This window comes from Puma concolor, chromosome A2, assembly GCF_028749965.1.
Source record: "Puma concolor isolate L17-30 chromosome A2, mPumCon1.1.hap2, whole genome shotgun sequence".
Classification (NCBI taxonomy): domain Eukaryota; kingdom Metazoa; phylum Chordata; class Mammalia; order Carnivora; family Felidae; genus Puma; species Puma concolor.
The window spans coordinates 23,290,177-23,360,924 of record NC_141668.1 but is presented as its reverse complement, the minus strand read 5'-3'; the positions used below and the strand labels follow the sequence as shown (position 1 = coordinate 23,360,924).

The following is a 70,748-nucleotide window of genomic DNA, read 5'->3' as shown; positions in this document are numbered from 1 at the left end:
CCTGAGGTGCTTTGGAGGGGCCCAGGGAATTAGGCCTAGCCTCCACCTGAGACCCAAAGTCCTCTCCCATTGTGTTTCCAGATTCCTGCCAGTGCTGGCCCTCATTTTAGCTTGCGGCATTGAATTAATCTTTTCCAACCTTGCAAGAAAATAGATTACATGACTCTTGGACACCTTAGATGGCTGGCTGGAGGCTTCAAGAGGCCCACTTGGCAGGGCAGGGCCCTTCCCCCACCCCTCCTCCTTTCGGCAATGGGTTTGTCTTTTCTGGAAGGAATTCACAGAAGGCTCAAGAATTAGCCAACACCCCCCCCCCCCCAACATGTGTAATGTGCGTGAAACAGTGAAACAGAGTCAAATTATAGGACAGCTTTAGAGTTAGAAATACAAAAAGAAATATTGTTTTCATGATGCAAACTGAAGACAGGCTCTACGAAACCTTTTTTCCTGCTGGGGGACAGATTTGAAAGCTTGAGAATGTTACAGGGCACTGAGAGATGAGGGGGAGTAGGAGAGATGGCTAAGAAACAGTTCCTGGTCTGAGGAAGCTTCTAGTCTCGCTGGGAGACATACATTAAGGAGGAGTAAATGTGAGTTTGTGTTTCAGCACCGAATAGTGTAACGAACACCGCTTCCTTTCTCAGCCTAGCAAAATCCTGTCATTAAGACCCAGGTCAAATGTCACCTTCTTGGGAAAGTCTTCCCTGGACCCTCCTGGACAGGCCAACAGTGCAGAGTCCATGGCCTTACTGGTGCCTCTCACGCACGTCAGAGGAAAAACACTGCTCGGGTCTCCTGCAGTGAGGAAAGCAAGCCAGTGAGACTTTTGCCCTTCCACCCTGGTCTTGGTGACAGCTTCTCGTAAGACCTCTTGGAGAACCGACATGTTGGTTGGTTACTTGTGTTTTTCACACCAGACCGTGAGCTCCCTGAGATCAGGGACTGGCGTGACTTGGGCATCATCCCAGGGCACAGCACAGTACCTGGGCCAGATGAATAAGGCAAGGGGTGAGCATTCAGAGAAGGGGTAGATACTTGAAAAAGAAGCCAGAGGAAGCTTTGGGGAGAAAGAGGGTCTTATCTGGGGCCTGGAGGTCAGGCAAGGCTGCTGGAGTGGAGAGAAACAGTCTTCATGAGGTTCAACGTCTGTTGAGGGTGAATTCAGTGTTTTACTGTCTTCTCAGAGCTAGGCTCGGCAGAGAGTGGGGGGTAAATCTAATGGGGTCACTCTGCCCCAGCCATAGAGGGTAGGACAGGTAGGGGGTGGGATAGGGAGGCAGAGGGAACAGATGGAAACCAGAAAGGGCCACCTTGGCTGTTGTCAGTGTCCGAGCCTGAGCCCCTGACACAGAGCAGGGCCCCCAGATGGTGCTGGGTATCCGTCGGGGGCCCCCTGTGGATTAGGGCGGATTTGTGTTAGATGTTTCTACCATGAGATCAGCATCCAGAGCCCGAGCGAATTCCCCTTTGTGAGTTCCGGTTTCTCCTGTATACTGTGCAGTCCCCACAGGGGTCCGGCCCCGGTTCCCACCACCACGCTCTCTATTCAGATGACATCTGGTTACAGTTCCCATCAAGGGCAACCGCGATCCTGGGCCCTGTGGTGGTGGGGGTGGAGGGAAACACTGGCGAGAGTCGAGTTCCTGCCCCAGCTGCGGTCGCTGTGGCCTGACTCCCGCAAGACCGCCGAGGCCGGGAGGAGTGGGGCCTCGAAGCCCCCTTCAGGGGGCTGTACCCCAGAGCGGGATGTGCCTTGCGCAGGGGAGGGGCAGCCCTGGACAGAGCCAGTGTGGTGAGAAGCCAGCGGGTACAGGAACTGGACGGGGGCAGAGAGTCCCAGCGTACTCTGTCCCAGGAACAGAAGAGCTGGCCCTCAGGAGCGTGGGAGAAGGGGACGCCCCACACGAGGCTCCAGCTGATCTGGCCGCTCCGAGTCCTGGCTCCCCCACTGCCCGGTCAGCAAACAAGGACTGCGGCCCGGGTGCAGGTACCCGTGGCTGTGGGCGAGCAGGCTCCCAGCTGACCCTCAGGCCCCAGCTGACCCTCAGGCTCAGGCTGGCACTTCATGGCCAAGGGGTTGAGGCCTGGCTTATCTCCCCAGCTGCCCTGTTCCCTGCCACTTTATCAGGGAGGGCGAGAAGATATCAGAGATCGGGGCCCTCATCCTCCCTCCCCGTGGGACAGGGCCCAGGTGCAAGGCGGGGGGGGGGGGGGAGGGGACCAGCTCTCGGGCACGGTCGGAAGGACCCGGGAGACCTGGGAGAGTTTAAAAGGCCCCGGGACCTTCTCTCGGCCTCAGTTGATGTTCCCAGCTGGCCGCAGCATGAGGGGGCTGCTGATTTGGAGTGTGCTGCTAGGGGCTGTCCTTGGCAAAGAGGACTTTGTGGGGTAAGGGTATGGAGGGAAGGGGGTGCTCAGACAGGAGACGGGAGGACTCCGCCCCCAGCCAGCGTCTGGAGGAGAGAGACTGACTTATGGGATGACTCCAGAGAGGAGCAGACTAGCGCGCCCTAGGAGGCAGACTGACCGGGCACCAGGGCTGAGAAGGAAGGGGTCTGGTCCCTCTGGGCAGCTTCCCGAGCCCCCGAGAAATCTGAGCTTGAAGGAGGAGTTTTCAGGAGAGGAGGTGGGAGGAGGCCTGATGGGCTTTGGAGAGAGAGAGAAATAGTCTAAACCGGGACGGGGTAGCAGCTGTGTCCAGAAGGCTCCAAGGAGCCTGGGCCTCCCCTTGCGAAGACCCCTCGTGCTTCCCCCTGCTCAGCCCGGGGGCTCGAGCCCAGCCTGGGGCTTCCAGGCCACTGGATGCCATGGTCCTCCCACCTGGGGAGTGTGGAGGGCCAATCAGAGCTGCTCAGGCCCCCAGTGTCCCCTCCCTCTCTGCCCAGGCACCAGGTGCTCCGAATCTCTGCTGCCGATGAAGCCCAGGTCCAGAAGGTGAAGGAGCTGGAGGACCTCGAGCACCTGCAGGTCGGAAGAAGTGGGGAGTCCTCCAGGAGGCCCCAGGGCTCCTCCCAGGCCAGCTGGCCCCACCCCAGGACCCCATCATCCCCTGGGGCCACCTGGGGCCTGGCCCTGCTCTCCTCAGCCACCCAGAAAGGACCCGTGGGACTGCTTCCTGTCGGGAAATGATTTAACCTCCTAGTTCCAGACTCTCCCTGCCCTTGAGCATCCGAGCAAAGGGAGGGCCTTCTCTCTAGCGCTTCTCTTTGCTTGCCGTCTTGAAGCTCCTCCGCGATGCTTCCCGGGCCATTTCCCTGACCGCGGTGGACGCCGTCCAGGGCCCACGGTTTCCCCTCGGTCCCCGGCCCCTAACGCCCACGCCGCAGCCCCAGGTGTACGTGACCCCCTGGCGCCGGCACCCCCTCCCGGCTGGCCCTTGCCCAGCTCACCGTGACGGTGCTCGCTCTCGTCCTCTCCAGCTGGACTTCTGGCGGGGCCCTGGCCAGCCCGGCTCTCCCATCGACGTCCGAGTGCCCTTCCCCAGCATCCAGGCTGTCAAGGCCTTCCTGGAGGCCCACGGCCTCGGGTACACGATCATGATTGAGGACGTGCAGTCGTTGCTGGACGAGGAGCAGGAGCAGATGTTCGCCTTCCGGGCCCGGTCCCGCTCCACCGACACCTTCAACTACGCCACCTACCACACCCTGGAGGAGGTGAGGGGGCCCCCGGGACCACTCCGCACCGGCACGGAGCTCTGCATCAGGCTGGCAGAGTGCGGCCAGAGTCAGGGCTGACCTGGGCGTGCGCGGCACCCGCCCCGTCTCCGGGGGGGCCCGGGGTGGTCTGGGCTGCGGCTCCGCTACGTTGCAGGGCCTGTGGCAGGCTGGCTGACGCTGCTGCAGGGGGGAGGCGTCCGGGTGACAGCCGGCCTCCCCTTCTCTCCCTTCTCAGATCTACGGCTTCATGGATATGCTGGTGGCCGAGCACCCACAGCTTGTGAGCAAGCTCCAGATAGGCAACACCTACGAGGGGCGTCCCATCTATGTGCTGAAGGTAACGGGCACCTAGGCAAAAATGGGCACCCACATCTGTGCGTGGGGGCCCGTGGGTGAGCCCAGGGTCACCGAGAACGCTCTGCTAAATGAACCCCCCGTGCTGACATTTGGGAAGGTCGCAATTTCTATGCTGGTCTAGCCGTAGGCATTCCCCGGGTACACACGGTTCTTAAACTTTTCAGTGACCGAGTGTTTCCAAGCAAGCGTCCCGTTGCGGAAAGTATCCGAGAGCCCGGGTAGTCCAGATAAAATGGTTTATTTGTGACACCCCACAGAGAACTGTGTTCTGGGCAGAGGAAAAGAGTAGGGCCCGGAGTTCTGGCTGAGTCATATTTGCCCCAAGGCCAGGGTGAAGGCTGGAGGCCAAATTCTGCGGGATTCCTGCGCGGGCCCCACCCCCACCCCTCACCTGAGTGATGGCCCCACAAGGAAAGCCTTAACCTGAGATACCCAGGGAGCCGATGGCCTCTGGCCTGGCATGTGCTCCCCTTCAAGGAGGCAAGATAAGACCCGAGCTGGATCTCTTTGCTTTTCTTGTTCAGTTCAGCACCGGGGGAAACAACCGTCCCGCCATCTGGATCGACACGGGGATCCATTCCCGGGAGTGGGTTACCCAGGCCAGCGGGGTCTGGTTTGCCAAGAAGGTAAGCCGGGGGAGGTGAGGAGGGTTCTCACCTGGTGGGCTGGTGGTCAAGGCCCACGGGAGCCCGGGCCTCCCCTTTGCATCCAGAAGCAGGGATGCAGAGGCGCAGATGTCCGTTGCTCTAGGGTGGCCGATGCCTGGCCTGACCCGCTCTGCCTGCGTGTCCCCCCCACCAGATCACACAAGACTATGGCCAGGACTTCACTCTCACTGCCATTCTTGATTCCATGGACATCTTCCTGGAGATTGTCACTAACCCTGATGGTTTTGCCTTCACCCACAGCAAGGTACAGACTTCCTCTCGTTCTTGGGGAAAACACGGCGGGCCCCTGGCCTCTGAGCCCCGCAGGCTACTCACCCCGAATCTCAACCCCCAGAAGTTGAGGGAGGGGCAAACAGACCTGTTCTGCTGGACCAGGGTTCTCATCCTAGGCCTTCTTGATGAGGCCCCTCAACTCTCAACCCCTCCGTTGAGAGAGCCAAAAATGTCTTCAGACATTGCCATATATCTGGGGATGGGGAGGGGGGACAAAATCCCCCAGACCCGCTGCCCTGGACCTTATTTCCTAACTTTATTTTACTTTTATGGCAGGTATAACCTGCTACCAATCCCGCGTGTACGGTCAGGGGGCGGGGGGGAGGGGCACCTTCGTTTCCGCCAGTAGAAACCTCTGGCCAAGCGCCGTCCACTGTTGCCGTCCACTATTGCCGTCCACTGTTCTCCTTCAACCAAGAGCCCCCTTTGCAGACAGACCTTCCCGACAACCAGTTGAACGTGGCTTCTGATCCGTGCTGTGTCCACGCCCATGCTCCTGATCGGAGTGCCTCGTGTCGGTTGTGGCCGCTCACGGCCCGCACTGCTCTCCGCGGGCTCTGGCCCCCAGCCCAGCACGGTGACCGACAGGTGTCTGGTTCCTTCCTCAGAATCGCATGTGGCGCAAGACTCGATCCCTCACACCGGGCTCCTCCTGTGTTGGGGTGGACCCCAACCGGAACTGGGACGCTGGCTTTGGGAGTAAGGCCCAGTGTGATTTGGGGGCAGGGACGGGAAACCCAGATGGCTTCTTCCCCGCCTGTGTCCTGTTGGCCCCCCCACCCCACCCCTTTCCTGCCCCAGCAGGGAGGGCAGAGATGCCAGCCTCTCCGCTGAGGCTCCCAGGGAGGGAGGAGGGCCTCTGAGATTTTCTTGCACCTCGTCCGTAGAAACAAATCGCCCCCCATTGGAACTTAGGTCTGAAACCTATGTAGGGGGTTTCTAGAGTAACTTCAGCGCCTTCTCTCTGTGGTCCCTTCACTGCAAGAATGGGTCTTGCTTGGGGAGCCCTCCTTCCCTCTCTGGGCACATCCACCTGGCTGGGGAGGGAGGCAGGCCCCCCAGGTTATAAAAGGCCTTGGCCTTTCCTTAATTCCAGGGTGGGGGTGAGCCCTCCTGCATCCCACCCTTATTTCCACGCAAAGAACTTGAGGGTGTGGAAGCCACGCTGCTTGGCTGTTAAGGAATGCTACCCCCCTCTCCTCCCACAGTGCCCGGAGCCAGCAGCAACCCCTGCACGGACACTTACCGGGGCAAGTTTGCAAATTCCGAAGTGGAGGTCAAGTCCATCGTGGACTTTGTGAAGAGCCACGGGAACATCAAGGCCTTCATCTCCATCCACAGCTACTCTCAGCTCCTCCTGTATCCCTACGGCTACAAGGCAGAGCCAGCCCCCAACCGGGACGAGCTGGTATGTGCTGATCCCTTGCTTGCCCTGCCGTGCCCAGCACCCCTTTCCACGGACCCCTGATGCCTTGGGAAGACCGGCAAGGCGGACTTGTCTCGCTTTCTGTCTGGGAAACTGAGGTACAGAGTGGCTGAGTCACTTCTGTCCCATGACACTGCAAGGGGAAGGGCTAGATTTGAGCTTGTACCACAAGTTCAATCTGGAGCCGCGGTGTGATCCACGGCCAGCCAAACATCCTGCGGGGTTTGGGGATCGCGGGGCTGCTGAGCTCCCGCTGTGCGCGGGGCCCCGTGCTCTCTGCTGGGCTACTTCCCAGCTAGATGCTGGGCTACCCTGGCCCTGGCGTTGCTGGCCGTAACAGGTGGTATCGCTTGGCATTTTCTCCAGGATCAGCTGGCCAAGTCTGCTGTGACGGCCCTGGCCTCTCTGTATGGGACCAAGTTCAAGTACGGCAGCATCATCAAAACGATTTGTAAGTGGGTGCACGGTCTCTGGGGTGGCACCGGGAGGAAGCTTAGCCGGCTTTTCGTGCCTGACGCGGTGTCCCTCCTGGAGGAAGCAGCCAGGGGTGTGCCTAGATCTGGGAGCATGGGCGAGGACAACAGCCCTTGGCGGTGCCTCGGGGAGCAGTGGGGCCCTTTCCTGAAGTGAACTCTGCCTTCGTCGATACCTTCAGACAAGCCTATCAGTTCCTCTGAGAACTTTTGTCCCCTTGTCTGGGGGGAAGTCCAGTTTTAGGAGGGGATGGAGAGTTCCGCTGGCGTTTGTAGATCACCAAGAAACTCGCCTTAAAAAAATACTCTTCCTCCAATGCCTTTCAGTGAGAGAATATGTCCTATCTTTTCCCAGCTTACTTGTACGTGCAATGCCCCTGCGAGGAGCACTGTTATGTCAGAAAGGAATTAAGTCAGCAAATGTTTATTGAGCACCTACTCTGCACCAGGCCTTGTTTTCTGTGCTTGGCAAATAGTTGGAAATAAGCGAAGATCAGGAAACGTACGTTCTAGTCAGGGAGAGTGACAATAAACACGAATGAGTAGACGATACAGCGTGTTAGGCCATGAATGCTAGGGAGAAAAAGAAAAGCTAGAACCTGGTGAGTGGAGTCAGGAATATCGGGCATGGAAGTTGGGTGGGTGGGTTGAAGGGTAGGCCTCATTGAGACAGGAAAATTTGGGCCAGTGTTGAAGGACACGAGGAAGGGCGCCAAGAGGCTATCTATCTGGGGGAAGAGCCTCCCAGGCAGAGGAACCTTCTAGAACAAAGGCCCTGCCATGTGATCTGGACTGGCGTGTTGGGGGGATAGCAGGGACAACATGGAGCCCTACGTGATGGCCGCAGGGTGAGAGCACACGGGGGTTGTCGGGGACAGGTGGGGGGTGGGGGGGCAGATCCCATAGGGCCCTGAGGAATGCAGTAAGTTTGCTGGCTGATGACATGCAGAAGTACTGAGTCAGAGGCCAAGGACAGAGGTGAGAGGGCTTGCAGGCACCCTTCACGTACCTCCGCCCCCGCGCTCCCAGGGCTTGGTGGATGAGCGGGCCACGGTCTTACTGAGGGCTGGCCTTGGTTTTGGACTTCAGGCCTCGTTTGGAAATGGGTTTCAAACCACACCAGAGGTTGTTGGTTCAGTCGGCGTTGCCAGGTTAAGTCCGGATACGCAGCCCACCTCCCACACCCCTGCCCAATTCAAAACCAACTTTGTTACCCGCTGTTAACCGCAAATCTGGGCAAAATTCCCTCCAGAAAGACAGACGAGGGGCCTGTGCTTTGCCTCTGGCCTTCTGCACTCTCTCCTGCAGACCAGAGCCCCAGGGGACAGATCCTGGTTACTCAAGCGGGTAACTCTGGTATATTTGGAGGTTTGACCAAAGCAGCTGTTGGAGGGAGGCGGTTTTCAGCGGGGCTTTTGCAACGGCAAGAACTTTCTCGCATTCCCCCGTGATAGGAGATCCACTGCCGGTCCTCCTGTCTGGGCCTCTGGAGCTCAGACCCCTTGGGGGACTTCCTGGGAGGGAGCCAGGCTGCTTGGTCAACAGCAGGCACTTAGTAGATGCTGACTCCAGTCAACCCTGCATGAGGCTCCGGGTTTAGGACCGTTGGCCCAGCCCGTACCAGTGTTTCTAAGTGATTGACCTTTGCTCTCCGGCATCTGCTCCTGCCCCAGACCAAGCCAGCGGAAGCACCATTGACTGGACCTACAGCCAGGGCATCAAGTACTCCTTCACCTTCGAGCTCCGGGACACGGGGCGCTATGGCTTCCTGCTGCCGGCCTCCCAGATCGTCCCCACGGCCCAGGAGACGTGGCTGGCGCTTCAGACCATCATGGAATACACCCTGAATCACCCCTACTGAACTGGTCCTTCGGCCCTCTCTTCTTCCTCCTCTCTGGCCCCACCCGGGCGACCAAATAAAGTCTGAGTGTACGTGGAACAGAATCTTGGGGGCTTACATGTGGGAACGTACGTGGCACGTCCGCCTTTTCAAGCTAGGGCAGAAGTGATTTAGTTTTTGCAGGCCTCGCCGGAAATGTGCGGGTGGTTGGACTAGATGACGCCTCGATTGCCCCTGCCTTCCGAGGTCCTCTGAATTTGGATCCAAGTGGTGTCTGTTTTAATTAGACCACCCTGGGCTTAGCTCATGGGTGGGATGATGTGTTCATACCTTAGTAGCAAGCAGCAGCCACAGCTGCTGACCGAATGCCTGGGACCCTGCAGTGGTCAGGAATTCAGCTCGTACAAGAGTGTAGCCAGTTGGATCCATGTATCTAAAAGAGCCATAACTCTAAGTATGAGATAGAATAATCCTGGTGGCCACCGCTGTCCCAAGTAGACATTGCAGCCGGGCCCGGCCCATTTCCGTAAAGCCAGATACGGTCTCCCACTCCTGGATTAAATCGGAAGAAAACGATTAGGTCGAATGAAATAATTTACTGAAGATAAAGAAACACCAATCCCAGGATCTTTTATTAATTGTGGTGCCTCGTGACGACTTTGCCTTTAGGGACAGAAGTAGCTTTCTTCTCATACGTCACATCCTTTCTAGCATCCTTCGGGTCTCCGCTTCCTTTTCTATTTGACCACCACTACTCCTTATCATTTGCAAAGTTTCTCACATATAAGGCTCTCCTCTTGACACTCTCCAGAGCTCCTAAAACTCGTTGGGTTTCCTCCTTTGGCTTGGTGATTCTGCTGGCTATGAGATCACACTCGGCGGCTAGTACAATGCATAGGGCATCCCGACTCTTGTCAGAGCAAGAGTCTAACTTCTGTTCCTTCCAAGTCTCTTCGGACGTGAATGCAGAGCAGGGGTTACTCCCAGGGAAGTCACTGGGGAGTGGGTGAGGGTGGATTGGTAGCTCCCCAAAGATGGAAACTGGGGGTGAAGGTGGCGGTCTTGTATCAGCCAATTGAGGTGTTACAGGGCATCCGGCTCCAAGATCTTAAAAGTCTTGTCTTTTCCACAGAACATGGTCTGTAGGTCAAATGCTTTTTCTTCTTTCTTTCTTTTCTTTTTTTTTTTTTTGCTACCATTCTAAAAAGCAAAATGTACAAGGCAGGATATATACCTATTTATCTCTCATACATAAACTTAGACACATGTAAGTGTATGAGGCAAGGAAAAATGGTGTTTTAGTCTTTACGGAAAAATGACCTAAAGATTTTATAACACTCCCTTCAAGTTATCTTTCGGGAAACATTTCCATTCACCCTATGCAGATGAGCTGAAACCCATTTTAATGGCTCAGTTTGGGCCAGTGAAAAGCCAATCGTATTTTTTGCTTAATAAAAATGGATAGGCAAAAAAATGTTAAGTTAGCAAGGACAGTAAATCTTACAAAATTGGATTACTTAGGCTTCCAGGATAGAGTTGCTTAATTTAAGGTTAATTGTGCTTCCTGAGAGCAGGCACCACTTTGGCATTCAATCTCCAAAACCACCAACAATAGCTGACGTACGGATGCCCAATAAATGTTTGTTGAGTGAATGTTCTCTACTTTTACTAATGAATGAACTTAAGAATTTTATAATCTGTAGAGTGTAGGCTCGTGAGTTATTTTGAATTCCCCGAGTTGTAGTTTAGAAAGTGAGGCTCTGAGCAAGAGTCTTTTTCCTTTTTTTTAAATTGTTTTAATGTTTATTATTTATTTATTTAAAAAATTTTTTTAACATTTATTTATTTTTGAGACAGAGACAGAGCATGAACAGGGGAGGGGCAGAGAGAGAGACACGGAATCGGAAGCAGGCTCCAGGCTCTGAGCCATCAGCCCAGAGCCCGATGTGGGGCTCGAGCTCACGGACCGTGAGATTGTGACCTGAGCTGAAGTTGGACACTTAACCAACTGAGCCACCCAGGTGCCCCTACTATTTATTCTTGAGAGAGAGAGAGACAGAGCATGAGCAGAGGAGGGGCAGAGAGAGAGAGGGAGACACGGAATCCAAGGCAGGCTCTAGGCTCTGAGCTGGCAGCACAGAGCCCGACATGGGGCTGGAACTCGTGAACCACGAGACATGACCTGAGCCAAAGTTGGACGCTCAACTGACTGAGCCACCCAGGCGCACCTGAGCAAGAGTCTTAAGAAACCTGGTAAGACAAGGAATGAAGCACCAGAAAATTCCATGAGGGGAGAGACTGCACTGTTTTGTTCAACACGTAATCCCTACTGGTCTGCCAAATACACGGCACAGAGTAGGCACTTAATAAATACTTGTTAAATGGAGATATGGAACTTGTTAATACTTTTTTTTTCTATTTTCAAGTATAGGAAGAGGTTTACATTTTGTTTGCAGATACATAGTTTTACAAATCTGTGGGTAAGAAAAATTTATACATAAAAGCATGAAGCTAAAAGAGAAATAATACTTTTAGAAAATATTGCAGCGTATATGAAAAAGTATTAATGTTCTTGAAGGGAAAAGAGTTCTTATAAGTAAAAGGGGTTTAAAATTTTTTTAACGTTTATTTATTTTTGAGACAGAGACAGAGCATGAATGGGGGAGGGTCAGAGAGAGAGGGAGACACAGAATCTGAAACAGGCTCCAGGCTCTGAGCCATCAGCACAGAGCCCGATGCGGGGCTCGATCTCCCGGACTGTGAGATCATGACCTGAGCCGAAGTTGGACGCTTAACCGACTCAGCCACCCAGGTGCCCCAGTAAAAGGGGTTTTAAATAAAAAAGGACTAAAATTTCCAAAGAAAAATAAGCAATTCCCCAAAGAAACACAAGAGGCCAATAAACGTATGAGAGATACTGACCCTCTGAGTGATTTTTTTTGTACATTAAAGAAAGGCAAATAAATCATTTTTCTTCCATCAGATTGACAAAGAATAAAAAGACTGACAACTCAGTGCTATCAAGGGTATGAAGAAATGGGACCTGTCATGTACCATAGGTGTGAAGATAGATTTCCACCTTCCTGGGGGGCAGAAGGTGGGGTGCCACATAAATCAAAATTTCACATGTATTGTTGCCTTAACCCAGAAAGTCCACTTGGAGAAATTTAGTTTATAAAAATATTCAGACAAATTCAAATGCCTGTATGTACAAGGCTGTAATAGTAAAAAATGAAATATAAAGGAAAGAGCCTAAACAGATACCAGTCTTGATACCCGTATGACATGTTTAAACGATGGAGTCTCGTGAAGCCATTGCAGCCCGTGTAGACGTGGGGAAATGGGTCACGCAATACTGAGTGAAAGAAGCCAGCCACATGATGGAGATGTTCTAAAATAGGATTGTGGTCATGGCTGCACAACTCCGTAAATTTGCTGGCCACTGAATTGTATACTTAAAGTGCATGGATTTTGTAGTATATGATTTATACAGTTGCTTAAAGAAAAGTAGTTACAAAGTAGCATGTTGAGTATGAATTTCATTTTTGTTTGAAACACACACACACACACACACTATGCCTGGAAGGATATACTCTCCAATGATAATTGAGGTTGCCTTGGATAGTGGTGATGGTTTTCCTCCTTGTACCTTTTTGGATTTGTTGCAGGAAGCTTTTATAATCAGGAAAAAAACCCAAACTAGTTCATACACACCAAATAACCCCGTGGCTAAAGTTATCTAAAATCAACTTAATATCAACATGTAACATCTAAGCGGTCATCTTCATTTGTGCCCAGATTCTTTTTTTACAATCTGCCTCAACTCATTTCTCCTGCTCTGGCATTCCATTTTACCACCTTGCCCAGAACAATGTATCTTATCATTGGAAAAAATTTCACTCCCGATACAGCTGGAAGCAACCGCGTTTCTACCAAGGGAAGGGTTTTCTCCCGCTCCCAGTTGGGAGCTGTTCCCTAAGCACTCTGCCATAGCTCAGACGAAAATCCCCAAGAGCGCTTTCTGCTCACATTCAGTTCCTGTAGCAATCCAGGGAATTGATTACGCTAATGCCTATTCTCCAGGGCTTTTCAAAAATCTTTATTTTTAAAGGAACTCATTTGACTTTTTCTGAGACCCTTATATATGGTTCTCCGTGTGGCCTGTGAGCCATCGGAGGTCTGTGAGAATCCTTAGGGTGGTCTCTTGAATTAACCCTCCGATATGCATGTGTAGCCTTCTGGTTTTGGCTTGAAGTTAAAATTGAAATGTCACTGAATACAATCCAGGTATGACCTCACTGGTCCTTCATCCAGTGCATGGCCATTCATCATCTCAGCAAGTGCTTTGCAAGGGCAAGTGGGGCTAGGTGGGTTTGAGGATGCAGAAGGGCTCTCGCTCTAAGGACTCTAAGGACAGAAACATCATTCTGAGAACATACTCGGACCCAGATGCTACTTACAGGAAACTGATATGACCAACCATAACATTCAAATGGGCCACACGAAGGAAGAGCTCTGAGAAAAAAGGCACGGGGTGCCCATCAAATCTGAAAAACTGTCAAAGGGTAATGGATTTTCCCCAAAGCTTTCAAGATCTGCATTAATTTGGCAACCCAGATCACGAGCATCATCTAAGAGCCCCAGAGACCGAGACTGCCAAATGCTTATTGCCAAACGCAAAGAAGAAAATTGAAAGTCTCCTGCTCAACCACGGCAGCGGGTTTCAAAACAGCACAGTGGAAAACAGCGCTCTGGGAACGGGGGCCGAGGCAGAGGCTTGCAGCTTGCCACGGCTTCCTCCCGGAGGCCCAGGCCTGATGGCCCTGAGCCAATTCACGCACCCTGGGTCCCCGCCTAAATCAGAGACATCACCGCAAAGCAAAGATCAGACACGAAGTCCTAGCAGTATGGTTTATTAAGTGAATGGTTCAAGTTACAAGAACAAGCCCACTTCTTTTCCAACGGTCTAGGTAAAAGTTTTTAAGTCCCATTCCTTAAGTGAGACCTCATTAGGGTTCACTCAGGAACGAAACCAATCTCAGAAACCCTGGTCATCGGTCATTCGATGCAGACAGTGGATATAGGGAAACAGTATTCCCAGGAGATGTGCCGCCTCTGAATTCCTGTTGCCTTTTGTGTAGAGGGGGTGTGGGGGGGAGCGGGGGGACGGCGGTGGAGGCGGCTTTTGGAGGGGCGGGGGGATCTCTGGTGACGAGGAGGGAAGGGAGGCCAACAGCCAGGGGAAAGTTGCATTTGCGTGCGTAAATTGGAGGCATCGCCGAGGGAGCGCGTGGCCGCACCTACGCAGAGTGAGCACAGAGCTGAGCGGCTGAACGAGGACTTGATCTGAAGCCCCAGTCCTCAGGCTGGCTCCTGGCGTCTCCACCTTTAGCTCAGTGAGTCAGGGCCTCACGATGAGTTGCTTAATTTCCACCTGTTCCTCAGTCTCCTCCCCTGACACTGGGGCACCCATCTCACGGGACCGTCGCGAGAGCTGAGGGTCAGAACGCCTAGGAGGAGTCTGGCCACACTGCCTGACACAGAGGGAGCACTCCACGCGTGTGCGCTGGGGTTATTCTCCCGCGAGCTTCACGGTGTGAAACAAAAGAGAAAAAGAGCCCACTCCCGGATGGGGACGGTGTGCACCTGTGCGTGATGAATTCTAGAGGCTACTTTGAGCCCGAGGAGACCCTGCAAACAGGCCTGGCAGACTGCAGACGGCCAGGGTAATAACGACACCCCTAATGTCTCCCAGGGTGCCTCGTGCAGTAGGTAATCCAAAAATCTCAGGGTTGTGAACGCCTCTCCTACAAAAGCAGGATGTATACAGGGAGACAAAAGATAACGAGCTTTCCGGGTTTCCAGAACGGCAGACCAGCACCGAGTGGCAACCACCATGGGCAATGCCTCCCGGATTTCCGTCTTGACAGGTCCGATTGTTCACGGACGCTTACTAAAGGTCACTGTCATATCATTGGCCATTTTCACCCTCTGGGAGCTTATAGTCAAAATAATTTCGAACAGAAGACCTATTTGCATCCTTCAAAAAAATGCAGTCCATCAGTCAAGAGCACTTAATAAGCGGCCTCTGTCTGTCACACGTTTCTACCAAGTGTCTCAAGATGTTACGCGGGCGGAGAGAATCTGCTTCCGCGTTCACAACAAAGGAGGATCAGCCAGAGAGGGAGACCATAAGGGGATCGCGGCGTGACAAATATTGTTTGGTAAACACACATAAAACCAGGCACTGAATCCTGTTTTGCCAGAATTCAGTGCGGAAAAATTTCCACCGTTATTTTTTTTATGCTGTAACTGACCTATGGATCAGTTTGAGGGGACCGCAATAACAATTTTATTAAAAATTACTGCAATTTGGGGCGCCTGGGTGGCTCAGTCGGTTAAGCGTCCGACTTCAGCCAGGTCACGATCTCGCGGTCCGGGAGTTCGAGCCCCGCGTCGGGCTCTGGGCTGATAGCTCAGAGCCTGGAGCCTGTTTCCGATTCTGTGTCTCCCTCTCTCTCTGCCCCTCCCCCGTTCATGCTCTGTCTCTCTCTGTCCCAAAAATAAATAAACGTTGAAAAAAAAAAATTAAAAAAAAAAAAATAAAACCAGGCACTGAATCCTGTTTTGTCAGAATTCAGTGCGGAAAAATTTCCACCGTTATTTTTTTTATGCTGTAACTGACCTATGGATCAGTTTGAGGGGACCGCGATAACAATTTTATTAAAAATTACTGCAATTTTAGGAGAGTAGAGTATTAACAACCAAATGTATTCTGAATGCTCTGGAAGCACAGTGTGTTTTATTTCCTGGCTTCACAGGAGAAGCGTGTTTGTTAATAAAAAAATTAATTGAACTGCGTATCAGCCTAGCATCATGCCCACATAATTGAACTGATGAATTATAATCTATGTTTCTGACATTTCTTGCAAAGAAAGAAAAGTATCATGGGAATAATATCTTTGGAAGAATTGTGAAGAAAATAAATGCATATGAAAGACACGGGGAACGTTTCGCAGGTGGGGAAAGAAAGTTTCTCAGTGATAACCATCAGTCAGGCAAGAAGGGGAGTGATGAATGTAAAACCAGGAGGACAGGAATTCATTACTGCCCCCGCCAAAACGTCGGATAACATAAAGACGGAATCTATGACCAATATGTAACGTGACAGAAATCAAAACCAACACGAGAAAAATGACCTACATCTTTCTTCCTAGCCTCGGACTCTGATTTCACTGATATGCCACCAGGGAATTAGGGAAAAGAAGGTTTTTGTTTTGTTCTGTTTTCTTGGTGAGTAGCCTAGAGTCTTCAGAATTCTTGTATAACCTTGATAGCAGCACAGGAAAAATCCCCTCGGCAGCTAATGAACACTATTTGTTCTCTTAACGATTCTGATTCACACTGAGTCCAATGTGACTGTGCCGATTCCGGTTTTCTACTAAAGGTAAAAAGATAAAATGACTTTTAGGCCATTGGCATCATTCTATACCTTTCAGTGGATTAGACCTGACATATTTACAGCCCGAGGCGTTCTTTTTGTTTTCAAATGAGTTATATAGCTTTCCTTTTCAGTCTTCCCTCCTCTTTTTCTTGCTTCCTTGCTTCTCTCCTTTCTCCTTAAATATACACCCCTATAAAGCACTGAGCGTATCATCTAGACTTTGGCCATCACCACTGCTGAGGCAAAGCTGAAGTTATACATCAACAAAGCACCCACCATCATGTGGCGGGGGGGGGGGGGGGTCACAAGTTCCCAGGCCTTGTCACCCTTGACACACTGACAAGGAAGTCCTGCTGTGATGTGTTTAAGGGACAGTCGGCCCCTGCTTGAGCAAGAGCAGAAACCCAGGCCTTCTGTCCAGAGAGCTAAGTTCGGTCCCTTACCCTAATTGGAAGGGCGTCCTGATTTTTTTAACGCGGAGACTGTGTGCCTACTTGGGAGATGCAGTGAAAAGAGGTATGCTTTCAAATCCCCTCCGTCTCATGTGGCTCCCCCAAATCGTCTCAAGAGAGAGTGCGAGAGAAGTGGGCAGATCTCAGCATAGTAATAGCAAACAACAAATTAACAACTATGTACTTTAATCTTCAGCATTCATAATTCATAATTGCACAGAGTGTCACGGATCACTTAAATAATACATGTCCGTTAATCTAATGAAGAAACCAGTAAAGCAGAACGTTTGGGACGGTCACTTGAGCATGTAAAAACTGTCTGTGAGTGACACTTAACACACAAAGAGCAGAAACAGAACAGGTCTTTGAGGGGTAGTTATTTAAAATCCTTACCAACAGGCAAAGCACCATGGAGAAACACACATAAATATATTCAACCTGCCAGACGCCTCAGCGAAACGCGCAGCGATTCTAATAGGTTTGGCTGTAGCGACTTTCCACATATATACAGTAGGTTCTAAAACACTAGGGGGGTTTGGTGATTGGAATGCAGTGTAGGAACAAAGGGGGACTATCGTCACTTTCAGAACAGAATTGAGTGGGGAAATCTAAACTCCCGACCAGTCAACTTTAAAATGGCATAAACAGAACTTTGTTACAGAGAGAGATGGGGTTTTTTTTTTTTTTCTTCCCTTGAAAATGTATATGTGTCATAAGTGGCTGAAAATCTTGTCCATGCTAGGGGAAAGTTGAGGGCGGAAAATTGGTATTTTTAAAAAAATCTATGCTGTAAAGAAAATAAAAAGCCAGAGCATTCTGGCATTAGCGAAAGGCTGAACTAAGTTCTCAGGCAATAAATTTACGGGGAAACATGACAGGCTCCTCATTAAAGCTATGTGTACGTTGGCTGAATTTTATGCAAGATTCTTGAATCTTGTGGAAAATTGGGTACGGCCTGACATCTGAACAATGTCCCTGGTTTGTTTGATTTCTAAAGCATCGGAATATGTTGCACTTTGGAAATCAAGTAGAGAAGAATAAACACACTAAAACAGAACTGGGCTGAATCTTAAAGTTATTTTTCCATATGTCTCTATGAGATATTTATTACCTTTGTTTCTCTTACAAACTACGCACCCCCCCCCCATGCTAGAAATACTGCGGTGCCTTCTCTTTTTCCAGTTGGTTTTTTTTTTTTTTTTTTGGTGGCGAGAAAATAGTCCCGTTAAGGCAAATCTTACCCAGCAGCGGTAACCACCTAAGGATAGGCAATTTTCAGTTGGCTTTTCAGAAGCTGGTTGCCATGACAAAGAGGACAATTTATTCCTTGGTCCCTTATCACAGCTACAGATCACAGACCATAAAAATTAACAAGGTTCTTTCCCTTTTCCTGATGATTTCGGAGTTCCTCATCCTTACCTGAGGTCTTTTGTTCCCCCAATTAAATGGAATGAATGTCAGTCATCTAGCAATTCAATTAATGCTGATTCAAAATTCTGGCCCAAACCAGAATCTATAATCACAACCTCCTAATCACAGCTCAGTCGTGAGAATGAAAAGTAAGCAGGAAATTGCACTAATTACTCAATTAGACTAATACTGTATTTTTAAGCCAGGGCTTAAAGGGGCTGTCGGCTCTGACAAAGGACCTCGGAGTCGTCCTCACCATGTGTGCCTGCAGTGGCCTGATTGAGGCTGATGTTTTCAAGTGGCCATAATTTCTATCCATCTAAGACGGATGGACCTGAGCTGGGGAATGGAAATTTACAACCGATAAACCAACCATGAATGAGGGGCAGGTCGGGGAGGGCAGGGGGGCTTCACCGGCTCTTAACACAGGCCCGTATAACGGACAGGGCTCTTCTGGAGGAAGCCGGTGGCCCATGTGAAGGTGGCTGAGCACACGTCAGCACGGTGCTGGTTCCAGGAAAACATCTGGTGGGGAGCAGCACTCAGGAAGTGTGAGAGTGGCTCTAGCAAACCTCAAGGTGCCAGCCTCCAAACTCACCACGGAGCCTGCGGCGTGTGCCGGGCAGAGAGCTCCTCAGCCAGTGGGCCCGCCCCTGGGGGTGGCTGAAAGCTGAGAATCATCCACCCCCAGGGACAGCTTCTGGGGCTGCAAAGCCCACCTGGACAAGCTCCACGAAGCCAAGAACAGCGAGTGAAAAAGAACTGGCTGGGAAGAACGTACCAGATGTGCCCGAAGAACTTACAAAACAATGCAGGATATGAACCAATATAAGCTGGACCTAAGTAGAAAGAAAGAAAAAAAAAAGCCCAAAAAATTAGACTCTTTTTTCTTACTCAGGTTCAGAAACTTAAATATTCTGTAAACAATAGGGAAGACACTAGAGCCTGCCATGCCTCTGGTTTTTGTAACACTCCCCCCGAGTTGGATGCAGGAAGGGAGGCGGACACAGAGGAAGGAGGGCCCATCGCACATGGCGTCGTCTTTCCTCTGCAGCAGTTGCTGAAAATGACCAACTTGGGAACTGCTCAGGGGTTCCGAAAGGAGACAAAGTATTTATTTGACTAAGATAGGCAAAGTCTTTACTTCCAGGGTTTGCCTTGCAGGTGGCCACTGCTGAGCGAGCGGGGATTCGGGGGGCCACCAGGGCCCCTGGCGGGCGGGTTCTGACCGCTGCGGGTGCCTGGAACCTTGGAGTCTCTTCCGGAGGCATTAGCTTGGCTCAGCCGGCCTGCAGGAGGCAAGAAAGCAGGGAGCAGGGCTGCAAGAATGACGCCAGGGACGATCTGCCAAGTACACTTTTAAGCTAATGAAGTCGTACGGTATAACCACTTGCAAGCTAATGAAGCCCTATTCAGCATCTACTCTAGGCTAAACCCTACTCTTCATCCTCGGAGGTAGGGAAGGGGCAGGGACGAAAGGAAGCCCAGCGAGCTTCCCCCCCCACCCCCCTTCCTTTCCGTTATCCCAACCAACTTAGTCTGGCCTTCATTTCTTCTTGGTAGAGATGGGTACAGGAGTGATTAGGGGAAAGACAAGAGAAAGTATCGTGCTCAAGGGAAGGTTGGACGTGCTTTCAAGGTGCCCAGAAGCTGCAGAGGGAAACAAAACCTGCGGGAGAGGAAATCTAAGTGCCTCAGCTTAGCCTCTCAACTCAGCCTGAAATACATACGTTATCTGAATGATAAGTCCTTTCTCTCTATTGGCAATGCCTAATTCTCCCCACAACCTGGGATCACCTCCCCTTGCCCCCGCCCCTCCCCGCACGGCACCCGCACACTCCCCATGCCCTGCAAATAACGTAAGAATCTGAATATAAGAGATCAAGCTTTTCATATGACGATATTCCAAGCCGCAAACCTCAAAACGTTCTACCCAAAACGTTCTCTACGCAAAACGTTATCTCTACAGGTCAAAATATCTTACTAGGATGGTCCGTAGGACCCTGCTCCTCTTCCAGGTGATATTCTATCTTTTTCAAGTCTTCTGGGGTAAATCTCCATTTATTCTCAGCTGGTGGAGGCGGCACCTTGGGGCTGGATCGTTTCCGGGCAGAGCCAGAAGGAAGGGGCTGCTGGCAAGATGCTGGCAGGGAACCCGTAATCAGTCCTTCTGGGAATTTCTGAGCTAAGACTTTTAGACCTAGGTGTGGAAGAGCATCAGAAAAAGCGGCATTAACACGGTGAGGCTACGGTGAAACCTGGAAAGCTGGAAAGAAGCCTGCGTGTCTCCTGGTCTTTGGTCTGCTGGCCCAAGCCAACACAAGGACGTGAAATCTTAACTGCTTCGCCATTAAGTAAATTACACGAGAAACATGGTGGTTAGGTGGGATTCTGTGAATTCCACCAGAAATCCTTCTGCTCCAGTCTTCAGCCTTAAGGCTTGCTTACAGAGCCCTAAAGCAACAGCATTATTTCTGGAATTAAAAACATGTGCCGATGGAGCTAACGGAAGTTTCACATAACTCCTGACCCCTTGCAGCCAGCACGGTTGTCTCTCTTTCCAGAATTCTTAATTCTGCGCGTGGAGAGGCAAAGGGTGACGGGGGAGGGGTTGAAGGACTCTGAGTCCAACTGTCTTTTCAGTCCTAAGCAGAATACAGCCCACTCACCTCCGGAAAGCATGAAGAGGTTCTCAAATCCCCGCTCACACATGGTGGTGGCCGCCTGGCTGGCCAGCCTCTCATCGTCGTCGTACAGAATGATGATCTTGCCGTGAGCATTTTTCTAAGAGTCACATGAGTTAAGGTCCCCCCCACACTGAGCTCAGGCTCCTAGACTCTAAAGAAACCCCCAGGGAACAAAGAACCGTCAAGGCTCCCCTTTCTGAGTTCAGAGAACGTCGGACAACCCCATCACCCCAGCAGTTACTGGATTTTTTCCTCTCGTGGAAACCACACAGGCTGGTAGTCTTATCTTTTAGGAACTAGTATTACCACGGTCCAAGACAAAACTAGCTCCCTGCTTGATGCCTTTTGATTCTTGTAGCTTCACAACCTTGAAAAGTTAAGTATTAACAATCTCCATTCCACAGGTTAGGAAATAGAAAAAAACCTGTGTGCCCCACGTGTCTACCGTGGCCTTATTTATAATAGTAAAAAAAAAAAAAAGGGAACCACCCGAAAGCCCACTAGAGAGGAACAGTTTAGTAAATCATAGTAGAGTATATAAGATGAGATAATGTAGTGCAACCAAAACGGAGTTTATAAAGAGCATGGGGAAATACACTGTACTACGGCACGAGGAAGAGTCAAAATTCTAAATTATATATACAGTATGATTTCTACTCTGGTTTTCAAAAGAATACATAGAGGACAATCTGAAATAAAGTATGCAAAAAACATAATCGGAGTTGTTCAGTGGTGATTATCAGTCTTCCTTTTTAGATCTTCCCGAATTGAAATTATTTTCTATTTGTGTAATTTTTGTAGGCAAAAAAAAAAAAAAAAAAAAGTAAAATTTGAAGAAGGGAAAAATTTAAAACAGAGGGAAAAAAATTTCCTTAAGTTTCACTTGGGAAAGCTTTCTGGGGGAAAAAAACAAAAGTCTTAGGACTAACTCTCAATAGGTCACAGCCTTTAACCTAATGTGTTGTGGCCCACTGCAGGATGGCTTAGAAACATCTGCCAGGATGGTGAGGATACTCAGCAAGAGCTAAGAACCCAAATTCTAAAATATGCTAAGTAAGCTAATTAATATCAAAGGTCCTTCACAGAGGTTTTTTTCCCTAGGAGCATGATTCATGGCAAGTTCAACTCGTACAGTCCTCAAACCACCCAACTCCATAAAATGCAACAAAGGATACGTATTCAAGAATGTCATTTGAATAAGGGTTCATTGTCCTAGACAGAGTTGCGATGGGGTAACTGTAAGCTGCAGAGAGAAGAAAAAGCTTAGGACGTTTGTTGCTTTCTGTACAATTTTGCCCCAAATTCCTGCCTGGTTTAAACTCTAAGAGTTCAGGGGCGCCTGGGTGGCTCAGTTAGTTAAGCGTCTGACTTCGGCTCAGGTCGTGATCTCGCAGTTCGTGGGTTCGAGCCCCGCGTCGGGCTCTGTGCTGCCAGCTCAGAGCCTGGAGCCTGCTTCGGATTCTGTGTCTCCCCCGTCTCTCTGCCCCTCCCCTGCTCACGCTCTATCTCTGTCTCTTTCTCAAAAATAAAGAAACATTAAAAAAATTTTTTTTTCAAGTCTAAGAGTTCAAAGAAATACAGTTTCAAAATCAATAAGCCATAAACGTGGATACGTTTTCGAGAGAAAAGACACAGGACACTATGAACAAAACATGAAGCTTCCTGTCACCGTTTCTGACATTTAGCACCAGGCCCCAGGGCCATCTGAGAATGTCCCAAGCCTCTCTCAGAGCATTACGGTAGAGCCAACGTACAGGTTCCCATGGTGGATTTGGTTAACACGTCACTTCCGGAATTGCTGACCCTGGGATGTGGTTCAAGCTGGCCTGGACTAAAGAATGGGCTCTGTTCTTGGGACTGAGATGCTAGAACGTCCCCTCTCACCTCCAACGATGTGGCACTGTTGGTAGGAATCTCTGTCTCGCACATCTAGCAGCAGGAAGGGGCAGTCGGGATAAGGTCGGTCTTTGGTGTTGGGCTCGGCTTTCTTCACTAGCCCTTTGTCTAGATCCAGTTCCCCAACACCACTGATGACGCTGCAAGCGAAAAGCAGGTCGTCAGAAACCACTCAGGGGTGAGTGGCTCCAAGGTCAAATGCGTTTCTTCAGAATAGCGAGAGTGCTCAATGTCTTTCAAAGGGCGCGTCAAAGCAAAAGGAAAATGGATATGGTGTCTCAGTTCTGTCTCTGAATGCACGACCCTATGGATTCCTATTCTATCACACTGGACCCCGAGGAAGGGACCCATGTGTCCGTATCACCTTCAGAGAATGCATGTTAGGTCATTAGCATGGCTGAGGGGACAGAGACTGTAGGGCACATGCTGCCTCCAGCAACAAGAGCAGCATTCAGAGAAAAGAAAGAGGCCAACAGTTGATCTGATGGAATGTGAGGAGTGTAAGAAAGCAGAGCGAAAGGGAAAGAATAAGGTTGATAGGACAGGAAACACGGAGGCCTTCTATGTCCATCATACGTAATACAAACCAACAGCAACGTTTTAATGTATTCCATCTACTTATAGGGTGACCTAGCTGATGCGTATTTTGAACCTTAATATCGTCAGTAGTTATCTGTACTTATTCCCAGGTTATAGGTCACAGCGTTGAGGTTGAAGAGGCTTCCAGATTTGGTGGCATTCGTATAATGAGACAGAGGAAAAATGAGGATCGAAGTGAGTGAGTTCACCATTGACAGTTCTGTTTCTAAGGTCGTAAGATTGGTCGCCGTATTCAGATTGGAGGCGAAATGTAGTAAAAACACGAATCAAAGGAATAAGAGGAGTAGGCGTTATGAATAAGACGGCAGGTAGTGAAATATCTGTATTGGATGAAAAGAGGACTCCTTTCCCAGGCAACTGTGAAGGCTTGTGTGCCGGACCACACGCCAGCACGCACTGATGTCTCCTCTCCCGGCACGGCAAATCAAATTCTGCGTCTAAACCTCGATGTCACTCGATGCCACAGAGCGCATATTTCGTTGAACCAAAGGAGAAGAAAATCTGTCTCATATGAAACCGCGTCCTCAACGGAAGTCCTGTTGGTCCATCTCGTAAATGCAATTTTCAAGTTCTTGCGTAAAAGTAGTCACAGAAAAATAACAGCGGTACCGATGATAGCAATTCTTTCTCTGGTAGACCTGGTTTCTCGACTACAGTTGTTTTCGCCATTGTAGAAGGGATGGTTATGCGCGGAAAATCAGCACCGTCTTATAATCAATGCCTAGTGTTTGTGAGAAAAGGGTTGCATCACAGCAAGAAGGACCCCTCACATGCGGTTTGCAAATCGACACCGAGGGCTGCTTCCCTGCTCCTTTGCACCTGTGTAATAGCAGAGTATGGTGTAGGGCACTCTATTTTTCTTCTGATCTCAGACAGGGTAATTATAAGCTGCAGCAGACAGAAAAGGGGGTGGGAGTGGGAATCAAAAGATAGGAGATGTAAAGCTGAGTCCTAATAGCAAACCTGCACACGGGAAGGCTGAGAAGAATGGAATTAAGGAGCGAAAATTAATGCTCTCCTATCAATATATTCTTACCTAAACGCATCGAGATGCTGTGAAAAGATTCAGGCGATGGCATTTATATCAAGAGAAAATAGAGGGGCTGGGATGAAAATGTGGGACTTGACTACTGCCAGTCTGCTTCTAAGGCGATTATATCACTGAAACTGGTACCCAGGTTAGTATGAAGTAAAATACAGTGAAAACATGAATCTGATTAGCATACCTCTGCAGAGTCGAGCGACTGGAATCCCCGGCTCCCGCGCTGTTTGTGGACTGGACAGGGCTTGGCGACTGCTCCCCGGGGCTCCCCTTCCCGTTGGTCCTGGCACTGACTTCCCCATCGGGCTCCGAAGTCGCAGAATCATTGTCTAAAATTTGCAAATGAACAGGTATATTGGACCTCAGAGTTGATTTCACTTGTCGGGCAGTCCCACTGAAATGAGGTCAAGGCAAGGAAATCCTATCACGGTGATTAAATTGTCCCCTAAGTTCTAACACGTAAGTTCTCAAAACGTAGTCGCGGATCCCAGGAGTCCCCAAGACCCTGTCAGGGGGACCTGCGAGGTCTCTTTTACCGGGTTGATATTTGCCCTCAGGGTGCCAAAGAAACAGTGGCTAAAACTGTGAGCGCCTTAGTAACACTCAGGGCAGAGGCACCAAGTTTGATTAGGAATTATCGTATTTTTTTCACCAACACGAACGCACTCAGTTAATAAATACAGCGGTCACATTTTAGCCAGTCCCTGATGGAGCTGCGATAATAATTCTATTAAGTCTCATCTTTTTTTTTTTTTTTTTAAACGTTTATTTACTTTTGAGACAGAGAGAGACAGAGGATGAACGGGGGAGGGTCAGAGAGAGAGAGGGAGACACAGAATCTGAAACAGGCTCCGGGCTCTGAGCTGTCAGTACAGAGCCCGACGCGGGGCTCGAACTCATGAGCCGTGAGATCATGACCTGAGCCGAAGTCGGACGCTTAACCGACTGAGCCACCCAGGCGCCCCTATTAAGTCTCATCTTTAAGTATACATCTTTTTAACATTCTGTGTAATGACATCGGGGGCCCACATACGGTAAGTCTGCTCCATACCAAGATAACCAAGATACCACTGGGGCCTCGAGGGAAAGTGTTAGTGTGATTATTGCTGCTTTTGCCCTGCACACCATTTTTACCCGGAAGAAAAACTGACAGGAAAATTATAGTTACTTAGACCCGTGCACGTGGCAGACATTCTCTCAAAAATGATCTAAGTGAACTTGTCGTTTCAAGGAAAAAAAACAACTGATGGGCTCTGTTGTAGCTACTAAATCCTACCCCAAAATCAGAGTTTTGGAAATTAGCTGCCCTCAGGAGCTTGGGTGCCTCCCCGTACTTAATGACTTTTCTTTTTTAAAAATTTTTTTTTTTTTTCAACGTTTATTTATTTTTGGGACAGAGAGAGACAGAGCATGAACGGGGGAGGGGCAGAGAGAGAGGGAGACACAGAATCGGAAACAGGCTCCAGGCTCCGAGCCATCAGCCCAGAGCCTGACGCGGGGCTCGAACTCCCGGACCGCGAGATCGTGACCTGGCTGAAGTCGGACGCTTAACCGACTGCGCCACCCAGGCACCCCAGCTTAATGACTTTTCTGATACAACAGGCGATGACGTTAATAAGTGTGATTTTTTTTTTAAATTTCTTTAACGTTTATTTATTTTTGAGACAGAGAGAGACAGAGCACGAATGGGGGAAGGACAGAGAGAGAGGGAGACACAGAATCGGAAGCAGGCTCCAGGCTCTGAGCCGTCAGCCCAGAGCCCGACACGGGGCTCGAACTCACGGACCGCGAGATCGTGACCTGAGCTGAAGTCGGAGGCTTAACTGACTGAGCCACCCAGGCGCCCCAATAAGTGTGATTTTTTAGATGTTGTGTAATGAACAAAATTTGTCAGTATTTGGAAGATCCTCCTAACTCGGCAAATCAATATTTTCCAAGTGGCCAAAGAGTGAGGTTATAAAATTATGCGTGGGTAAAAAGCTTCATTCAATGAGCTTAAGGTAATGGAATCCAAACCATTCACTGATCCAGTTTCAGATTCCACATTACAACTAACCTTTAAGAAGCTACCGGTTGTCAAGTTTCAGTACAGCCTCAAAGATGTGTATCCATAATTATCTGAAAGAGCTATTAAAAGATTCTCTCTTTTCAACTACAGGTCTGTGTGAGGCCAGATTTCCTTCGTATACGTCAATCCAAAGAGCATATTGCCACAGAGTGAACGCAGAAGATCTGAGAATCGGCTGTCCGCTCTTAAGTCAGACGCGGAGGTTTGCAAGAAGATGGGAAACAAGGCCATGCTCAATAAACTTTTTGTTTGTTTGTTTTGGCAACACAGCTATTTTGCATTAAAATGCCAGTTATGCGTGTCATGGGCTTAATATCACTATTTGTAAGTGAAATAGTGAATATATATTTTTAAGCTCTCAGTTAAAAATTATTTATTTATTTATTTATTTTTTTTTTTTTCAACGTTTATTTATTTTTGGGACAGAGAGAGACAGAGCATGAACGGGGGAGGGGCAGAGAGAGAGGGAGACACAGAATCGGAAACAGGCTCCAGGCTCTGAGCCATCAGCCCAGAGCCCGACGCGGGGCTCGAACTCACGGACCGCGAGATCGTGACCTGGCTGAAGTCGGACGCTTAACCGACTGCGCCACCCAGGCGCCCCTCAGTTAAAATTTTTTAATGCCTTAAATATCGAGAGAGGGGTGCCTGGGTGGCTCAGTCGGTTGAGTGTCCGACTTCGGCTCAGGTCATGATCTGATGGTGCGTGAGTTCGAGCCCCGCGTCGGGCTCTGTGCTGACAGCTCAGAGCCTGGAGCCTGCTTCGGATTCTGTGTCTCCCTCTCTCTCTGACCCTCCCCCGTTCATGCTCTGTGTCTCTCTGTCTCAAAAATAAATAAACATTAAAAAAATTAAAAAAAAAATATCGAGAGATATAATCACCCACACCAAAACTATTTGAGGGCCTCGATAATTCGGAAGCGTGCGGAGGGAGACTGTACCAAAACGTTCGAGAATTTGCTGTTTCCACTGGTATGATGAGCAAAGAAAGAAAGATAAGAGGCCTCGTCATTAAAGAGGACACTAAAATTTATTTTTCATATGATATAATCTACCTAGAAATTTCAGGAGAATCCTCTGAGAATAAGGAAAATAAGCATGCACGTAGATAAAGAAAAGAAACACTAACAGGCAAACAGTTTTTCCCACATGCCAATTAGAAAGGAACATGAAGAGCATCTCATTCCCAGTAACAACAGCAGATATAAGATATGTTCTCCTAGAAAACAGGACTCTTAAGAAATGCAAAGGGCCCGTGCAAACTTACATCCTTTATAGGTCTTAGACAAATTTTACTTGAGAGACATTACAGAAAACCTGAATGAAGAGAGTGATGTATCTTCACATTCCTGACTGGGTGACAAAAGTGAAACGATGTTAATCCTTCCCAAATTTCATTTTTAGTCCTAAAACAATCCCAGTGGGGTTTCTGAAAAGCTTAAAGGGATTGTACAAATGAGAAGGAAGAAAAAAAAAAATATACACACACACACACACACACACACACACACACACACACACACACACATATGTACATACGGGTAATTTGGAGAACATGCCTTACCGAATAGTAACATATGTGGCAAAGGTAAATGATCAAAACAACGCTGGACCACAAACCAGAATGACGGGGATATAAGAGAGAACACAGAAACAAATCCCAGGATATACATAAAAGCTAACATATATTAAAGGTAACATCGCAAACGAGTGGGTAAAGGGAGAACACTTGCATAAATGGTGTTGGGATAACGTGTCACCTCTCTAGAAAAATCAAATTTAGATAACCCCCTCACATCATATGCCGCAATATGTAACAAGTGGATTGATGTAGGGAGAAAACCCAAACCACCAAGCAAGGTAATAGAAGAAAATGTAGGTGAATGATTTATCTTAGCTTGGATTTTACGAGTCTAAGGCAATAAAAGAAAGCACAACGCGAAAGGCTAATAGATTTAATCACATAAAGATGCAAACCTTGTGGATGTCAAAAATGAACACCAAGAAAATTAAAAGGTGAGTAACAAATTAGGAAAAACATCTATGACATATATGCATTAGAAAAGCTTAATATAGGGGCGCCTGGGTGGCGCAGTCGGTTAAGCGTCCGACTTCAGCTCAGGTCACGATCTCGCGGTCCGTGAGTTCGAGCCCCGCGTCGGGCTCTGGGCTGATGGCTCAGAGCCTGGAGCCTGTTTCCGATTCTGTATCTCCCTCTCTCTCTGCCCCTCCCCCGTTCATGCTCTGTCTCTCTCTGTCCCAAAAATAAATAAACATTGAAAAAAAAAAATTAAAAAAAAAAAAAAAAGAAAAGCTTAATATAGTGAATTTACAGAATTAAAAAAAAATTAACTAGTGCTTTAATTGGAAAAAGATCATGTGCAGCAGGTAAAAATGCAAACAAGATAAATTTGTTAATATGGAAAGGAAGTCCCTTCCCACTCCTGACCTCTAGGCCCTCAGGCCCCCTCTTCCAAGGGAAACACCTGCACGTATTTATGCCTCCCTCCAGAAATAAAACAACTACGTACTTTTGCACATATTTTATTTCCTCCCCTTTTTACATATCAGGAGAACACTATCCATACTGCTCTACACTTAGGTTCTTGGTTTGGTCGTTGTTTTATTTTTACTTAACGATGGAGATTTGGATTTGCAAACTTCACATTGTCAAGTGAAGCCTTTTCTCATTTTCTAGGCTGTACTTGTTTCCAATGTTTAACGAGACCCTAATGCACAGAGCTTTTCCAAATCGGTAAAAGATGAGCGTTCCGTGAGAAAAAAAGAATGGGGAAGGACAGGTAATGTTCTCAGAAGAAGAAATGTGTGTGGCCAATAATCGCACACATACACAAGGCTCGGTTTCATGCCCGGAGAGATTCAAAAGAAAATGATCAGATACTACTTTTGACCCATCAAGTTGGCAAGCACGTGCAAAAATGATAATTCTTCGGCACTGCCTGGGATGGGGAGGAACAGGTCTTCTCATTTATTTGCTGGGAATGCAAACGGGGAGAACCATTCGGGTTCATTCGGGAATGCAAACGGGGAGACAGTGCGGAATCAGCGCCTGAGCGTCTGAAAATGGTTCCGCCCTTTGACCATCTGCAGCAAAATTTATCTTCAGGAAATAATCAGAACCACACTCATGTTTACGTATTTACACAGCAGCATTATTTTAGAAAAGTGAAAAATCAGAAAAGCTGTCACGTCCGGTAGGAGAATAGTTAAATCAGTTATGGTATGTCCAAAGGACAGACATTATATGACGACACGACCTTTACGATCAAGCTTTTGAAGTCTATTCAATGACACAGGACAGCAGGCATGATGAAATGCTAATCTGGAACAGCATAATTCAAAAGTATGCACAAAGAATATGGATTCGGGTGCGCAGTTAGGGGGAAAAGTAGAGCAAAATGTTAACAGGGATTATTATTTTAATTTTCTTCCTTACGTGTTTTTTGCAATTTTCTAATTTTCTAGAAATATACTTTGAAGTCAGGAAAAAACAATAAACATCACAAAAGGAGGTTTTTTGCCTCCTTCAAAAATAGCCAGTATGCATACAATCTGTTCTGCAGGCATTCCTGAGGGAGTTATTATTCTGTGTAGAGCACTAGAAAAACACTAATATTACTCACACATTATGGTGTCCTACTTTACAAGAGCCTATTTTGCTGTGCAAATTTATCTCAGAAGAGAAAATTGCATGTGCCCATGTGTTCTGGTGCTGTAATCTCCATGAATTCAAGGACCAAATCCAGGTACTTATATAACCGGGTTAAAATTGGGAGTACTTGTATGAGGAGACTCAATTATCTCCGTTACAAAGAACCCTTATTTCTCTGCCGTGTGAGAGGCATCTGTCAAAGACAAATTCCTGTCTTTGTCAGATGCTCTTTATCCTCCCTAACAAAAACAAGCCCAGGGAAATGACAGTTAAGTTGCACAAAGCCAGTGTTCGAACCTCCTGAGAAACTGGTCTTGAAATCCGAAGTCAAATTCCTGGCCTGCATCAACCTTAACAAAACATATGCCCCTTCAATAAACAGCCACACGTTGATGGTTGAGGGCCTGAGGATAGAATAAAGACCTTAACTCTGCGTATTCTTTTCACGACAGTGCCACTGAGAGGTTTTGTTTTCGACTTGGCGTTTAAGAAAGGAAACCTGCAGCTGGAAAGCTATCTTCCCAGCCCGGTCTCCAACCTAGCACCTACGCCTTCCCAGGTCATCGCCAGGCTAGATGACGCGATTCTCCAAACCCGCTCTCCGTGCCTTTGCTCAGGTTGCAAGACTCTCGCCCGTCACTTGCACCTGTTCAGATCCTACCCTCTGTTATGGTCCAGCTCACAGGCTTTAAGAAAGCCTCCCTGAGGGGCGCCTGGGTGGCGCAGTCGGTTAAGCGTCCGACTTCAGCCAGGTCACGATCTCGCGGTCCGTGAGTTCGAGCCCCGCGTCGGGCTCTGGGCTGATGGCTCGGAGCCTGGAGCCTGTTTCCGATTCTGTGTCTCCCTCTCTCTCTGCCCCTCCCCCGTTCATGCTCTGTCTCTCTCTGTCCCAAAAATAAATAAAAAACATTGAAAAAAAAATTAAAAAAAAAAAAAAAGAAAGCCTCCCTGGGTTTTCTAACTGGAAAGTACCCTTCCTTCTTCAGAACTCCCAGAGCGAAGACCCTGGTTATGAGCGGAGACTCGCAGATTTGTATCCTACGCCCCTCCCTTACTGGCTGTACCCCCTTGAGCAAGTCGTTTAACCTCTGAGGCTTGGGCTTCTCATCTCTAAGCATTTGTTTCTTCCAGAGTCTCTGGTAAGGTGAAGTAAGAAAGCTGCGTGAAGCGCTTAGCAATGTATATTTAACGAATGATGACTTCTTTCTAATCCTTCATTATGAATTTCTGCCACGTTAGCAATTTTGCGCTTCTGTTCTCATTTTCCTCGCCCAACACGCACACATGCCTGCACGTGTGCACACGCGACCACCCACTCCATGTGAGCAGGGTTGTGTCGTCTCTGTAGTCTCCTAGCACCTAATTCTGTGACCTGTACGTAGGTAGAAGGCACTAAAAATATCCGTTGAGAAAAAGTAATTGGTATATTAAACACCCACAGAGCGTTTCAAACCACGAAAACACACCAACCAACCCACCACACAAAAAAACATTAACAACTACAAATGTTAGAGCTGGAAAACCAGATGGCTTTTTAAAAGACAGAAGAATGAACAATTAAAGCACCAGAGAGCATGTCTCGGACGGTAACAATCTAATTACAAATAGATATATCGAAGTCCCAATTCCCTGTGGACACAAGAGCAAAGGTGGACAGGGCGAGAACTTCGGTCACACGGTCAATCGGTTATTTCCCCCACGTCCTCAATTCTCATTACCTTCTAGCCTTTGAATCTCTTCAGCTGTCACTTCCAGTGTTTGATCAGATAGGGAAGCAACCTGGATGACCTGATAGAAAAAAAGAATGAAATATGTAGATGTGTTTATGTCTGTTAGTCTTTAAACAGAGGCAATTCTGTCTCTAACAAAAGGCGAGGAAACATCAAAGATCTCTTGTTTCAAGAAACTGTCAGGGTCCTCCACTGGAGACTAAATCTCAGGCCTCCTTACTTTTGAGGAGCGGGAATTACACCGCAGGTGATCATTCCAGAAACACAGATTCGTTTAAAACATCACACAATAAACTTAAAAGTCCAAAAGGATAATTTAGGACAAGAAACATGCATAAATGGTCATGCACATTCCAGTCCCAACATAACACACAATACTTAACCGTGACAGAATTGAATCAGCAATTCGACATTCAATGAAGAAATCAATGTCTTATGAATATATATATATATATATATATATATATATATATATATATATATTTTAATGTTTATTTACTTTTGAGAAAGAGAAAGAGAGAGCGGGGGTGAGGGGGGAGGGACAGAGAAGGAGAGGGAGACACAGAATCTGAAGCAGGCTCCAGGCTCCACGCTGTCAGCACAGGGTCCCGATGCGGGGCTCGAACTCACAAACTGCAAGATCATGACCTGAGCCGAAGTCAGACGCCCAACTGACTGAGCCACCCGGGTGCCCCTGAATGTATTTAGCACAACACGGTATACCCCCCCGCCCCCACATGGTTTTTAAAGCACTTTTCACAGCCCAGCTCATAAGACCCATGATCCACCACGTCAATGAAACTCTAGAGACCAGAATTCTAGATTCGAAACATGAAATTAAAGCGTGCAAGGAAAAATACAACCTAAACCATAAATGCGACGATTTAAAAGTAGAATGCACATTTTACTTTATCAAATTCTTATCAAAGAAGATAGCTCACACCATCCTTGAATGAGCACACACAGCACACCTCTTAATCCTCCCATGGGCGAAATGTACAGACAGAAGAAACCCTTCTGCAAATATTACCTAGAGTGGAATTTAGAAGTACTCACATAAACCGGCATTCATTAGAGTCTTTACCCCAATGGGAAGATCGCTGAACTTACCAGCTGGGCAAAAGTTGTAACTTTCAGTCTCTTGAAAAGCTCATCTTTTTTGTATCTGTAATCTGAAAAGCAGGATAGGACAAATAATTTTGCAGGTATACTTTTCTTTCTTAGAGGTACTCATTCTGTCTAGTCGTCGAGTTATGTGGTATGATCTTCAAGTTATTTATACGCTTTTACATATATTATCTAATATTTGATCCTCATGACATCCTCGGAATTAAGTGTGGCAGGTATGATTATCATCTCTTCATTTTTTTTCCCCTTTGCTTCAGCTGGTAGGAGGCCTAGAGTTGAGTTTATAAGCCACCCTTTTGTGTCTAGTGACTTTACACCTCATGTCATTTCATCCATTTGCCATTTTCCTTTTACTCGGCTATCTCTCTTTGGACTGTGCTGTCTTGCATGCATGTTGTAAGCCACTTTCAATCCTTTGCAGAACAGAGCAAGGAATAAACGTCTGCAACTTACAGATGAGGACAGAGACCCAGAGAAGCTGAGTTGCCCCAGGTCAAACAGTTGGTGAGACATTTACACCCTACTATTCTAACCCCGCCTCAAAGAGAGAACAATTCTGTTCCTGAGGTTACAAATTACACTGGAGACACGGGGACAACCTTTTTTACTCCCCGGGGTACAATGCTGGGCACAGAGTTCTTATGCCTGGTCCTGATAATCTTCTCTATCAGTTTCTCTGCATTTCCACCTTCAGTAAAAATCCACACGCTCAGTTGTACGAGATGAAAAAGTTCCCGAGATCTATCATGCAGCTGTGTGAATGTACTTAACACTACTGAGCCGAACACTTAAAAACGGTGAAGACGGTAAATTTTATGTTATGTGTGTGTGTGTGTGTGTGTGTGTGTGTGTGTGTGTGTGTGTTTTACCTCAGTTAATTAAAAAAAAATCATGCTAAAACATCCATATTTATTCTGCGCTATCTTTCTGGTTCTGACTCATAACTCAAAAGGGGGTACTTCTGCACTTGTTAACATTTCTTCATATCACATTTGAATGGTCGTTTTAAAATTTTAGCCAATCTCACTTGAGCTAATACCTGTCCCGTGGAGGCATGCTAAAAGTTAGCTTCCATGCAATTTTCTGAAGATGACTGCCGATTCTAAAGAATTTTTGGCATTGAACTTCCCCCCCACCCCCTACACTCCACTACTCTTCTCCATTTTCATATGGGTGGTCACGACTCCTCAAGTATTGCCACGTTATTTCAGAATCATTAAAGGTTAGATGGATAATTACTATGGCCTTCACAGCAAAAAAAAGTCTCCTAAACCAAGACTCCTAGCAACAAAGGAAAGGATTAGAAGTATTTAAAACGATTCACCTGGTGTCACTAATCATTTCCGTGAATTTTCTAAAAACGAACACACAATGAACACTTTGGAGGATGATGTTAGCTTGGTTTACCAAACACTTTACGAACCATGGTCAGGAAATAACAGTACGTTAAAAACTAGCCTTCTGTAAATATATCAAGACTGACTGTTACAACGAATTAAAGCTTCTCTGTTCTGAGACGCCTCAAAGAGAGCGATGTGGCTCACAACGAACCACTACTTCTAGAAAATTCTCAGGGTAGCTTCCTCTGGACACAACAAGGTAACAAACCTAGACGCAAAGGACCTTCCAAGACTCACCAGGATGCAGCCCCAGCAGGTTGGGCAGAAGCTTGCAAAAAAAATCCAACTGAATAGTTACAGCATTCCTCTCAGTCACCACCGATTTGCCCACCAAAAGCCACTCACGTAAGTCAGAATGGTGATAAGTCAGCCAAGAAAGAGAGGCAACAGCTCTCGAGGGGTTTGCACTGCGGCATTCGTCCACTGATCTTCTTTTGGTACAGTTACAAAGTTTGAAATACTTCCCCAATTCTTCACATGCGCAGTACAAAAGGTACACGTGCAAATCCCCTTTGACTACGTACAGACGATCTCAAACCCAAACCAGGCTCTACCACATTCTACCCATTGGCATTTCTAGTACCCTCTAGGCACGAGACGCCCCACTGTGCATTTGAGCCTGTACTCTACATACCTGGTTCTTGTTTAGAAGGACAGCCATCACTGGGACTTTCTGACATTATTACTCAGAGATAAAAGATCAAACTAGACGTCTGACAGTACGTTTTAAATGTTATGGAAAAGGACGACTGGGAACACTCTGTCAGCCCGTCCTTGCAAGGGCGAACAGAGCTTTAAGAATGGAGCCTCTGCTCCCATCGTCGCTCCCCAACTCGGGGATGGAGACAAAAAATCCGAGCTGCAGATCCGTTATCAAGGTCTTCTTCTCCAGTAAGTCTGGAGTCTAAGTCTGACTCTCTCGAGTTACTGGAAGGACAGAGACCTGACTATCTAGGATGCTTCACGCTGGTGTCATCTAACCACCAGAAGCCAAGAATAGGCTTTGTGCGCGGTCAATAGGCACAGGGTGTCTGTTTTCTCGAGAGAGAGTTGAAAGAAGATTCAGATTACAAAGGAATTCTGCGTTTTCAGGGTTCTGTTAAAACACGTTCTTAGCGAAGGGAAGCTGGGCTCACAGGGAAAGACAAATCAAAGGAAGTAACAGAACGAGGTTTGTGATTTCACAGAAAGACACGGCATCTAAGGTAACCCGAGAAAAGTGACGGATCTAGGGTGTCATGAAACAAGGCAATATTCTCCTCCCTTTCGGCCCAAAAGAACATCTACAACAGAAAATGGGAAAAGAGAAGGAAATAGCTTCCAAAACGTAGATCTCAAACCAGAATCTGAAGTAATTCTAGTCGGGGAATCAGCACAAACTGTGTGTGAAACAAGGTGAGAGGGGCCTCCTGTCTTACTAAAAGGAAGTCCGAAACTTCTAAAGAGGGAAGCAAACATTTTCAAGGACTCTATTCTAGAGGTATTTGGGGGGCGGGGGTGGGGTGGGGGAAGAGAAGCTCCATTTAAAGTTTAGATATTAAAGAAATCACATTGCGCTTTTAAGAAATGTTTTCAACAGGGCTTGGCAATCTGGGCAGAACGGGGCGTTTTCAGGGGACAAATTTCGGTGTGGACGTGAGAACTTACGCTAAGCTACGAATGGACAGAGGAGGCAAAAGGGGACCTCAAACCCAAACAGAAGCAGGCCGGCTGAACTTTACCTGCTGTGGATGAATTACGGGCGACGACAACGAAGCATGGGTGAGTAAATGAGACTTTTTTCCTAGTTGAAAACGTGACTGCATACTTAAAATATATACACTTGTGTCATGTATAATGGAATAAAGCGATAGCATCTAATATAAAGGACCCGAGAAGAAAAGGATACTGTGACGTGACACATTAAAAACCAAATGTCTAGAACATTAGCCCTCATAGCGAGACGTGGCAAATAACAGAGTTGGCATAAAGCTGTTCCTGAGTCCACAGTGATGGCTGCAGTTTCTCGATACCCCAGCAATTCAAAAGAAGCAGAAACATTATCATTTAAATGAAAAGGTCTGCTGTGTAATAACAGAAGTTCTGGTGAATTCTGGATTTGTAGTATTCTCTTCCCAAAAGATGTCTATTACCAGAGGGAAGTCCTGAACTGTTAACCATCAGAGTGCCTCTTTACTACCGTCAGCTAAAGATTCCCCTGTCACTGGGCTCTTCTGCTGAGGATATGAACAAGTCCATCTAAGAAAACAGATGTTCCTACTTCTTTAATTCTCGCCTTGATGTGTACACTTTACATCTATTTTGGACACAGAATGAAAAATTATGCTTTTGTGCAAGGGTAATGCACAAAATGACTAGTAGCATATCTTTGCAGATGAGTAATTTTGAAGAAGGAACGCATGAAATATGATTTTTAATTAAAGGAAAGCAGAGACTGCAATGAATTCATAAGGCATAGCACCGCTTTAAGCTTTCTCCCTCACTCCTCTGTCTTTCATGGATACTGACTAATTTATACACACAAGGATGTTATAAAATAAGAGATAATATTATTCCCATCTCAGGAATAGAGAAAACTAAGAAAATGGGAAAGATCATGACCTTGGAAAAGGTCGTGGAGACTGCAGTACAATGAAACCAGAAGCTTGGACTCTCGCTGCTTAAGTAGAGCTCATTCTACATTCCAACACTAACATCTCCTATGGGATGGAAGTCGGGCAGAACTTGGCCCTCAGGCAACAACCTTAGCAGCTGGCCGGGGCGGTACACGGCGTTTCCCACATCCTTCTAGGCACCTGCCAGGCTCACCCGCCTCCCACAGCTCTCTGCGCGTGTCAGCTATAGGGAAGGGTTAAGGTTGTTAATAACCGACTTCTAGATGGGCTCCATTATCCCAAACCTTCAATAGGGTTACTCACTTTTTTTGATCTCTTCTAGCTTCTCAGTGTATTTAGTCATGCTGTTACCTAAAAAGAGAATAAGATAGGCTTTTTAACGGAAGAAAATGAGTAACTCTGTATAAACGGAATGGAGTACAAGTGTTCCCTGAGCCTCCCTATCCTGTTCTTACAGAACTACAGTAGGCAAATGGGCCACACATACTTAAGAGTCTTTTGGGTTATACAGCATCATTAAGTGATGAGGAATCAAGGAAAAAGTTTTGGCCAAATAAACACGAGGCAGTACGGATGATCACTTTATATTTAAAAATTTTTTATTTGTTTTTAATTTTTTTTATTTAAAAAAATTTTAAACACTTATTTTTATTATTATTTCTAATGTTTATATATATTTGAGAGAGAGAGAGAGAGAGAGAGAGAGAGACAAAGCACAAGTGGGGGAGGGGCAGAGAGAGAGAGGGAGACACAGAATCCGAAGCAGGCTCCAGGCTCTGAGCTGTCAGCACAGAGCCCGCCGTGGGGCTCGAACTCACCAACCTTGAGATCATGACCTGAGCTGAAGTCAGATGCCTAACCGACTGAGCCACCCAGGCGCCCCTGTAATTTTTTTTTTTTCAAGTCAAGGCTTTCCTCCTTTTTTTTTTTTAAATTCCCCCATAACCTTTTCGTGGGGAAGATGTGCGGAAGAGAAGGAAAGAAGCAATGATCTCTGAATGTCTAAAATGTGCCGCTGTGGCTACCCAAGCAATCCCTCGCGCTGCACTTAGTCTTTGTGGTTTCCCTCGCTTTCCTGAACTTGGTCTTCAACTATTCATGCTGATGTTGCAGCCTGAACTAGACCACACAGTCTGTGCGGTAGTATTCATCACGGATTTGCTCTGCTGAGAAGTAAGAGCAGATTCCCACCACTGCAGACAGCACCCAGCCCTCGTGTTCTACAGCCTGCTTCTACAATACCAGGCTCTCGCCAAGGTGGTTTGGAGAGTTTCCACACCCTAAAACTGGGCCAGGATCGTTTTGGTTTCCGAAAGAACGGAGGTCTAGTTCCCAAGCGAGGGGCTATTATTTTTTACTGGGCATGCTTCAGTTTGATTCAGTTCAGCACAGCAAGCTCTGCCTGGCATTTGAAAGGTACAGCAAAAAGGGAAAACCTGTCAAAAAGAATTTCTCGTTTCTAAAACCGCGCTCCTAACTTTCAAGCCTTGAGAGGGGCTCGTCAGATTCAGTCCCAACTTCAGATACAAGAAACGCTTCCAGTTAATGGCGTGGACTGATGTTGTTAAGGACCATCCTGAACTTTTCTGCATGGCTGAGGTCAGAAGTAGAGAAAGAAAATTCTTGCTCTGAAACCCAAAATACCTTTTCAAAAAACAACTTACATCACGTTAGTATTAAATCTTCACTTATGAATCCATCCGGGAATAAAATTCTGCTGGGTTAAAAAAAATTTTTTTTTTTTCCCGTCTGAAGACACAACTCTCCGAATCAGGACAGAACAGCAGGACTCAGTGTAGTCCTGGAGTCAGGCTGTTGCGGCCTTCCGAAAGCTCAGAGAGACAGGACGGTAGTCAGGGCCGCGGGAAGGCCTGAGCCTTCTCAAGAGAGGCACTAAAAAACGCCTAAGAGGTCCAAATAGCACCACAAACCAAGATTGGCATCAAATATGATCTTTTCTAGGTTCTTCAGACTGGAATGGATCTGAGATGGGACCAGATCTCCGGAGGGAACCAGGAATTCCTCCGGAACCTACTTCCCTCTCCCCCACAATTTTGACCTGAGGCGGGAACCCCCCCAGTCAGCAGGGTAAGGGAAGCGAGCTCTTCAGCGACCCGCCATCTTACTCGTCAGCTATTGTACATCACAGCTTTTGGTTCCGCGCTCCCGAGATCCTACATTTGCGTGTTTTTGGCGTGGCAGTTGGTTTCTTTTGGCTGGGGCAGCTTCAGGCAGTCTCCTCACAGGAGGCTGAGGTGCAGGAGAGATGACTGATTTGCTCAGTGACACAGCAAATTAGAAGCTAAGCCAGGATTAATATTCCCCACCTCCTTGTTTGTAACACGGCTCACAAGAACAACACCGCTTCTCCAGTTGTGTTGGTTCAAAAACACGGTTTCACGGTGAGGTCAATACGGAGGGAGTGTTACTTCCCTAACAGGGGCAGGTGGGAACCATTTTATGCTCTGAATTCCCCAAGGCATACCACGCATGGAAAACAACAGCCAGCCTTATTATTATGGTCTTTATTATCAAAACGTTGCATTTCCAATCTACAGTGGTGGCTACTAACAAGAGTGTCGCAAGTCCACTTCTCCATCAATTATCAACATTTTCGGACCCTTTCCTCCCCCCCCACCCCCGCACTTCATCTTTGTAGCAACAGAGCCTCACAACAACCCAGTGAGGTAAGGCTGTCACTCCTCCTGTTTGTTTTTCCCACCGAAGGAGAAGGCAGGGAAAACAGTCTTTTGCAGAGGTGTACAAATACTTGGCACAATTAAGAACAGATCTGAGAGGGCTACCGAGAAGACGGTCTTTTCATGACAGACATTCATTCTGTCCAAGTAGAGGGGGAAAAAAGAAAATGGAGGATGTCTGCATTGTTTCAGCTGGAGGAAGACCCGGGGATGGCCGACTCATCGAGGCAAAAGGAAAAAAAAAGAAAATCCTTCGAAACGATGGTAGAAAGTACGAGATCTAGTATTTTACCCTCCTTCATACGCTGCTTGTATCTTAACTACACAGCTTATCTTACTGGATCTAATTGCATCTGAAAGCAGGTTTCTGACTACCTCTTAAAAAGGCCAGAAGTGAGTCAATTCCATAATTGGCTTATTTATAAATGCAGCTTTGTTTTATAGAAGAGGAGTCTAAAAGACTATCGGCAAACCAGTTCTTTTTTAACTGAAATTACACGTTGCTGCCAGATAAATTTTCCTAGACAAGACTTTGATTAAAAAAAAAAAAAACAAAAAAAAAATGTCAGCGGCTCCCCGCTGCTTCGTGACTGAAGTTTAAACTCCTTGCTCCAGAGCTGAAGGCGCCGACGTCTCACCTGCCTCTTCAATCTTGCCTTAATTACTAAACTTGACAAAGTCTGCGTTGGTCTTCTGTTCTCTAACAGGTCATCTTGTCCATGTAATCATAATAGCTCACCCAGCTGGAAGTGACCTTTCCCTTCTCTGAACTTCTCCAGCACTCAGCTCCCCACTCACAAGGCATTTATCATCGCGCCGCCTTATTTGTGTGCAAGCCTTATCTACCTTCTGATACGGAGAGCCAAAGGCTGTTTACGCTCGCGCGCGCACACACACACACACACACACACACAGAATCTCTATCTCTTCCGCTGTCTAGCACGAAAGGCACTCGGAGTCACTGGCTAAGTGAAATTTACTATGAAGACGTATTGTCTGAAGAATCCTTATAATAAATTCTTTTACAACACAAATAATCACATCCCAACTTGGCTTGGGTTTTTGTCCACCCGATTTGCTTTAAGCTCTGCACGACCTGATCTATCACCACCCCTGTATGTACGATCTGTGTGACATCCGTATTGTTTCAAGACTCAGGTAGCCTCGAAATGCTTAAGGTGCTATTTAGCTTCTACTTAGCTTATAAACCCAACTCTATCAATAGTGTTACGCAAAGACAGAGTACAATCGATAAACTGGGTGACTCATTCATTCGACTTTTTCCCTTTGTTTCCTTATTATTTAATAACATTATTTGTACTGAGCCAGTATGAAGAGCAAGTGATTTTGAGCAGCAGTAATCTAAAGTGGGCAAGATTTATAAGGCACGAACTCAGTTGCTAAGAGACAACTCCATTGCTTTATTTTTCTTCAATATTTCCCTCCTCTCCGGAGAAGTTCTTTTTGGCTCAGAAGGAGCAGAAAGCGTGAAAAGAGGCACAGTGGTCCTTTGTTAATCTCAGTAAGTTATATGAGTATATAGTGCTTTCTGCTTTGTAAGAGGCTTTCACATACATTTCTTCCTTTGACATTAAAAAAAAGGACAGAATTAAATACCAAATAAAAATGAAGAGTACCTAGTCCGTAATGGGTCTGAGTGCTTAAGACCAAGGCTATCAGCAAATATTCAGGAAAAGTAAAGACTAAAGAAGAAAACAGGAAACGACTAGCTTGTGGGGAGAGAACAAGAGTAATGGGAATTTACAAAAAAATTAACAACAAGGCTGGAAAAGACTAAGTGGAGGAAATCGAGAGAATTCCAGGAAACTGAAGACATTTCAAATAGGAGACTGCATCTAGACTGAAACGAGGGGATAAACGCAGGCGATAAAAGAGTGTGGGACACTGACAGAGGGAGAGCCCTGTGGTTTGGCAAGTGTCCCTGAATCGGCCCGCAGTGCGGCAGAACGGAAACCCACAGAGGGTGCTCGAGAATACACAAGAGCCCTGCGGTGGAGACTGCACAAAACGCCGTCAGGGATTTCATCGGAAGCGTAATCCATTCATGGCACAGTCTGGCAATGCTGGGGAGCGGGTAAGACACACCCAGGCACCTATGGAACAAAAGAAATATTTGAAGTTCAAAACAATTCTGCTATTTCCCGCCATGGCTATACATCAGTGTTTGGGTTTAGAGGAGAAGTGGTCAGGAGCATAGAAATCAAAAATAATCTTTACCCAGGAGGAAGATAGCAGTCTTTGAAGAACGCAGGAGGTGATGTGGGTGAAGACTGGAGATACCACGCAATTCTTGATTTCTTGTGATTAACTCTGAATTGCTCACTGTTTGGTAAGAAAAGATTAAAGACCCATCTATTTAGCCTAGAAATGAGGAATGCTCACTCATACCTGTGCCTATTTCTACTGCTGTGACTGCGGACCTTAAAAACCTGCCACTCGGGCTGTAAGGTTATTCTTGGGCTCCCTGAACCAGGACTCCTCACCCTTCGCACCTCCTGGCACCCATACAAGTGGTAACATTTGAGTAGAATGCTGGCATAGACGCTGGCTGTCCCAGGCCGATGGCTACCCAGAGAGCTAAAGGGACACAGATCGCGGCACGTAATAGGCCACGGCACATCAGGTGGATACTTTCTCTGAATACACAGGGAGGTGAGTCATAAGAATGCACAGAAAACACATGAAAATAAAATCCTCCCCTGAAATTGACTTTAAAATAATTTCTAAATTTGAAACAACAAAAAAATCGAACACTGGAATAAGATTTCTCTCCCACACTGACTTTAAAATACTTTTGAGTTTTAAGCAACGAGGTACACTTTGGCCCTTCCAAAAGCTATTATAAAACTGGTTTGGGAGACTTCTGCCTCCAGGAAGATGAGTAGGTGTACTTTTCTCTACTCCCCCAGCTAAGCACAACAAAAATACTAGACCACTCAGTAGATGGGAGGAAGTATTGGCAAATCATCCTTCTGATAAGGGCCTAGTACCCAGAATACACCAAAGAACTCTTAAAACACAACGATTAAAAAAAAAAAATTAAAAACCGGGCCAATGATTTGAACAGATAGTCCTCTATGGGAGATACACAAATGCCGGTAAGCACATAAAAAGGTGCTCCACATCATTAGTCATTAGGAAAATGCAAATCAAAACCACAATGCGATACCCCTTCACATCCGCAAAGATGACTATGATCAAAATGACGGACAGTAACAAGCATCGTCGAGGACGTGGAGAAAATAGAGCCCTCCTACATCACTAGTGGGAATGCAAAGTGGTGCAGCTGCTTTGGAAAACGGTTTGGCAGTTCCTCAGAAAATTAAACACAGAGTTACCACGTACGGTCATCCGTGACTCCTAGGTATAGAACCAAGAGCATTAAAAACATATGTTCACGCAAAAATTTGCACATTAATGTGTATAGCCGCGTTACGGCCAAAAAGTATAAACAATCCACATGTCCCTCAACTGATGACTGGCTAACCAAAACGGGGAAGATCTATACAACAGAATATTATTTGGCGGTAAAAAAGACCGAAGTGTTGATAGATGTTGCAACAGAGACAGACCTTGAAAACATCATGCTGAGTGAAGCCAGACACAAAAGGCCACATATTACAGGATTCCATTTATATGAAATGCTCAGAATAGACAAACTCGTAGCTACAGAAAGTAGGTTAGTGGTCACCGGGGACGGGAAAAAGTAAGGAATGAGAAGTGATTGCTATTGGATATGGGCTTTCTTTTGGGGATGACAAAAATGTCCTGCAATTAGACAGTGATGATGGCGTCACAACCTTGTGAATGTACTAAAAACCTCTGAATTGCTTAAAAGGTTAAAAGGGTGAATTTTATGGTAGGTAAATTATACCTCAATTTAAGAAAATAACGTATCAGTGCGCCTGGGTGCCTCAGTCGGTTAAGCATCTGGCTTTTGATTTCAGCTCAGGTCATGATCTCACGGGTGTGAGAGGGAGCCCCGGGTCAGGCTCTGCACTCAGTGTGGAGCCCGCTTAAGATTCTCTCTCTCCCGCTCCCTCTGCCCTTCCCCTGCTCTAAAAAAAAGTTAAAACAAAAAAAAAAAAAAAAAAAAGAAAAGAACGTATCAATTATAAAAAAGATTGAATAAAAAAAAAACCCAAACCCTGGACATTATGTATAAAATATAAGAGAAGACTGATAGGTTGGAAAGAGGGAGGCAGACTGGCTAGAGACCTCGGGACCCAAGAATGGCATAATGGTTGAGTTACTTAGCTTTTTGTTTTGTCTGTTTGTCTGTCTGTCTGTCTGCTTGCCTCCTATATCTTAGACTTAGAGCTAAAGAAGCCAGCAATCCAGAAACACCAATGGACAGACAAGAAGAAAAGAATCCCCATCAAAGCCTGCTGTCCCCGCCCAAAGGACTGGGAAAGGGGCAGCCTAGCAAGCCAGAAAACTGTCAGACAGTAACTGCTTTTACTCCAGCCAAACACCACCCTCACCTGGCAGCAAAGGTCAAGTGGGGAGCCTTGATTTCCATCCTTGCTGGGCTATGATGTGGTGCCATCAAAGCGCGGAAAGAGGATCAAGAAGGTGGGGCTGGGAAAGTGCTCAAAGATACAATGGCTGCAGACTCCTCAGATCTGACAAGAGACATAAACCTATAGATGTACCCAGGGGCCCAGTGAATGCCAAACCGGATAACCCAAAGAAACCCACATCACAATACATCACAATCAAACTTTTGAAAACTAAAGAAAAAAGAATCTTGAAAGCAGCAAGATAAAAACTGGTATCTTTACCTATATAAGAAAAACAGTTCAAATGACAGCAGATTTCTCATCAGAAATCATGGCAGCCAGAAGGAAGTGGCACAGTATTTTTCAAGGGCTGAAAGAAAGGGATTGTCGACCTAGGCTCCCACACCCAGAGAAAACACCCTTCAGGAATGAAAGGAAACCAAGACATTGGGCAGATGAAGGAAAACTAAGAGAGTCTGTCACCGAAAGACTTGCCCTAAAGAATAGCTAGGGGCGCCTGGGTGGCGCAGTCGGTTAAGCGTCCGACTTCAGCCAGGTCACGATCTCGCGGTCCGTGAGTTCGAGCCCCGCGTCAGGCTCTGGGCTGATGGCTCGGAGCCTGGAGCCTGTTTCCGATTCTGTGTCTCCCTCTCTCTCTGCCCCTCGCCCGTTCATGCTCTGTCTCTCTCTGTCCCAAAAATAAATAAACGTTGAAAAAAAAAAAGAATAGCTAAAGAAAGTTCTCTAATCGGAAAGCAAAAGGAGGAACCTGGGAATTTCAGGAAAGAAGAAAGAATATAGAAAGCAAAAGTATGGGTATATACATTTTTTTTCAAGTGCCTATGGGATATACACCAAGATAGACCGTATCTTGAGTAATAAAATGGACAACGATGCATTAAAAAAAAAAAAAATCAAAACATACAGAGCGTGTCCTCCAACCACAATGGAATCAAACTGGAAATCAAAATAACAAGAAAATCTCCAAACACTTGTAAACGAAACAACACACTTCTAAACAATCCATGAATCAAAGAAGGAAGTCTCAAAGGAAATGGAAAGGTACACTGAACTGAATGAAAATAAAAATACAACATATCAAAATTTGCGTGACACGGCTAAAGCAGTGCTGAGAAATTCATCGCACGAACTATGTGTATTAAAAAAAAGAGGAAAAGTCTTAAATCAATAAGTTAAGCTCCCACCTCAAGAATCTAGAAACAGAAGAATCTAGAAATGCAAAGCAGAAGGACAGAATAATAAATATGAGAGCGAAAATCAACGGAATTGGAAACAGAAAAAACAATAGGGAAAACTGATGAAACCAAGAGTTTGTTCTTTGAAAGGATCATGGACAAATGTATAGCAAAGAAAAAAGGGGGATGCAAATTAGCAGTATCAGGAACAAAACGGGGGCTGGCACTTCAAGAATCAGCAGGATAATAAGTGCAGATGACAAACAGTCCTGCTCACGTAAATATGAAAATTCGGATGAAATGTACTAATTTCTCAAAAAACACAAACTAGCACAGCTCACTCAATAGAAAACAAATAATTTGAATATTCTCCGTAACTGTGAAATAAATTGAATTCAAAATTTAAAAACTGTCAGAAATCTCCTGGTTCAGATGGTTTTACTAGAGAATTCTACCAAATGCTTAAGAAAGGATGAACACCAATTAACCAACTGTAAAAATTAACACCAAGGTTTTGTTTTGTTTTCGATTCAATCTTTTTCCTAATGGGTATGTTATTTCCTTAAATTGAGGTGCCATGTACATACAGTAAAAGGCCACCCTTTTAAAGCGTGTAATTCATAATACACAATCTCTTCCAGAAAACAGAACAAGTGGAAATACTTCCCAACATTTTATGATGCTGATGTTATGCTGATGTTTACGATGCTACTAACACTAGACAAAGACAGGAGAGCTTGGGTGGCTTAGTAGGTTAAGTGTCCAACTTTGGCTCAGGTAATGATTTCACGGTCCAGGAGTTCGAGCCCTACGTTGGGCTCTGTGATGACAGCTCAGAGCCTAGAGCCTATTTCTGGATTCTGTGTCTCCCTCTCTCTCTGCCCCTCCCCTTCTTGCACTCTCTCTCTCTCTCTCAAAAATAAATAAATGTTAAAAAAAAATAGAAAAATAAAAAACTAGGCAAAGACAGTCCCCCCCCCAATAGAATTACAAACTAATGTACCTCATTAATACAGACACAAAAATCTTTAACAAAATAATAAAGAGAACTGAGCAATATGTAACAAGAATTATACACCCTGACTAAGTGAGGTTTAGTCCACAGATGCAGCAATAGTACAATATTTGCAAATCAAGGTAATCCATCCTATTAACAAGCTAAAGACAAAATCATATGATTCTATCAATTGATGTGGTAAAACCATTTGATGAAATTCAAATCATACATGATGGAAAATTCTCACAAAAATAGGAATAGGAGGAAACTTCCTCAGACAAATATGGCTCACACTGTACCTGATGATGAAAGACTGAATGCTTTCCCCCTAAGATCATGAAAAAGACAAGGATGTTCACTCTTAACATTCTTATTTGACATAATTCTGGAAGTCCTAGCCAGTGCAATAAAGCAATAAAAGGAAATAAAAGACATGTACAGACTGGCAAGGAGAAATAAAACTATTCTTTTTCGGTAGATGACATCATCATCTACATAGGAAAGCCCAAGGAATCTACCAAAAGACCCCAAACAAACAAACAAAACTCCTTTTGTACCTAATAAGTGAATTTAGCAAAGTCCCAGGATTCAACAGAAACATACAAAAATTAGCTGTATTTCTGTGTGTTAGCAATGAACACAGTAACACCAAAATTAGAAATACAATACCATTTACAACTGCTCAAGAAAAAAAAAATGAATACTTAGGTGTAAATCTAACAAAACCTGTACAGGACCCTTAGGCTGAAAACTACAGTATTGATGAAAGAAACCAAAGAAGATCTAAATAAATGGAGAGACATATAGTAGTCCCCCTTTATCCTCAGGGGATATGTTCCAAGACCCCTCCCCTCAGTGGACACCAGGAACCATATATAGGTACTGAACCCTATATACATACTATGTTTTTCTATACATACATACCTACCTATTATAAAGTTTAATTTATAAATTAGGCACAGTAAGAATTTAACAACAATAACTAATAATAAAAGAGAATGATTATAATACATACTATGATAGAAGTTATGTGAAAGTGGTCTCTCTCTGTTTCTCAAAATAGCTCATATCCTTGGGCGCCTGGGTGGCTCAGTCGGTTACGTGCCCCACTTCGGCTCAGGTCATGATCTCAAGTTTGTGAGTTTGAGCCCCCCATCGGGCTCTGCGCTGACAGCTCGGAGCCTGGAGCCTGCTTCAGATTCTGTATCTCCCCATCTCTCTTCCTCTCCCCAACTTGTCCTCTCTCTCTCTCTCTCTCTCTCTCTCTCTCTCTCTCTCTCAAAAATAAAATAAACAAAAAGAAATATCTTCTACCCTTCTTGTGACGATGTGAGATAATACAATGCATGATGAGAAGAAGCGAGGTGAATGACACAGGGGCTGCGATGTGGCATGAAACTACTACTGACCTTCTGAGATACGTCAGGAAGAGGAACACCTGCTTCCGGACCGCGGACGACTCTGGGTAACCGAAACGGTGGAAAATGAGATCTCAGAGAAGTGGGGGGACCACTGTCCCCTAGTAATGGGTTGGCAGACTCAACATAGCAAAGGTGTCAGTTCATCCTAAATTGATATACAGGTTTAACGCAACTCCTATCAAAGTCAGAGCAATGCTTTTTTGTACATGTAGATAAGATTATTCTAAAATTTACACGGGGAGGCAAAGGAATTAGAATAGCTAAAATAATTTGTAAAGAAAAATAACGTGGGGGTAATCAGTCTAACCAATTTTAAGTATCAAATTTACCATAGGGCTACAGAAATCAAGACTGAGATATTGGCAGAGGGACAGACACATAGGTCAATGGCACAGAATAAAGAACCCCAAAATAGATCCGCATCAATAGGCCAAACCGGCTTCTGATAAAGGTGAACATACAATTCAATGGAGGAAAGGCAGCCTTTTAACAAATGGTGCTAGAGCACCTGGACATCCATAAGCAAAAAGTTAATCCTCATCTAAGTTGCACATCTTATGTAGAAATTACCTCAAGGTGAATGATGGACTTAACTGTAAAACCTAAAACTATAAAACTTTTAGGAAAAAAGCACGATAGAAAAATCTCTGGGATCTGGTCTCGGTAAAGAGTTCTTCGATTTGACAGCAAAAGCAGGATACAAAACAGGAAACATTGATAAACTGGACTTCGCCACAATTACAAACTTCTACCCGTCAGAAGGCCCTGTAAAGAGAATGGAAAGACAAACTACAGACTGGAAGAAAATGTTTGCCATCCATCCAACAAAAGGCCTGGTAGCTAGAACACACGAGGAATATTCAACACTCAAGTTAAAAAGCAAACAATCCAATCAGAACACAGGCAAAAGACATGAACAGATATTTCACTGAAGAAGATACACAGATGGCAAACGCAAATCAAAACAGCAATGAGATACCACTGCTCGTCTATCAGAATGGCTAAAATTAAAAATGGCAACACCACCAAATGCTGGTGAGGATGTGGAGAAACTGGAGCATTCAGTCATCGCTGGTAAGAATGTAAACCGGTGTAGCTATTCTGGAAAACGGTCTGGCAGTTTCTTAGAAACCTGCAAACGCAACTATCATCCGACCCAGGAGTTGCGCCTGTGGGCATTTATCCCAGAGAAACGAAGACTTAAATTCACCAAAAAAATCAAGACATGAATGTTTATAGCACCCTTATTTGTAACAGTCAAAAAGCTGGAAACAGTCCAGATGTCCCTCAACAGATAAATGGTTAAACTGTGGCACATCCATACCAGGGAATACTACTCAGTAATAAAAAGGTATAAGCCAATAAATGCAGCAACCTGAATGAATCTCCAGGGAATTATGCTGCGCGCAAAGCCAATTAAACAAAAAAAGTTGCATATTGTATGATTCCATATATATGGCGTTTGTGAAATGACAAAACTATAGAAATGGAGAACAGATCTGTGGTTATCAGGGGTTAAGGAGGGACTGAGGGTAGAAAGTGGGTGGCGATGCCTTTAAAAGGGCAACAAGAGGGACCCTAGTGGTGAAGGAAATGTTCTGTATCTAGACTTGTATGTATCAATGTCAGTATCAGGGTTGCAATACTGCAGGATAGTTTCCGTAAGATGTTACTATGGGAAACTGGGTTAAGGGTACATGGAATCTCTCTGTATTATTTCTTAAAATTCCATCTGAATCCATAATCGCTTCAAAATAAAAGGTTTAATTAGCAAAAACACTACTTTAAAAACCCGACGATATAAAAGGATACAGGCAATTACTATGTATTATAAAAAGCACACTTGAGTCTCTCAGTTTCAAAAAAAATTGAAATTACTATCAGGTACTACTATTAGGTCAAATTTTGGTTATGACTTGGGGAGTTGAAGGGAAAGAAATGGGTTTTCATTTCTGTCAATTTCCAGGAGAAAAAAACCCAAAGATACAGACCAATCTGTGTATCTGAGGTAAACCTCAGGTCTTAACACCTTTAATTTTAAGAAGGGTCCAAAAGAAATGCATTCTTTTATAGCTGTCTTTGAAATATTGTTTGGACTCCTCAGAAAAAATATGGCGTCCTTCACAGAATAGCTTATTCCAGAAGGGTGGGTCACAGCTGCAGTTAAAGGGAGACAGGAAGACACGGAGGAGTTGAAGGAGTTGAAGTAGAAGGAATGAGGCTGGGGTGGGGGGGACAGCTGGCCTAAGGGACAGTGGCCAGGACTTCACACCAGATCCCCTGGTGTGCCATCGACTTCCTCACCCTGCATTCCAATCCTAGTTCTGTCTCCTTTATTGAACATCAAGCAAATCACATCATCTCCGTGCCTCAATTTCTTTTTTTTTTTTTTAATTTTTTTTTTCAACGTTTATTTATTTTGGGGACAGAGAGAGACAGAGCATGAACGGGGGAGGGGCAGAGAGAGAGGGAGACACAGAATCGGAAACAGGCTCCAGGCTCCGAGCCATCAGCCCAGAGCCTGACGCGGGGCTCGAACTCACGGACCGCGAGATCGTGACCTGGCTGAAGTCGGACGCTTAACCGACTGCGCCACCCAGGAGCCCCTCCGTGCCTCAATTTCAAGCAAATCACATCATCTCCGTGCCTCAATTTCCTCCTCCTCAAAAATGGAGCTAAAAGTTTCTACCTCCTGTCAAACAGGATATTTGCAAGGATAAGTATCTGTACAGCCTGGAAATGTTTGAAAGAAAGGTCCCAAGAAATAGTATCTGCAAATGTGGTTCATTTAGAACATTCAACTGAAAGTCTATTTTATATGGGGAAACCTGCATAATGGAAGACAGTAATTTTGAAGGAGACTGGTGAAAGGGAAAGACAAAATGAATGAACTTTAAATTTTTTTTTTTTTCAACGTTTATTTATTTTTGGGACAGAGAGAGACAGAGCATGAACGGGGGAGGGGCAGAGAGAGAGGGAGACACAGAATCGGAAACAGGCTCCAGGCTCCGAGCCATCAGCCCAGAGCCCGACGCGGGGCTCGAACTCACGGACCGCGAGATCGTGACCTGGCTGAAGTCGGACGCTTAACCGACTGCGCCACCCAGGCGCCCCCAAAATGAATGAACTTTAAACCAAGTCGGTAGCTCATCTATATTTCTTCAGTTGTCCTCAGGTTACTGACGGCAAATTCAGCACTGCCCAAGCCATGTGGGGCCCCAATCCACCAGCAAAACCATCTTACTAGAACGGATTGTCCATAGTAGACGTTAAAGGATTGGAAAACAAAACAATTAAGAAACCAAAATCTCACAAGACTGCAAATCCACTAGGGACCTAAGCAGTGGTCTGCATCGTGCCACTGAAAAACGTTAAGAGCATGGAAATAAGCAGCGATGCGACTCTTCATTTCATTTTACCTGAAGCACTAATTGAATTTTGCCCAGTAGTTTAGTGACTCACTCAGGTCTGTCTGCCTGCACTTGAATCTAAGCTCTCTGATTGCAAAAGTCACAAGTCGCACTCATCTATGTCCCACGGACCATAACTTTGCGTGTAGTTGGCGCTCAGCGACTACTGAATTGAACACATGCTCACAAATATTATCGACCACTCCTAGCTTGAAGGAATATACTTAAGTTGTTCCAAAGCAGAGGCCGACCCCCTGGTATTTAGCTTCAGCCTTGTTAACTTATCGAGCAATGTTTTTTATCAGTTTCTCAATTTATCACAAGCTAAGGTCTGTAAGTGGAAATTTTTACTGATGATCTGGGGGGGAAAAAAAAGGTTTTAAAGAAAAATTCTGAGCCCAGAAGGACATGGGGCAAGACAATGAGAAACTCTGCGCTTTGACTGATATCGGGCGTAACAGCCTGCTTCTTATCAATAATTATCGGATTTTTAAAAAAAGTTTTAATTTTCTAGTATTTACTCACCAGTATCCAGTCTTGACTTGATATGCTGATACCTTGGGTTTTGTGGTATTCTTTTGGTTAGGTACTAAAAAATAAGAAAATTCACAAAATAATCAGGTTAATGTAAAAATAAGGGTGACAAAGGTGGGAAAGAGTCAGATACTTAAAAAACAGAACAGGTGATAACATTTCACCAAATTTAATGATTTTTTAAACATTTATTTATTTATTTTGAGAGAGAGAGAGAAACAGGAGGGGCAGAGAGAGAGAGAGAGAGAGAGAGAGAGAGAATCCCAAGTAGAGTCCGCACCATCAGCCCAGAGCCCAATGTGGGGCTCGAACTCATGAATTGTGAGATTGTGACCTAAGCCGAACCAAGAGTCGGATGCTTAACCGACTGAGCCACCCAGGAACCCCAAATTTTATCAAATTTAAAGAAGGAAAGAGCCCTAGAGGTCCAACTGTCCATTCAATCTAGGACTCTTCGCCACAGCATTTCCATAGGTGAGAATGGTTATCTTGTTTCCGTCAAAATATTTTCATTTTTTGTCAAAATAATCTCATGGCCCTATATAATTAGGAAGAAAAAAAAAAACCTCGTAAAAATTATTTCTGACATCGAGCCCAAACTAGTCTCCCTTTAGTTCCATCCAGTCCACTGTCACAACCCTGAACGAGACACCCTCCACCCCCACCTCAAGAAATCTGTTCAAATAACTAAAGGCAGCTCTCTGGTCCTTCTTTTTTAGTTTTACTCTTGGTATGATGAGGCCATCTCCTCTGGACACCCTTTAGATTTTCTCCACATCTCCCCTAAAAAGTAGCTTTTGGACCCAGACCTGAGCACGGCGCCCAGATGTTACTAGGCCAGGACCCTGCTTGGCAGTCCTCCCCTGCTGCTTGCCTGGAGTCTGAGGCTCCACAGATGGCATTGCGATGGCATCTGCTCTCGGGGCCACTAAGGCTCATCATGGGCCCAGGGTAAGTTTGTGGTCATCAGAGAATGCCTACGTCAGGTCTCCCTTGTCCTGTACTCTGGGAGGGACCTCTAAATCCAAGCACAAGACCTTTACCCATATTAAGTTTCACTGGCATTTGCGAAAGCCATCCAAGTGAGGGAAGGCTAGTGAATCGACATTTCAAGATCTAGATTTCTTGGGATGCCTGGGTGGCTCAGTAGGTAAAGCATCTGACTCTTGGTTTCGCTCAGGTCATGATCTCACAGATTGTGGGTTCGGGCCCCACATCAGGCTCTGTGCTGACAGCATGGAGCCTGCTTGGGATTCTCTCCCTCTCCCTCTCTCTGCACCTCCCCTGCTCGCTTGCTCGCTCTCTCTCAAAATAAATAAATAAACATAAAAAAAAAAAAAAGATCTAGCTTTCTCGCTCAGGCTTTTTTCTGGTCTACAAGTATGAAAATCATATGTTCAGTCACAGGTAGCTGTGGAATACGAAATTAAAACTGGTTAATACTTTTCTGGCTTCGTCTTCTGCCACTCTCACACATGACCCCATGTTAGCATTGCCCGAGTGCTCCCTTAATTTGCTGCACTCCCTCAGATCCTCAGGCTTAGCAAATGTCTGCCTAGAATGCCTTTCCTCGACTTGTCCTCGGACAAAACCTTACTTCCTCTGTAAGGTGTCCAAGGTGGAATTGGGCATTTCCTCTCCCAGGCTCCCAGAGTACCCTGTACCATTGTTCACACCCCACCCTTCTCTATATGCCCTTGGAGGCAGGGACAAAGACGTACTCATATCTGTGCACACCCAGGACCTAGTACGTGGTAGGCACATTTATTGAGATGCAGTCAACAAATGAATATCTAGAATGCAAAGTATATTACAGTAACTACCTGGTTCCTTGGAAGGGAACACCAAACTTTATTATTATTTCTTGAGATTATTTTTATGTATTTATTTTTTTTAAGTAATCTCTACACCCAGTGTGGGGCTTGAACTCATGATCCCAAGATTAAGAGTTGTGTGCTTTACCGACCAAAGGAAAAAAAAATCCGGTGGAGAACTAAAATGTAAAACCCCTATCATATGCTCTTGAAAACACAGTTAACTACAGCATGTCCTGTTGGCCAGAGTTTTGAATTTCAGAGACTAGGAAGAATTTCTAAGAACTGGGGGCACCCATAGAGAATTATCAACTTCTAATTTTGCCAAGAATGGTCTTTTATTGTTATTAAAAAAAACTCATGACGTTGTCTCTGGTTTTCATTTCACTCTAGAGAAGTAAAACCTTTGTCCTGAATGCTTAGCATTGGGCCTCAGATGTGTGTGTGGAACCCTAAGCTTTTTCATCCTTAGAGAAAGCCTGGAGAGCCCCCATTTCCATCTGACCAGTAATCTACTGTCTTTAAGACAAACTGACTCTAACACCAATTCCAACTCCGGAATTCCTAGATGAAGACGGAGAAGATTCTTAAGCGAGAGAAGGGAAATATTTAAAGACTAAAAGGGGGAACTTTAGGGCAAGATATCCCAGAAGACAATATCATAGCAAAACAAAACGAAACATCAAAAAAAAAAAAAAAAAAAAAAAACCCAGAAAACCAGGGAAAACATGTGTCTGGTAAATTGAGTCAAGAAAAGCTAATAGTAGAATTCAGTTATCTTAGGCTAAGGGATTTTTTTTTTCATCTTTTTCTGTACTCTGTATTTTTATAATTTCTATATGCTATTTCCTGTTTTTACTTTTGTTTTGTTTTGTTTTCTGCTAGTTTCCTAGCAAAGTGTCTTTTGAAAAACTCCAGGCTAGTCTCTGCTGAACCAAGGGGATTTGTCCATACCTAAGCCAACATAGCTAAGAAGTGAGGGTGTCTCTGGGGACCAGGTGTGGTGGCAGCAGAATGATTGGGGGGGGGAGTGTGGACAGCTGCAGTCGCTGGGCCCCTCCCGCCCCCGGTTTTCCCTTACATAGACTAATGAGAAATCCATATGCTGCAGTAGAAAAATGTAGTGTCTCTTTTCCATTTTCCCAATTTGGTCCAACTTCTCGTTCCTGGCTTTCGAGTGCCAACCACAACGTAAAACTCTAAGGAGACCATCACAGATTTTATGGAACTTTCATACTTTTTTCCTTAAAATTCTTGTTTTGGGGGTGACTGTTTCTTGACCTACTGACCAACTGGCTTTTTCTTTTTTTTTCAATTACATACACAGGATGGAATGGTGGAAAGTGAAAGAGCTGAGAAAAGTTCTTTCAAGAAGGACTATTCATTCATTCATTCATTCATTCATTCATTCAAAAAAGACTTATTGAGCACCAACTCTTCAGCAGACATTTACTGGGTGTCTACTAGGAGTGAGCCGCCATGCTAAGCACACAGAGCCCTCCAGCTCTCAGTGGTGCTGGGAAGAAAGACAAGTGAACAAAGACAAGTGACTAAAAGAGTCAAGAACTGTGTCCTGAGCCATGACTTCCAGGCTGAAATCTGAGGGCTAAGAAAATGAGTCAAGCTAAAGGAGTGGTAGGTGGAAGGTAGGGTTTCTGGCAACTGGTAGACCTGAAGCATAGGGGGCAACATGGGGTCAGATGAGACTGAAGAAGCAGATGGGGGGGGGGGTGGCGTTCATAAAGGGCCTTGTATCCATCCATGCTAAGGAACCTGGATTTTTTTTTTCCTGTAGATGACTATCCTTAAATGGGCAATTTTGCTGCCCCCTTGCTCCTGGGGACAACAGTCAATGTCTGAACACCTTTTAGGTGGGTGGTGGCTGTGGTGGGGCTGCTACTGGTATCCAGTGAGTAGAAGCCAGAGATGCTGCGAAACACCCTACAATGACAGTCCCCCACAGCAAAGAATTAGCTGGCCCAAAATGTCAATAGTGCTAAAGTTGAGAAACCTTAGTGTAGACGATTGGGGAGTTACTGAAGAAAGTAAGAAGAAGTGATGGGATTATATTTCCATTTTAGAAAGCTCATTCTGGCAGCATTCTGGAGAGCTAACAGGATCATAGTCAAGGATGGAGGCACAAAGATCAATTAAGAGGTAGGTGTGCTAAGAAGATCTATGATGCTAAGAAAGTGGCAGAAGAGATGAGGAAGAGGAGACAGCTTCAAGATGTAAAATCAGTAAGATTGAAAACTGACTGGTATAGCAGGGTGAGGACAGTGTTACCATTCTCCAAAAAAGGGAATTAAGGAGGAAGCATACATTGAAAAACAGGAGGTTTTTCATGTTGAGGCACGTTCAGTGTGACGTATCTGTGGGTTATCCAAGACGGAAATGGTGAGCTGGCTATTTGGGTCTGGAGATCAGGAGGTCTGGGGTTGCAGAAGGAAGGTTTGGTGATTGTCAGCATAAAGGCAGCAGGGGAAGCCATAGGAATGGACAAAATCACCATCAGGGACCGTTTAAGATGAAATAGCCCAGCACTCAAGGTCTGGTAGAGAAAAGCACCATGTTTGAGACTCACGAGAGGCCAGAAGAAAGCGGGTCATCAAAATTAAAGAAGAGTTTCAGGAAGAAGGGAGTGGTCAACAGTGATCAATGCTGTCAAGTCCGAGAACAAGAGGTCAAACATGAACAAGTGAGCAAGAATGAAGGCCAAGTAAGAGAATAACAAAGTAAATTTGGATTGAACAAACCAGAATGTTGTTGACGGCCCTGGTGGAAGAGGTTACAGTAAATTGACAGAAGCAGAAGCAAAACAGCAGGTTGTATGAGATGGGGAGGGAGGAAAACACAGGATAGCAGCCAGATGGCCTTTTTTTGCCCCCTTGAGAGTTGCTAAGGAATAAGTTTTTCTTGTTGATTTGTTTTGTTTTGGAAGAAAGGAGAGATTTGAGGATGTTTAGAGGCTAGATAATAGAAGTTGGAAATGGAGCAAGAAGGTATGGAAATGAGGGAGTGGGAGAGAATGAGGCCCGGAGCCCAGGCAGAAGGCTCAGCTCTGGATACTGGCTATGTATTCAAGATAAAGATACCAGATAGGCGATCACAATGAAGTTCCTCGGGAGGAGGGAGGAAGCTAAGAAAGTTCATGGTTGTGATATGATCAGGGGCTCTTGGAGAGCAATCAAAAATGTGAAAGACTCTTTGAGGGCTTACATCTCTAGAAAGGTCCAAAGATAATGTGCTCCCCGTGTGGCCATGCCTCCCCAGCTACTTCACTTCCACTCTGCTTTCAAGACCCAGCACAAACATGTCTTCCAAGAAGACTCCTCTGAAGGCCCCAGTCAGATGGACATCTATTCCCTACCTGGACTGTCACGGCTCTTTGTACTAATCATGATTACTCCTTGCTTCCGGCACTTGGGACATGGCTCTACCTTCCAGATCTCTGCACCTGCGGTGAGGCCTCGCACCAGCAAGAGCGGTCAGGACTGCCTAATGGATGGAGATGGTTCTCACACCTGAGCAACACACAGCATGCGTGTCAGCACCACACGACGGCCCTGGGAGTCTGAGGCAAAGGGAGCACTCACACACGGCCGGGGGATGTGGGAGACTTTGCGGGAGAAATGGCACTGGAGCTGTGTCTCAAGGGTTGAACTTCTGTGGATACGATGAGAGAGGAAACAGGTGGGAAAAGCATGCTGAGTGGAGGCAATTCTAACAGCAAAGCCACTTTAAAGGCCAAGTGTAAAGAACAGCATGTTTTCGGTATGCGAAAGAAGGTACAACAACCGTAATGAAGGTAGCCGATGCTAACATTTATTGAACACTTAACCATGTTGTCGGGCACTCGACTAAGCATTTTACCTACATTATCCCATTTAATCCTCACAACAGCCTGTGAAGTAGATACCAGCATTATCTTCATCATACATAGTAGGAAAACAGGCACAAAGCGGAGTGACCTCTCGAGGTTACTCAGCGGGTGAGAAGGATGGAACCTGGATCGAAACTGGGTCGTCTGGCTCCAGAGCCTCCACTCTTCCACACTCATTCCAGGGTTCTGAAAATCAGATCCTCGGATGGATTTTTGATAGTCCATGAGTCCCGTGAAACTACGCAAAATTTTGTGTGTGTGCATTTTTATGGGGAAGGGGTCCTTGTTTTCACCAAATCTGCAAAGAGATTTGTGACCTAAAAAGGGTTAAGAACCAGGGGTATATGAAATCCTGTGCTGTCTGGTGGGACCATGGATAGGCAGGCTCCAAGTAGAGAACCCTGAATGTAGACGAAGGGCCTGGCGTAGGCCCTGAAGACAATGGAAGGTACCAAAAATACTGAGCCGTGAGCCACATAATTGCAAGAGTATTTTCGCAGATTACTAACACACAATTTATGAATCCATGGATGTTGGAGAGGAAGGGAGAAGTATGAGAATCAACAATGGGATTTTTCTGAAGGAAAGTCACTAAAAAACGAGTGGCATTGTCTGAATCTCAAGTCATTCAAACACGAATGAGCTTTTCTGACTTCCCACCTCTCTCAAAATGGAACTCACAAGGTTGGTTGTATTTCAATGGCAACATATGTAATAAGATTTGCCTTTAAAGGATTTTTAAAAATACCATTATACATTTTGTTCAGAATTTCCCTATTTATCTCCTTTGTATAGACAGGAGGTCCATCAAATGAAGGAAATGAATTCAATCTTGAAAAGAGCCTCATTTAAGGCAATCTCACACTTAACATAGGTCTTTTAGAGAGCTTTTTTTTTTTTTAAATGGGAGTTTTGATCTGGCCCAATTCTACTGATCTCAAACACTAACCCGGCCCCTGTATGCACATGCAGCAGCCCCTACTTTGCCAGCAGCTACTACCTATGGCTGATTGTATTTCTCAAGATGTTTGCAACAGAATTTCCCATCTCACTTACACTGTGATGTTGAGACTCCTCCCATGGTGGGGTGGGGCCAAAGTCTCCATCCCCAGCCCCACTGGAATCTGGATGGGCTAGTGAGTGTGATGGAAGTGCTGCCTTATGACTTCTGAGGCTAGATCCTAAAAGGCAATACAGCTTCCACCTACCTGTCCTGGGACATTTGTTCTTGGAATCCAGCTACCATGTTGTGAGAAAGGCCAAGCCACACGGAAAAGGCCATGTGTAGGTAGTATGGCTGACAGCCCCAACTGAGGGCCTAGCCAACAGACTGTATCAATGGCCTTGAAGAAGCCTTCAAGTTAGCTCTAGCTCTAGCTTCTGTCTGCCTGAAAAACCACAAGAGATCCCAAATGAGAAGTGCCTAGTCGAGCCTGGTCAGCCTCCAGGACCATAAGAGATCATAATAAAATGACTATTATTTTAAGTCACTAAACATGGGGTGATTCATGAGGAATCAATCTATAATCGGAACATATATTCCGATATATAATTGGAACACCCTCCCCTCCCCGCTTCCTTTCTAGCTAAGCAACTTGGGTGGGGCGGGAGGGGGGGGACCCCTACACTGGGTATCTGCACTTTACTCCTCTATCTATTGCATTGCAACATGGCTACCGTCCCCACTATTCTACTATGGTTCCTATGGCAGCTGGCCAACATCAGAGATCCCCTAATTGCTGAAAAATGGCTCCTTTTCATTCTTTAACTCACTTGACCTTTCTGTACCATTTGACACTGCTATACAGCCCTACCTTCTTCAGTTTCCACTCCCTTGGCTTCAGTGATACCTCTCTCCCCTGATTCTCCATTGACACATAGATCATTTCTGTCAGCCATTTAAGCACCATGTTCGCCAGGATTCCATCTTCTCAATCTATAGCTTCTCTGTGGGCCAAACACTTAGGTTGAATTCCCTTTGTATGCTTCTGAAATCCAAACAGGGAACTGTAGCCTGACTTCTCCTCCCAGCTCAGCCATATATTCATGTACTCATTCAACAAATGTTTATTTGCATGCCAGGCAGTGCGACAATGCATACAAGTTTATGTTCTTGTAAGTATGCCAGAAATAAACAAATAAATAATTACAGATCACAAATAAAATAATTACAGATCATGAGCTACTGGATGAAGATAGCATATTGAACACAGGCCTTTAATTTCACTTCCTTCCAAAACCTCAATTTTGTCTTCTATTTTAAGGACATAAAGCTCAAAAAACCAGAGAGAGTGGGAGAAGGTACAGCAATAGATTTTTGAAGTCTAGAAAGCAGATCAACAAAGGAAAATGACTTGACTGATTCAAGAAAATCAAAGGGAAGGCCAAGAACAATTCTTTTTTTTTTTTTTTTTTTTTTTCAACGTTTATTTATTTTGGGACAGAGAGAGACAGAGCATGAATGGGGGAGGGGCAGAGAGAGAGGGAGACACAGAATCGGAAACAGGCTCCAGGCTCTGAGCCATCAGCCCAGAGCCTGACGCGGGGCTCGAACTCACGGACCGCGAGATCGTGACCTGGCTGAAGTCGGACGCTCAACCGACTGCGCCACCCAGGCGCCCCAAGAACAATTCTTAAAAGGCTTAGGAAGTGACAGCTCCAGGCACCTCCGGAAGTGGGGAGTAAAAGGAGGGGCTGAAATAAGGAAGATTATTTGAAGGCTGATTGAAAAACAACTGGGTCTCCAAATCCCTGTCCCCTGTGTGCCCCTGAGTGACCTCCCCTCCTCCACCATGGCAGATCTCTATAGATTTATTCCCTGAAAAGAGTTTCTGGACTGGGAGGTATCCAGACAGAGAAAGGCAGAGATATCATTACTGAAAATAGGGGCATTAAGTGAATGATGCATACTAATGTTGAAATTTAGCTCCTAGCTCTAATTCCTCCAGGAATTCAGTTAGGCTTTTATTCTCAGGAGACTGGAGGAATTCTCTGAGCAAAATAACCAGCCTAAGAGGAAAGAGCTGAACCTACAGATTTGGGAGGATAGTTCCCCAAATCATGGCCCAGTGAGATCTTCCTGTAGTTAGGCTCACCATCAGCAAGTCCCTCTCAAATATACAGATTCAAATCACCTGTTTAAGTTTCCTTCTCAAAACATAAATTAATAATTTGGGATTAAATTATTTATTAAATTATTAAATTATGTATTAAATTAAAGAAGCCTGAGAACATTGCTATGAAGTGAATTGTGTCTCCCCCACCACCCCCCCAAATTCATCGCAATGTTCTCAGGCTTCTTTTAATTCTAAATTATTAATTTATGTTTGGGGGTTATATTGAAGCCCTAATCCCCAATGTAACTGTATCTGGAGACGGGGCCTTTTGGAGGTAATTAAGGCTAAATGAGGTCATAAGGGTGGGACACAAGTGTAATAGAATTAGTGTCCTTATAAACAACGACACCAAAAGAGCTCTCTCCCCTCTGCACAGGGCACACAGAAAGAAATCTAGTGAACACAGTGAGAAGGCAGTCATCTACAAGGCAGGAGAGACCTCTCACCAGAAACTAAACTGGCCAGCACCTTGATCCTGAACTTCCCAGCACTCCAAAACTGCCAGAAATAAATTTCTGTTGTTTAAGCAACCCAGTCTGTGACATTTTGTTATGGTGGCCTGAGTTGACTAGTACAAACATCTCCAACAAACCAAAAAGAAAAATTGCAATAGGGAGGAAATACCCTATGCAGGGAAAAAAATAGTTCAAAAAACTATCATTAGAGAAATGAAAACATATATCCACACAAAAACTTGTACATGAATATTCATAGTAACATCATTCATAATAGCTCCAAAGTAAAAACAACCCAAATGTCTATCAAAAAGAATAAAAGACGTATGTCTACGCAAAGACTATTATCCAGTAATAAAAAGGAATGAAGTACTAATACATGATATAACATGGATGAACCTTTAAAACATTATGCTAAGTGAAAGAAACCAGTCACAAAAGGCATTTTGCATGACTCCATTTATATGAAATGTAGACAATAGGCAGATCTACACGGAGTAGATTAGTGATTGTCAAGACTGGATGGGGAAGACAATGGGAAAATTGGGGAGTGATAGTTAAAGGTTACAGGATTTCTTTTTGGTGAAATGAAAATGTTCTGATCAATGATGATTGCACAACTCTGTGAATATATTAAAACCACTGAATTGTATACTTTAAATAGGTGAATTATATCTCATAATGCTGTTACGAAAAAATGAAAACTTGACAACTTAAAAAAATTTTAAAAACTTTAGCTCCACAACCATACCAAGTACTCATGTAAGCGTTAAAAGAAAATAATTAAGTTGGGCTGTATTTGTCTGACATGGAAAGATCCCCAAGACTTATTGTTAAGTGCAAAAAGCAAGTCAAAAAGCCATATATCAAATGTTATAACATTTGGGTAAAACAAAACCACAAAATAAAATTCTCTCTTTACACACACAAGTGTGTGCGCACAGACACAAATGCAGAGCAAAAGTTTTGGCAAAGATAACTGGAAAAAAATTGTAAATAGTGATGTAGGAAAATTTTCCTACATATTTACAAAACCTTATAAATAGTACAGAATAAAATAAAGGCAGATAGAAACTCCAGGAAAAACAAAAAGTGGTAAGAAAGAAAATGTAACCGTAATGATTACTGCTTTGGCAATAATCAACACTTACACAGTAACTTAAAAAACAAACACACAAACAAAACAACAGTAAAAAAAAAATCCAATTAGAAATCAGGCAAAAGACAAAAACAGATATTTTGTTGAAGAAGATATATAAATGGGAAATAAGCACGTGAGAAAAATGTAAGATGTTCAACCTCAGTATCCATTGGGGAAATGCAAATTGAGACCACTATGTGATGTCACAGTGCACCTATTAAAACAACTAAAATAAAAAATATCGACAATACCAGATGTTGCCAAGAATGTGCAAAAACTGAATCTCTCATACACTGGTGAGGAGAATGTAAAATGGTACAGTCACTCTGGAAAATAGTTTCTAAAAAAACTCATATATGCTCACATATGACCCAGCAACTACACTTCCAGGCCTCTATCCCAGAGAAATGAAAATGAACATCCACACAAACAGCTGTACCCAAGAGTTCGTCTCTTTATTTATAATAGCCTCAAACTGAAAACAAGCAAAATATCCTATAATAAGTGAATGGGTAAACAAACCGTTATACATCCATGCCCCAGAATCCTAACCAGCAACAAAAAGGAACAAACTATTGCCATAAGCCACAACTTGGATGTGTCTCAAGGACATTAGTCTGAGTGAAAAAAAGCCAATCTCAAAAGGTCACATATGGTGTGATCCCACTTATGTAACATTCTCAAATAATAAAATTACAGAAATGGAGAACACATTAGTGATTGCCAGCGGTTAGGATGAGGAGGAGGAAAGTGGATGGGACTAGGAAGGGACAGAACGAGGGAGATACCTGTGGTGATAGAATAGTTCTGTATTTTGATTACAAATATAAACCTGTGCAAATCTGGATTAAATCTACACAAGTGAAAAAACAGCCTAGCCTAGAACTATACATGTATTATATAAATGTCAATTTTATGGCTTTGATAGTATACTAACATAAAATATAATCAGTGGGGCAAATTGGGTAAAAGTACATGGGACTGTACTGTTTTTGCAACTTCCTGTGAACCTATAGTTATTTCAAAATGAAAAGGTTTTTTTCTTTTTTCAGATTTTATTACTTTTTCTTTTAGTGTTTATTTTTGAGAGTGAGAGAGAGAGAGCACACGCACATGCATGAACGACCAGGGAGCAGGGGAGGGACAGAGAGATAGGGAGACAGAGGATCTAAAGCAGGCTCTGCACTGACAGCGAAGAGTCCAACACGGGGCTTGAACCCACAAACAGTGAGATCGTGACCTGAGCCAAAATCAAGAGTCGGATGCTAAACCAACTGAGCCACCCAGGCACCCCACAATAAAGTCTTTTATAAGGACACATCAGGGTCCAAAGCAGAGCTCTTAAGAATTAAAAACATGATGGCAGAGGGCGCCTGGGTGGCGCAGTCGGTTAAGCGTCCGACTTCAGCTAGGTCAGGATCTCGCGGTCCGTGAGTTCGAGCCCCGCGTCGGGCTCTGGGCTGATGGCTCGGAGCCTGGAGCCTGTTTCCGATTCTGTGTCTCCCTCTCTCTCTGTCCCTCCCCCGTTCATGCTCTGTCTCTCTCTGTCCCAAAAATAAAATAAAAACAAAACAAAACAAAAAGTTGAAAAAAAAAAACAACCATGATGGCAGAAATTAAATAATAGGATTACAAGATAAAGTTAAATAAACAATCTCCAAAAGAGGAAAAGACCAAAAAGTGGAAAACAGGAAATAAAACTTAAGCAAATTAGAGAATCAGTCTTACAGAAGCAACATGAGAATAATGAATTCAAGCAAGAGAGAATGGAGAAAGTGGGAAGGAGAAGTGAACAACAAAATAATTCAACAAAATTTTACAGAATAGGCATGAATTTCTGGTTCCCACCAAAATGAGTGAAAACAGACCCATAGCAAGGCATATCTTTGTGAGACATAACACTGGAAACACAGAGAAGATTCTACAAGCTTCCAGAAAGGAAAAAATCAAGTCACATACAAAGGAACACGTGGCTTTGGACTTCTCCACAGCCAACACTGGACGCTAGAAGACCACAATGTAATGTTTTCAAAACGCTGATGGTCTCCCACCAAGAATTCTATACTCAACCAAACTTGCAGGCAGGTAAATGTGAAGGCAGAATAACAACATTTTCAGACATGCGTAACATTTTAGACAGAAATAAAAAATATTTATTCCGCATGCACTCTTTTTCAAGAAACTACTGGAAATTGTGCTCCACTAAAACAAGGAAATTGGACATCTTCCTCTAGGACACAAACGTATGACCACACAGGGCATCCGTGCTTCTCTCCCCTACACTCCTCTAATCTCATCAAGGGTGTCAGCACCGATGGGTAGCCCCAGCTGGGAAACTAAGTCATCCATTCCACTCTCATTTCTCAAAGCTAAGCATGAAGTCTTAACGACTTAATTCCCTAAATATTTTTCATTTCTGTCCCTGGTTCGATGGCCTTACTTTAAGTCTGTATCATAAATACCACCTAACTAATCTGCCTATCTCCAGTCCTGGCCTCCTCAAATCCTTTCTCCACAAAGCAGCTATAGCCATCGGCCTAAAATGCAAATCTGACCACATCACCCAGTTACTTACAACTTCTCAAAGGATTCTCAAATTCAGACCAGCAAGCAAGATAAGGATGTGGCAAACTGCCGGTCTCCACACCTACCTCCCTCGCCTCCGTGGTAGAGATTATATTCGATCCTGGCATTCTCCTGCAGAGCCCAAACTTAGCCTCACAACTTTCTCAACCTAGCTCACAGATATCCACCGCGAAATGAAATGAATTGCGACTCCTGTTCCGTATAAAGGCCGAGTACTTTAACGAGGCACAGGGGGCCCTTCCAGAATTTACTCCTTCTTCTCTACAGGGAACTGTCCACTCCCCCCCCGTTTCACACCTCCTCATCTTTGCTTTTGCTATTCTATCTGGGACGCTCCCTCACCTGGCTCATCACCTTGCCATTTCATACCATCTCCAGGACCTTCTCTCACTTCCTTAAGTGAGTCCAATCTTTCCTCTGTGCTCTTTTAACTTGTTCCCAAACCACACTGTACTCAAATTCTGTTTACAAGTCTCCCTCACTAGACTGCACTTACTAAAGGACAAATGCCTTGTCTTACTCTTATTTCTAGCACCCACGGCAGTGTACGAGTTCCATAAACATTTGTTGAAATTAAGTGCGCACAAATGCAGCAGGGTACTAGGGGTGAAACAGACAAGAAAGTAAAAGGTCCCATCGGGAAGAGGATAAACTAACGTCATAGTTTGCTTCCTTTACACATGGCTTGATCTGCTTGTTCCTGCTCATCCTGTATCCCCAGAATCAGAAACGATGGCTCCTTTTGACTTTGCTCCTTTTAGGGTTCAGGGCGTTCATCTGCATGTTCGTTATATTGTGGAACTGCCACACCTAGACTGTAAGCCCTTTGAGGGAAGGGGCTGTGTCTTCGGGCACTTCGCTTCTCTGGGCGACAAATGGCGGGGTACAGCGAACGTTCGGGAGGGTGGTCTCTCACGACCTGATGCCGGACTTGGCTCGCAATCCCCCAGGCCCGCCCCGCCTCCCTCCGCTCTCCAGACCCCTCCTCACGGCGGCCGCCTCCCGCCTTCCGGCCGACGGAAGTCGCTAGCTGCTCTTCCCGGCCCACGTGGAGCCTTTTCCGGTGCGCCCGCCCCCTCCGGCTCTCCGATCGAGACCTGACCCTCACCTCGGGATTCCCAATGTGCCTCCGGACAGACATATCTGCTCCAACCGACCACGCCGGGATTCTAGCCTCGCCGGTAGCCTCTAACCCTAACTTCCTACCCCGACCACCTCTCTCGGCCTCCTCCTTACAACCTCTACTCCGATTGGCTTCCCTGCCCCGGCTAGCCAATGGAGGCTCTGTTTACTCTCTCTTTCCAGGGTCAAGGGGGAAGCGAGACGCCGCTCAACGGTTGCCAGGGGCAACGGGGGGACGCCGGCTGCGGAGGCCCTTTGTGCTCTGGGCAAGGCCCGGCAGGCTGCAGCCTGAGAGCGGGAAGAGGGGCGTGGGGGGGAGGGGCAGGCTGGCGCCTGCGCGTGAGCGACTATGCGGAGCCCGGGGGAGGGGGGGGGAGGGGAGGGGCCCCAGAGCAGGAATTGGTTAAGGGCGCTTTGGGGGGAAACAAGGAGCTAATGTGCAAGCACATACGTGGCACGGGCACTCTCCCCTCCTAAGGCCATCTTAAGCAAACATCTGGGCTACTTCTACAATAGGGAAAAGATAGGAGACAGGGCTGTTCCTCAGGAATTGGAGAACCTGTAGTTTCTTATTTTCAGGTTAGGTTAATATGCAAATCACGCGAAATATCATGCGTCAATACAGTAATTATTGTTGCCTTAAAAGCGCTTTAGCTAGCTAGAGAATGGCAGCTTTAATTGCAAAGCGCACACACCATTCTGTGATTCATCATTCGCTTAACAAATATTTAATAAGCACCTTATGAGAAAAGCTCCAGTAGGTTGTGTGGAGGATGGGAGGATGACTAAGAACCAATCCCGTTGTCATGGAAACCATTGTGACTCCTGCCATCAGCTGCCACCTGTTCTTATTCCAGATCTGAAAATTAAGTCCCAGCCACCTTTACAAAACAATCACACACACAGTTTGACTTTGGCTCCAAAATGTCCCACCAAATCCATCAAAATTACTATTTACTTTTACATGGGAGAACAACACAGTAACCCTTTGTCCTTTGCTCGAAGTTGTTTTTCCAGGAATGGAGAAAGGTTACTCTGAACTGCTCATGTTCACCGGCTGTCCCTGCTTGTGCATAATAGCATGCAGCTGAGCTCCTTCAGGGTCTGTGCAGATGACCCATTCGGCCACATGGCCTCACGTGCCCTTGTCCTCTCAGACACTTCAGCGTTGCACCCTTAAGGCCGCACCTTAAATCGTGTAGTCACTTATGGCTGCTTGACCTCCAGGATCTTAAGCTGGCCACAGCTGTCTCTTGCCCATTCCTGCCTACTGAGTGTGTCTGAACTTTCCTAGTGTTCTCCAGTCTTTTAACCCCTCTAAGACCCCCAGTTTCTCACTTCTCCACTAGAATAAGGAAGAGTTTAGAGGCTGCAAAAAAAAAAAAAAAAAAAAAAATGGGAAGGGGACAGTAGGGAGGATATCTTAGTATGCAGAGACTTCTGGACACGTTGCTACTTAGAATAAACGTTTGCCAGTGCCCTGTGGAGGTGAGGTGATGATGGGGATTATGGGTAGGATAAAGAGAAGAAAGAAAAGGGAGTGATGATAAGGGACGAAACTAAAAGGTGGTAAGAAAGAGAGGAAAAGAGTTTTAAAGGCCTTTGTGGGTCAAACGAACGGCTATTATATATGTGGGGAGTAATGAGTGCAAAGGATGGGAAGGCATCAAGGGTGGCTATAATTTTTCCAACTTGGGGGGCTGAACAGATGAGCGATAATGCATTAATCAAGTTAAAGAGCAGTGGAGGTCAGTAAATCAAAAGAACAGAACAGCCTTTTTGGAGTTGGAAGCTCCCCTTCGGTTCTTCGGGGTTTGGGCTCACTTTTCTGGTCATCTTCCTTTTTTTCCCAGAGGGCATGGGAATATCAGGTTTATTTGCCTCGGGACTCATTTTGGTTGTCCCATTGGGGCTGCCTTATAAAGCCGGCAGAGAGAGTGTAGAATGTGGGGTCTTGGGTCCAGCCATCAGAGATGCCGGTGTTTAGGGTGAGGGTTTAGGATTTTGTAGCTAAAAAAGAACTTTTTTTAATGTTCTTCATTTTTTAAAGAGAGGTGAGAAAATGCAAGCCGGGGAGGAGCAGAGAGAGGGAGACAGAATCTGAAGCAGGCCGCAGGCTCCGTTCTGGCAGCACAGAGCCCAGCGCAGGGCTCAAGTTCATGAACTGCAAGATCATGACCTGAGCTGAAGTTGGACGCTTAACCAAGTAAGCCTCCCAGGCGCCCCTAGGATTTTGTAATTTAATACATGTTTCCCCACTCCTACTCCTTGATTCTGGTGCAGAGTCCATGGGCCATACCATGAGAGGCTCCGCCGTGGAGGAACTTCTCATTTTGTCTCAGTGGAATCCTTAGAAAGCTTAAAACTATAAATCAAAAAGCGTTTAACACCATAAATTTCCTTCAGGATGCCTTTTGGACACAGAGCAAAACTGCATCATAATTAAACAAGGTGCTTACTGCTAATATGAAAAGTAGGTAAATGTCAAAACAAGATAATTCATAGAAGAAAAGCATTTAATAAACATATGAAGAAATATCCAACTAATAATGAAAGAAATACAAAACTGTTCAGCTAGACCTCATTTTTCAAGTAACAAATGGACAAAAGTGTTTGTTTTCCCTGTTTTGTAAACAATAATGCCCAGTGCTGGCTAATGTTTCATGAAACAAGCATGCTCATACATTGTGAGTGTGACTATAAGGAAGGGTGACCAGGGGCGCCTGGGTGGCTCAGTCGGTTGAGCGTCCGACTTCGGCTCAGGTCATGATCTCGCGGTTTGTGGGTTCGAGCCCCGCGTCGGTTGCTGTGCTGACAGCTCGGAGCCCGGAGCCTGCTTCGGATTCTGTGTCTCCCTCTCTCTCTGTTCCTCCCCCACTCATACTCTGTCTCTCAAAGATAAATAAACGTTAAAAAAAAAAAAAAAAAAAAAAAGAAGTGTGGCCGTGTTGAAAAGTAACTTGAGAGTGGGTATCATGAAGCCCTCAGATCTTCATAGTCTAAGAATTTCTTCTAAGAAAAGAATCAGATACACAAAGATTATACCCACAGATATTTACTGGAATCTTACGTAAAATGATGAAAATGGAAACAGCTGATCGTCAGCTAAAAAATGATCAAAATAAGTGATGCCATATCCCTGAAAAGTAATATTATGGAACAATTAAAAAGTATGTTTCAAGGAATAATTAAGGCAATGGAGAACTGTTCCTGATATAGTAACAAAGAAGAGCTGGAAACAGTTTTTTACTTAACAGAATCCTGATTCGTGTGGAGAATCATACAGGTATCCACAGCAAAAAACTGAAAAAAATCTTTTTTTAATTTGTTTGAACGTTTTTATTCATTTTTTTTTTAATTTTTTTTTCAACGTTTTTTATTTATTTTTGGGACAGAGAGAGACAGAGCATGAACGGGGGAGGGGCAGAGAGAGAGGGAGACACAGAATCGGAAACAGGCTCCAGGCTCCGAGCCATCAGCCTAGAGCCCGACGCGGGGCTCGAACTCACGGACCGCGAGATCGTGACCTGGCTGAAGTCGGACGCTTAACCGACTGCGCCACCCAGGCGCCCCATCATTTTTGAGAGACAGAGAATGAGCGGGGAAGGAGCAGAGAGAGGGAGACACAGAATCTGAAGACAGACTCCAGGCTCCAAGCTGTCAGCACAGAGCCCGACGCAGGCTCGAACCCACGAACCCCGAGATCATGACCTGAGCCGAAGCCGGACGCTCCCCCGACTGAGCCACCCAGGCACCCCGGAAAACATTTTTTAATGTAAGCAATCTCTGGGTTATGAAACGTGGATTTTAAAAATTCTTTACACTTCTGTGTATTTTGCAGATTTTCTTCCAATGACTATGAATTACCTTTATACTTTAATAAAAGCCTTTTCCTTCTAAGAAACAAAAAGCCTGATTCTGATTTCAGCCAGAAAATGGTCTATGGCCTTTGTCTGGGCCGACTTAGACCCGAGCTGAATTCTGCGTAATTCTGCTCTCTGAAATGCTGCTGCTCTGTCGTTCTTGGCAGTAAAAGACCCTCCAGGCACTTGAGCAAGAGCCTTGCAATCAGAGTCGTGATTGCTAAGAGGTTCAAGCTTTGTTTGCAAGAGAAGAAGTTCTGATTCTTTTCTTTAAAAGTTCCTACTCGCACTGATTAATCTTATTTTTCATGAAGTTAGAAGTGCTCTTGTGAACTTCCAGTTGTGTGAGGTCTTCTTTTTTAACCCCGTAGGTGTTCCAGAAAGCTTTCGGTCTCTACAGAGTTGGCGGGAGCCCCAGACAGGTTAAGGGTGGCTGTTGAGGAGTAGTTCCCGTTCTAGGTGCTGCTGTGCTTGATCCAAGCACTCTTCCCCTCAGCCTCCCTTCCTGGGGAACTACCTGGGCATTTGGGTGTTGTGGTCTGATGCTCTCCTGAGCCTAAAACCCTTTGGACCCATCTTCAGCCTGAATCCGTGGAGCCTGAATCCAGCCTCAGGCCACCCAACTCTCCATCTCCCCCTCCCTCAGTCTCAGCCTTGTTTGCCGGTCAGAGCCCAGCAGGCTCCCCTCAGACATGTCCCATGACCTTGCTTCTCAGGTAGGGGCCTTAGCTCCCTTCCTCGGCCTCCTTTATCTTTATTCCCTAAATATAGGACTTCTAGGTGCTTAAGGACATAGTTCTGCCCAATCCAGCCCAGTCCTGGGCTGCTTTCTCTCTCCTCCAGAAACGGATCTGCAACCCGCATCAGTGAACCCACAGATCCACAGGCCCCACCCTATGGTAAAGTCCTTGAAGTTCCGGTAACAGTTGAGTGTCACTCTGCCTGGTGGTAGAATGTCCCCAAGAGAGTAGCACACCAGCCTCTGAGTGGAGGGCTGACCCTTGCCCGTGTGCAGCTTAGGCCAGACTTCAAGTGCTTGGCCTGGGCCCAGAGGCACCAGCCATCCCTGCAGCCCCTCCCCCGGGGGAGTAATACCTACCTCCCCGGATTTCTTTGGGACCACCACTGGCTACACTGTCTTCTGGTGAAA

General features: G+C 45.6%; 2 protein-coding genes across 6 annotated transcripts; one reads left to right on the top strand and one right to left on the bottom strand.

The window, feature by feature from the left end:
- Positions 1-2,262: 2,262 nt before the first annotated feature.
- Positions 2,263-8,797, top strand: CPA1 (carboxypeptidase A1). Of its 2 annotated transcripts, none has more exons than XM_086690103.1 (10): positions 2,263-2,388; positions 2,886-2,967; positions 3,420-3,653; positions 3,892-3,993; positions 4,538-4,639; positions 4,815-4,925; positions 5,563-5,653; positions 6,163-6,366; positions 6,926-6,927; positions 8,533-8,797. In XM_086690103.1, exons 1-10 carry the CDS (start codon positions 2,303-2,305, stop codon positions 8,698-8,700), a joined length of 1,182 nt encoding a protein of 393 aa, XP_086546229.1. In that variant the 5' UTR covers positions 2,263-2,302; the 3' UTR covers positions 8,701-8,797. The 2 variants fall into 2 exon arrangements, with proteins under 2 accessions (XP_086546229.1, XP_025785380.2); XM_025929595.2 differs by lacking the exon at positions 6,926-6,927 and adding an exon at positions 6,747-6,831 and having other exon boundaries at positions 2,264-2,388; positions 6,163-6,362; positions 8,527-8,797.
- Positions 8,798-16,758: 7,961 nt separating this feature from the next.
- Positions 16,759-65,858, bottom strand: CEP41 (centrosomal protein 41). Of its 4 annotated transcripts, XM_086690066.1 has the most exons (12): positions 65,722-65,832; positions 64,679-64,761; positions 51,610-51,673; positions 37,142-37,189; positions 32,806-32,867; positions 31,684-31,753; positions 24,409-24,553; positions 22,571-22,722; positions 21,862-21,929; positions 20,669-20,783; positions 19,984-20,199; positions 16,759-19,288 (listed from the first exon to the last, which is right to left on the bottom strand). In XM_086690066.1, the coding sequence occupies exons 2-12, from the start codon at positions 64,718-64,720 to the stop codon at positions 19,140-19,142; spliced, it is 1,131 nt and encodes a 376-aa protein (XP_086546192.1). In that variant the 5' UTR covers positions 64,721-64,761; positions 65,722-65,832; the 3' UTR covers positions 16,759-19,139. The 4 variants fall into 4 exon arrangements, with proteins under 4 accessions (XP_086546192.1, XP_086546209.1, XP_086546185.1 ...); XM_086690083.1 differs by lacking the exon at positions 64,679-64,761 and having other exon boundaries at positions 65,722-65,858; XM_086690059.1 differs by lacking the exons at positions 64,679-64,761; positions 65,722-65,832 and adding an exon at positions 65,271-65,555.
- Between the last annotated feature and the right edge of the window lie 4,890 nt (positions 65,859-70,748).

What these genes read in the sequence shown, in the direction of transcription:
- CEP41 (XM_086690059.1), bottom strand. Translation starts at nt 65,321, where the DNA reads ATGAGCAGGAACAAGCAGATCAAGCCATGTGTAAAGGAAGCAAACTAT. An exon ending in TAAAGGAAGCAAACTATGAC is followed by an intron (nt 51,674 to 65,270) that starts GTTAGTTTATCC and finishes CTTATTTTTTAG; the next exon opens with TACCTAACCAAAAGAATACC. An exon ending in CAAGTCAAGACTGGATACTG is followed by an intron (nt 37,190 to 51,609) that starts GTGAGTAAATAC and finishes TTCTCTTTTTAG; the next exon opens with GTAACAGCATGACTAAATAC.
- CPA1 (XM_025929595.2), top strand. Translation starts at nt 2,303, where the DNA reads ATGTTCCCAGCTGGCCGCAGCATGAGGGGGCTGCTGATTTGGAGTGTG. An exon ending in AGGACCTCGAGCACCTGCAG is followed by an intron (nt 2,968 to 3,419) that starts GTCGGAAGAAGT and finishes CGTCCTCTCCAG; the next exon opens with CTGGACTTCTGGCGGGGCCC. An exon ending in CCCCCAACCGGGACGAGCTG is followed by an intron (nt 6,363 to 6,746) that starts GTATGTGCTGAT and finishes CATTTTCTCCAG; the next exon opens with GATCAGCTGGCCAAGTCTGC.